This window comes from Eubalaena glacialis, chromosome 2, assembly GCF_028564815.1.
Source record: "Eubalaena glacialis isolate mEubGla1 chromosome 2, mEubGla1.1.hap2.+ XY, whole genome shotgun sequence".
Taxonomy (NCBI): Eukaryota; Metazoa; Chordata; class Mammalia; order Artiodactyla; family Balaenidae; genus Eubalaena; species Eubalaena glacialis.
Window position 1 is genome coordinate 106,145,819 of NC_083717.1, and position 72,089 is coordinate 106,217,907.

Here is a 72,089-nt window from a genome sequence, read left to right on the forward strand (position 1 = left end):
GGTTGGGGGTGAGGGAAATGGGGAGTTACAACAGGCAGAAAGTTTCAGTTAAGCAAGAGGTGTAAGTTCTAATTCACAGATTGTTGGGTGAATGGCTCCCGGATATCTGACTCACAGCAGGGAAGCCCTGAAAACAGAGTGGTAGGGCGCCCAGAAGTGTCTCAGGAGGACCCCTTCCCAGCCACAGAATGCCTGGCTGGAGGCTGCTGACACAAACCAATGCCCAGGTACTGGCCTGAGGCACAGACAGCCTGGCTGCTTGCTCAGGGCTTGGGGAGGAGAAGAAACATCTGGCTTCTGCTTAGAAGTCTCCACAGCAAGAGCTGTACTTGCTAGGACAAGCACCTTTGCAAAGAAAATGTCCCATTCGTTAAGCAGTTGATCTCTGATAAAAATAAAGCCCAATTAGTAAGTAAACTGCGTCCTCTGAAAGATGAACCATGGCCTTTATATCCTTGGGAACCAGGTTTCTCTAAAGTTGGCCTTATCACACTGAAGCTGGGCATGATGCCTTTATGGACCAAGGATGTTCAAAAGCATATGCTCACATTACTTCAGATACAAGACTGTCACATCCTAAAATATACTCCAAAGGAAAACCATAATGGGAAAATGGCAGCCCTAACTGTAGGAGGAAAAACTGTAACACATGGCTATAACTCCGCATCTCTATTGGAAATGTACTGAGAACTTGGACTGCTGCCAGTATGGAAAGTTAAAACCTTTCTTGCGACAGCGCTGTCATTAAACCAGGCACTCCTCGATATGCTGTTCATTTTCTCCCAGACAGTATATGAATGTCACAACAAAAACGATATTGGTGGGCTTCCCTGGTGGCGCAGTGGTTGAGAGTCTGCCTGCCGGTGGAGGGGACACGGGTTCGGGCCCTGGTCTGGAAAGATCCCGCATGCGGCGGGGCGGCTGGGCCCGTGGGCCACAATTGCTGGGCCTGCGCGTCTGGAGCCTGTGCTCCGCAACAGGAGAGGCCGCGGTGGTGAGAGGCCCGCGCACCGCGATGGGGAGTGGCCCCCACTTGCCGCGGCGGAAGAGGGCCCTCGCGCGGAGGCGAGGACCCAGCACAGCCATAAATAAATAAATTAAAAAATAAAAAATAATAATAATAAAAAAAAACGATATTGGTAAAGGTTTTCAAGGCATCATGACAACATGGGGATTTAAAGGCCAGCCTCCTACTCATGGTCAAGCAAAAATCCACAGGAGACCTAGAACAATTTCAACCCGTGATGTTGCCAGAGTCTGGCCTGGAACTAAAATGCCTGGACAAATGGGAAGCACAGATAGGACGGCATATGGACCGCAAGTGTGGACACAAAGCACAATATAAGCTATGTAAATGGCTCTGTACTTGGACATAAAAATTGCTCAGAGATTCTAAACTGCCTGCATATAAGGATTCCTGTTAAAATTTATTATTCCCTATATATTGTCCTAATGGAGAAGAAGAGGAACAACCAGACCATTTATATGATAAAAACATGTAACAACACAGTATGTAACCCTATTACATTTGCTTAACCTCACTGGACATGACAGAACCTCACATGTTCTTTGAGTTTTGATGAGCCAGAACAATAAGATAGCCAGGATTTATATTCTCTTTTCTCAACCACAGCAATACCATACTTGTTATCTTTGTCGAAGGCATAAATATATCACTGGTTCCCCAACTGAATTTTGTTAGAAAAATTACTACTTAAACAAAAATTACTACTTAAGTAGATTGGATATGCCAAATTTAGATGGATTGGCAGTTTGCAATTTAGCAAAATCTTTGTAATTTGAAGGATTTATTCTCTTTTACTGCATATTTCCCAAGTTGTCTTAAAGTGCTCATAAATATAACCTCTTTTATTTAAAAGAAAAATGAGGGAGTGTGGCCAGGATGGTAGAGTAGGAAAACCCTGAGCCAACCTCCTCTCATGGGCACACCAAAATTACAACTACTTACAGAGAAACTATTGATGAGAAAGACCTGGAGGCTAGCAGAAATAATCTCCTACAACTAAAGATATAAAGAAGGAACCACAGTGAGAGGGTAGGAGGGGCAGAGACGTGGTGTAGCCAGGACTCATACCCCGGGGGTGGGTGACCCACAAATAATTACAATTGCAGAGGCTCTCCCCAAGGAACACGAGGTCTGAGTCCCATATCAGGCTCCCCAGCCCAGGGGTTCTACACCAGGAAGATGAGTCGCCAAAACGTTTGACTTTGAAGGGCAGTGGGGCTTACTTTCGGGAGACCCAGAGGGCTGTGGGAAACAGAGTCCACTCTTAACAGGCGCACACAAAATCTCACACACGCTGGGTCTCAGGACAGAAGAAGTAATTTAAAACGAGCCTGGGTCAGACCCACCTACTGATCTGGGAGAGCCTCCTGGAGAAGCAGGAGGCAACTGGAGCTCACCCTGGGGACACAGACACTGGCAGCATCCATTTTGGGGAATCATCTACCAGAAGGACATTGGTGCTAGCAAGTGCCACTCTGGAGTCCTCCCTCTAGCTTGTTAGCACCAGGACTGGACCCACCCACCAGCCTGTTGGCACCAGTACTGGGATGCCTCAGGCCAAGCAGCTAGCCAGGCAGGGATTCAGCTCGAACCATGCAGTGGAATACTACTCAGCCATAAAAAAGAATGAAATCTTGCCATTTGCAACAATGTGGATGGACCTAGAGGGTATTATGCTAAGTGAAATAAGTCAGACAGGAGAAAGACAAATACTGTATGATTTCACTTATATGTGGAATCTAAAAAACAAAACAAATGAACAAACATGGTAAAACAGAAACAGAGTTATAGATACAGAGAACAAAAGGGTGGTTGCCAGAGGGGAGGGGGTGGGTGGAGGATAGAAATAGGTGAGGAAGATTAAGAGGTACAAACTTCTAGATGCAAAATAAATGAATCACGGTATGAAATGTACAGTGTGGGGAATACGGTCAATATTTATGTAATATCTTTGTATGGTGACAGATGGTAACTAGACTTATTGTAGTGATAATTTTGAAATGTATAGCAATATACAATCATTACATTGTATAACAGGAACTAACATAATGTTGTAGGTCAACTATACTTCAAAAACAAACTCATGAAAAAAGAGAACAGATTTGTGGTTCCCAGAGGTGGGGGCGGGAGGAGGGGGAACTGGATGAAGGCAGTCAGAAGGTACAAACTTCCAGTTATAAGATAAATAAGTACTAGGGATGAAATGTACAACATGATAAATATAATTAACACTGCTATATGTTATATATGAAAGTTGTTAAGACAGTAAATCCTAAGAGTTCTCATCACAAGGAAAAACTTATTTTTCTATTTCTTTAAACTATATGAGATGATGAATAGTCAGTAAACTTATTGTGGTAATCATTTCATGATGTATGTGAGTCAAATCATCATGCTGTATACCTTAAATTTATACAATGTTTATGTCAATTTTATCTCAATAAAACTGGAAGGAAAAAATAAAATTTAAAAGATGAATAAGTTCTAGAGATAGGCTATACAACTATCGTACCTATAGTCAACGATGATATATTGAATACTTAAAAATTTGTTAAGAGGGTAAATCTCATGTTAAGTGTCCTTTCCACAATAAAATAAAATACAAAAATAACTGAATTGCCAAAGGATTCTAACAAGGTTAGAATTGAGGTTACTCAAGACCCCCAAGTCCAGAACTCCAAAGTGTGAGACAGATACCTTGCCATGATCATCAGATACTAGACTTGGAGATTTAAATCCCACACACTCTTGGTGACATTTGCTCAAAACCGAGCAGAGGAAGGAAATAGAACTATATAAAAAGAAACACGAATCAGACTTTTGGTTACCTCTGTGGTGACATTAAGGCATGACAGTGGAGTGATTCAATTCACAAACTTCCCTTTGGCAACAATACTAAGGAGCAGAGAACCAGTGAATTTCCTCCCTAAAGGTCAGTGTAATATCCTGACCCTCATATCTAACACAGTACCGTGACGCTTGGCTCTTCCATAGCAAAAAAGAAAAAGGACACACTCAGAATCACTTTAGCTTTGAACCTGCAGAATATTCCATACATTCATATTCAATGCATGCTCCTTGAAAAAACAAACAGTATAACAACATTGTAAATCAACTATACTCCAATATAAAATAAAAAAATTTTTAAAAACGGTATATAAAAGTGTAGAATATTTAAAAAGTCTTTTCTCTCCTCCCCACTTTGCCATGTATCCCTATACTTGGCTATCACTTTGATATACATCCTCCCAGCTTGGTGTGCAGGTACACTCACATGCATATGCACACACACAATATTCGAAATAAATGATATTATCCTAACCACACCATTCTGCAGTTTGTTTTTCTTATTTAAAATTTGTATAGATGGACCTCGGTTTTTCTACTGGCTGCCTAGTATTACGTATGACTAAACAATCCCTCACTGATGGGATACTTTTTATTTTATTTCATTTTTTTCCTATTTTTAAATTTTTTATTTAAAAGTAATACTTACTGTTAAGTCTTTAATCCATTTGGAGCATTAAGTATTAATAAAGTCTTTATATTTTAAAGTCTTTATACTTAATACTTATAAGTCTTTATACTTAATACTTAAAGTATTAAGTCTTTAATCTATTCGTGTATGGTGTTAGGGAGTGTTCTAATTTCATTCTTTTACATGTAGCTGTCCAGTTTTCCCAGCACCACTTATTGAAGAGGCTGTCTTTTCTCCATTGCATGTTCTTGCCTCCTTTGTCGTAAATTACGCGCCCATATGTGCGTGGGTTTATCTCTGGGCATTCTATCCTGTACCATTGATCTATATTTCTGTTTTTGTGCCAGTACCATACTGTATTGATTACTGTAGCTTTGTGGTATAGTTTGAAGTCAGGGAGCCTGATTCCTCCAGCTCCATTTTTCTTTCTCAAGATTGCTTTGGCTATTCGGGGTCTTTTGTGTTTCCATACGAATCGTAAAATTTTTTGTTCTAATTCTGTGAAGAATGCCATTGGTAGTTTGATAGGGATTGCATTGAATCTGTAGATTGCTTTGGGTAGTATAGTCATTTTCACAATATTGATTCTTCCAGTCCAACAGGGAGGGGATATGGGGACATATGTATGCATATGGCTGATTCACTTTGTTGTACAACAGAAACTACACACAGTATTGTGAAGCAATTATACTCCAATAAAGATCTATTAAAAAAAAAAAAAAGTAATACTCGCACATGTTCTAAAAACTCAGACTGTACAGAAGTTCCTAAAATGAGAAACAAAAATCTCCCACCACCCATCCCCACCAACCCCACCACTCCCACGCCCATTACTCAAAGGTTTTATTAGTAGTTTCTGACTTAAGTTCTACTGTTGATTACCACTGAAACTGTATGTAATATATTTATACCTCTTTTTCTTGATTTATCAACTATATATATTATCTATTGACTCCTCGTGATGAAAAATTAGGAAAAAATAGTACATTCACCACATGGATGAAAATGAAATATGGCATTTGGCTATTGGAACAATCTCAGCCTGCTACTGATAATGAGTCATCTTCTATGGTAATACAACTTGGTTGCTACAAATAATATTTTAATTATAGAAATATAGTGGTTTAGTAATAAATTGGATTTAGATACAGATAAGCTCCCCCAGGAGACAGAATACCTCACTTCACATCATGGTCCTGCTGCCAATTCACTCTGTGACTGTAAACACATTACTTAACCTCATGGTGCCCTAACTTCTTATCTCTTTAAATAGGAATAACTATCTCACAGATCTGAAAGAGGATCAAATTAAATCATGCCTTTGAAAATGCACTGTAAACCATGGGGGTAGCATTAGCGCCTCTTTAGCCACCTCTGTCATTCCTGGAGCTGGTGAAGGGCAAACAAGGCAGAGAGTTGGGCAGACAGGTCAGGCTGCAAGGCCAGGAATCCTCACCTTGCCCTTCGCTTCTCAGGTTTCAGCCCCTAAGACATCTGATGGAAGGGAGCTGCCAGCAGGAACAGGAGCTGAACCAGCAGTTGAGTTAGCGGGGTCTGTCATGTATCCCAAGAATATGAGGTCTTAGAGCAAAACCAGAAGCTGGAAGCAGGAGAAATAGATCCCTGCTGCCACTGGTGGCAGCAATAGAGGCACCCACCCCCTCAGCCTGGAACAGGGTTTAAGTGCCTGACATGGGGATGGGGAATGGGATGGATGTAGACATCAGATGTCTAAGTCTTGAGACAATCCCTGGAACTTACCTTGGGACAGAAGAACAGAAGGGGAGACAGGAGCTCCTGGCCACAGACGGGTCAATGTCATTGCCTGAGTGACCATCACAGTCCCAGGGTACAGGGGTCACACGGGAGAGCTCAGACCCAGAGGCCTCTGGAGCCCTCACTCTGTGCTCTTGAAGCGAGCTGTCATTCTGTAAAAATGATCTCTCTGGTGCTAATTCATCTGTAGACATGTGAGGAAAGTTCATTCTGTAATTAATCTAAACATCCCATAAGAATACAGCTGCTAACTCACAGATATAGAGAACAAACTAGTGGTTACCAATGGGGAGAGGGAAGGGGGGGAGGGACAACATAAGGGTAGGGAATAGGAAAAAGAGATTATTATGGGATTCTATGAAATCACGTGTGAAACTTTTGAAAATTGTAAAGCACTATAGAATTTAAAGAATCTTTCATTCAATTAAAAAAGAAAAGAAAAATAATGTTACAGTGAAAAGAAAACAGAATACAGCTGCTAGAGGTCCTTTGTGGAGGGCAGCACGTCACAGCTCTGTAGTGCACCCCCTTGCTATGAGGCTGATTTTGTCAGACTACAGGCTTGTTCCTGCTGGTCTTGGGCTGATCAGGCTTTAACTGTGATGGATAATGGACAGCTCCATCGGAGACATGGCTGGGATGGGAGGGAATAACCGTGAGGTGCCCTCAAGACTTGAAATGAGAGACTAAGCCATCCTCTAAAAAGTTAAACACAAAGGAGAGGATCAGTTGTCTGTTGGAGTAAAGTAGGAAGCTGTGAATGAGTAAGCAGAGAGTTCGGGGGCACTCAAAGATGCTCTGGTTGTATTCTTAGGGAGATGGGACCATACTGGAGTTGTAATTTAGTAAACAGAATTGTTTTTGGAGGAAGATATGGAAAACAGAAAGGATGGTTCAGTCATCTTATATGGTTAACAGGGCAATCGTCTTTTGTGGTACACATTGTCACGTTACAAAAATAACAGAAATTATAGCAATATAGTAGTGAGGTGATGTTCTGGATTTAGACACAGATAGAATCCTACATGCCAGAAGACTGAGCTTCTATCTGGCCTAGGGCAGCTCAGAGAAAGCCAATATCTTTTCAAGCAAGTCTGAGGGATGGGAGTCCTGCCAGGCCCCCCCAGTGGGTGACTCTCCTTGGTGGAAATGACCCCAGAGCATGGAGCCATTGGCTTGGATCCTCCAGCTAACGCCCCTTGCTAGGACTACAGGTGTACCCAGCAGTCTTAAATCAAATTAGCTTTCCATGTTGTATTCCTGGTGAAGGTAACTTGAACATCCAGGTAACTTATTTTACTTCTCTCTGTAAATTATTGTCATTTTCTTTATATTTTTAAATTTTATATTAAGAAAATTTCCAATACAAAGAAGCAGAAAAAATTGTATAATGAATATGTATAACATTATATAATGTATAATGAATAATGTAGAATACTCATTAACCAAGTTAAATCATTATCGAATCCCATACTTGCTTCACTTTCCTGCACTTTTAAAAACTAAAATTTTTTTTTTAAAAAGAGAAAAAAAAAAAAAAAAGGGACTTCCCTGGCGGTCCAGTGGTTAAGACTTCACCTTCCAATGCAGGGGGTGCAGGTTCGATCCCTCGTCAGGGAGCTAAGATCCCACATGACTTGCGGCCAAAAAACCAAAACATAAAACAGAAGCAATATTGTAATAAATTCAATAAAGACTTTAAAAATGGTCCACATCAAAAAAAAATCTTAAAAAAAAAAAGAAAATATTTTAAAGCAAATGCTAGACCAAAGTCATTTCATCCCCACTTACTTCAGTATGGATCTCATAAAGGATTAGTGTTCTTATAAAGGAGAGCCCACTGAGCTCCCTAGCCCCTTCTACTATGTGAGGACACAGCCAGGAAGGGCCAGCCATGAAACAGGAAGAGGGTCCTCACCAGAACACAACCCATGCTGGTACCTTGATATTGGACTTCTAAGCCTCCAGAAATGTGAGAAATAAATTTCTGTTGTTTATATGCCATTTGATTTGTGGTATTTTGTTATAATAGTCCAAACAGACTAAGCTAACCTGTTAAGAAATATAGGTTGGAGAGACGGATGATGAGTGGTTTAAATCAAAGGGTAATACTTCAAGACCTACGTGAGTTTTGATGGAACTCTAACGTGACACTGAAGGACCATTCGCCAAAATGGGTAACCAGTCATAACAAGCGGCTGCTCCCCCAAAAGATTATATAAGTGAGAATGTTACATACACACCTTCCCACCACCATCACCAACCACCAAGCATAAGAAGGGAGGAAAATGTCAGATTGGAAAGATGATGGGCACTTGGCTGGAACAAATCTTGACTCCACCACTTCCTAGTTGTGAGGCTAATAAATTTCATTTATTCCATTATTTCATTTTTTACATGGAATAAATTTCATTCCACGTACAAAAATGGGGATAATAGTGTCTATTATGTACAGTTGTTATAAGGATTAAATTAAATGATGTATGTAAGGGCCCTAGCACAGTGGTGGACATGTACTGGGCCCAAGATATTGTCATTTTTTTTTTGAATTTTTTTTTTTTTATATTTTTATACAGCAGGTAAAATATCGTAATTTTTATTACATGATAATATTCATTATCATTGGGACTTCCCTGGTGGTCCAGTGGTTAAGACTCCATGATTCCAATGCAGGGGGAGTGAATTTGATCTCTGGTCGGGGGAACAAAGATCCTGCATGCCACGCGGCACGACCAAGAAAAAAAAATTCATTATCATTAAGAAATCTTGGAGGGAACCTGGGAAGTTATGGTTTCCTTGTGAAATAGGCAGGCTAAACACTTAAAATTAACTTCAGAGAAGAATGGCAAGAAGGGTAAAACTTGACAAATTTAGTTAATTTTTGAGGAGTAAATAGCATGTGATAAAAGGGAATTGCATAATATCATCCACTTTGAGACCTTAAGAAAACCTTTAACAGGTTTCCAAAGGAGAGGCTGAAATAAAAGTCGCATGAGATTGGAATGTTTTGTGAGGCAATAAGGAACTAGCTCAGCAGCAAAAACAATGGGGGGGGGGCCTGCTGATTCCAGTAGGGGGAGGGAACTCGAGGGTCCAAGTGACAGCTCCTGGAAAGGCAGCAGATGTGTGAAGGGTGTGGTAGTCACATTTCTAATTCTGGACTTCTCAGAGGAAACGCCTCTTCAGGAAGGTGGAGTCCTGTGCGCTTGAGGAATCTGGGCAAGAGGTAGTTAGGCGTCAGGCAACCATGGAGTTGACATCCATGAGAGGAAGCGGGGAAGGGGACTAACATTAATCTCACCATGACTGGGGCAAGCCATGTGCCAGGCACATTATCTCTTTAAGTCACCACAACCCGATGATAATAGTTATTACCTCCATTTTACAGAGGAGGAAACAGGCTCAAAGAGATCCTGTAATTCATGCCAATTCGCTCTGCTGGTGAGGGGGGGGGGGGCGGGGGCTGTCATAGACAACAATGCCCCAGCCAATAGGCTGAGGTCTACTGGGGTTCTGGCGCCTCTGTTCAACAAATGCTTGTTGAACACCTACTGTGTGCCAGGCAGAGGGCCAGATGCAGGAGATACAGTGGTGAGCAAAGACAGACAGCCCCCCTCTCATAGAGCAGAGCCTAACAAGGGAGTCGGAGGCAGCTCTTAGTCGAATAACGCCACTAATGAAAATAAAAGTACAAAGTGAGGCATTAGCTCATGTAACAGATGGACTCCTCTAGACCTGGGGTGCCATGTGTGCCACGGGGGAGAGTGGCCCCAGAGTTTACCTAGAATTGATTCGGAAAAGGAGTGGCGCAGCATTCCAAACTAGGCACCTGCACTTACAAGGGCTGTGGTCAAAGCCTCAAACAACGCCAGTTCAGTGCGGCTTCCATTTATAGAGTGACTCAGCTGGGGGTGAGACGACGGTGGAGACACAGTCAGATTTCCATTCTGAAAAGTTCAATGCATTTTCACAGGAGTCGCTGGGAGGCTTGGGCAGCCACAAGCAGAGCACTCTGGTGGGTTCTGGGACCCCAGCTGCACCCCACCTATATGAAGACAGTTAGGCTGCCTTAATAGAATGTTGGGAAGCAGGGATTGATGGACACAAGTAAACAGCCTGAATCCTCCAGCACATGTGTTAGGAAGGGGCTCACTGATATGTGTATGTGATCAGGTGGAGGGAGTATGCAGTAAAACCCCTAACAACACTTCTAACTAGCGATGGGTCTAGATCAGGGTCAGCAAACTACAGTCCAAGAGCCAAATCCAGCCAGCATCTATTTCTGTGCAGCCCACAAGCTAAGAATGGTTTTTAAATGGTTGGGAAAAATCAAAAGAAGACTAATACTTTGTGACACATGAAAATTATATGAAATTCACATTTCGGTGTCCATAAATAAAGTTTTATGGGAACACAGCCCTGCTCATTCGTTTACTATCCTCCATGGCTGCTTTCACGACACAGCGGCAGAGCTGTGCCACCGACACTGGGGTATTGCTGCAAAGCTCAAATTATTTATTATCTGGCCCTTTACAGAATAAGTTTGCCAGTCCTTGGTCTAGTCAGAAAAGCCTATAAATCTGAGCATGTGTTCAGACAACTGACAAATGAGCTTTAGTAGGAACAAGTGCAAAGTAATGTACTTTGGGATAAAAATACCCAAACTATTTATACAATGAAGACAGGGCTCTGAGCTGTGAGGTCACAACTCAGAACTAAGCACAATGGCAAGGACTGAAGGCAGCTAGAGTAATACTGTGTGAATTTCCTGCCCCAGACTATAAGAATCAGTATACAATGTATGGAGTTGGTTATCTGACGACTTCCCTGGATGGGGGCCCGGGGAGTGATTTCAGTAAAACTAAACTAAAATTCAACTGAGAAGAAAGGCTATATTATTTTGCACTTTCACTTAACTGCTATATATAGATATAGATATCAACAGTCTGCATGTAATCTCGGGAAAAATTAGTGATAAAGATTTAGAATGTGTGGTGTGTATACAGGACTATTGCGGGATGGGTTATCAGCTAGACTTTGTCTTGTTGAACTTTATAGTTTAATTACTGGCATATGATAAGCATTCAAATAATATTTAATAAGAGGAAAGAAGAAAAGGAAGAAGAGAAGGAGGGAGGGAGGGAGGGAGGGAGAGGAGGGAGAGAGAGGAGAAAGGAGGGAAAGAAGTAGGAAACTGGGCAGAACCTACAGGGTTTGAAGGCTGAACAGGAGTTAGCCAGCCACCGAGGATGAGGAAGAACACCCCAGCAGGAAAACAGGAGCATTTAAGAGGCCAGGAGAGCCCAAGAGGCCTGGAAATAATATCACATAAAACTCCCTGTCACCTTTGCTCTAGCTCTGAGGTAACTTGATTTCTCATATCACTGGTCCTGTGAAGGGGGCATCAGGAGAGGTGTATCCTTCAGGATAATTAAGTTATCAGCCACACAGTAATTTCCTCAGTCTCTCTGGGCAGTAGGGCGTACACCGATTTCTTCAGCCTAATCCTCAGGGGTAGTTTCCACAGCTGCAAAGCTTACCGAACTGACCTGGGACTTTGGAGGCTCTAACGGGGTCACTGGGGGCGCTACCTGGTGTGGCTGGCCTCCCTCTTGGACACCTCTGATCTCTTCCATTTCAATGTAACAGGAGTCACATCCACAGAGTTCCCTGAGAACACCCAGCCCAGTGTGCTGCGGGCCCAAAAGGCATAAGGTGTCTTTCTCAAGTAAGATACTCTGCCGGCCCAGCAAAGGCACAGCCAGCATTCAGGAATCTAAATATTCAGGGTTCCGGAATCTGTTCTCGCTGCGAGGTAAACTCATCCCAGTAAACCGAAAGTCCCATGCCCTCTGTCCCAAGCAAATCAGGACAGTTGGGCACCTGCCAGACGGGTTCCCCATTTACAATGGGTCTATTGGGGAGGGGGAAATTTCCCTCTCTATCCCTCTTGAATTCGTGTGGTTGGATTAATAATAAAATTAACGGAGACAAAGAAACAAATTTTAATTCATGCCCATGGAGGACCCATAGAAATGAGACCTAAGAAGTAGCCAAAGCAGACAGCTTTTATACTTTTTAGACAAACAAATTTGTAAGGAATTGACAGGACAAAGAAACCTAGGTTCTGGGTGCCCAATTAGTGAAGAATCAAAACAGAGTTTGGGCTTAGGGTGGTAAGCTAAAGAAGTAGTAAGATTTGTTTATATAGTCTTCTCAGCCCAAATTCCCTATCTTTGGCAATAAAGGTGTCCTATCTCCAGATGCAGGGAGTGCACCTTTCACATGAGAGATTTATTTTCTGCTTTCAGGAAGACAGAAGATTCAGAGTGTCCCTTCTTCTGTTGGCCATAAATTTAATTCAAAATAAATAATATGCCATTGAGGCGCATTTTGGGGTGGTCTACCCAACAGGCCTTTTTTTTTTTTTTTGGCCACACCATGTGGCACGTGGGATCTTAGTTCCCCGACCAGGGATGGAACACGTGCCCCCTGCATTGGGAGCTCGGAGTTTTAACCACTGGACCGCCAGGGAAGTCCCCCAACAGGCCTCTTGTCCTACTGTACCCCAGACCTCATGTGGGCCTGCTCCAGAGAGTCTGCTGCCTCAAGCCCGTCAACCAGAATGTGCAGAGTGGCTCCTTCTAGGTCAGGGGAAGGGACTGCATGGGCCGGCTGGGTCACTGGGGACAAAGGAGACCAAGAAACTGAGGAAAAGGGGTTCCCAAGGAACCTCAACTGTTGGAGAACTGGATCTAGGACTCCTGTCTTTTATCTGGTGTCTGTATGTGTGTCTGTGTAAACAATGAGGATCGAACAGTATCTGGCATCAGGGAAAATTTTCAACATTTGCAATGTTTGAAGGTAGGGAGGAACTACTAAAGGGAAGGCTGCCTGAAACCCTATTTGTAAATGAGCAGAATGTGAGTTATTAAAATATAAATAACAAAGAGGAGAGTAAAACTTTGTTGCTCAGTATAAAACAGCTGTAATAATTGCAGTAACTTATATCTAATGACCATGTAGCATAGTGATTACAAGGCATTATTGTGTCATGTAAATCATACACCAAGATCTTTGTGATTAGGGTACTAAATTCTGCTCAGTCATGTGTGCACTGGTAGCCCGCTTAAAACCATTAAAGGTAATTTAGGTTGGCTTAGTCTGGCTTTTTGCTTCAGGGAATACAGAGGGTTAAACAGTAGGTGAACTTGTTTCATTTGATTCTAGGAGGACCAATATAAAGATACTTTTAAAAAAATTAAAGCCATCTTTATTTATAAAAGAATTCTGGGAAAAAGTCAAAGCATTTTGTAGATTTTAATCTAATTAATCCTCACAATAACCCCGGGAGGGAGTTCTTATACAATGGCCTTCATTGTTTAAAGCCACCGGTTGTCAGAGGCCACAAAAGAGTCACTTTGTCTGCAGTTGCTTCTCTGTCCCAGCTTAATTCATAAACGTTATAATGTTCTTTGAAATAAGTCTAGTATAAACACAAACTGACTACTAGTGTATCAATAATCTCTAATCATTATGAGACACATTGACCTCACCAATAAGAATTTCTTACAAATGACTTTACACACCAGCTTAAAGAAACAGAAATGTTTGTTAGAGGGGAATTTGAAGTCATGGATGAGCTCTCTATAACCAGAATATTTTCATCTATTAATCCACGTGTATTTACAGGGTTCCTGCTCTGAGCACGACGTTAGGTGCTACGGACACAAACAGAGCCTAGGATAGAAATAAAGGAATTTTAACAGTGAAACGTATGTGGTGGTGACCTAGAGGTCTAAGTGAGTCAAAACATGTTATTAATAAACCAAGGATGGAGTGTAGCAGTCCTCAGAAGGGACAGGCACAAGTGGAAGATATTTGAGGACCAGCATTTGTCTGTATCCCTGCTTTGCCATTTGGTTCAGATGGCATGGTCTTTAATAGTTCTCACTAGTGAAGTAGGTAAGGGGACGCTTTCACATACAAAATCTCATTGGATTCTTACAGTGTCCCTATGAAATCGGTTGGACAAATATTATTTTCCACTGTTAACACACAAGAAAATAAGCTCAGCAATAGTACACGGCTAGAGAGCATAGTGAATGAATGACAAAATTAGAAGCTGAACCAGGCTCTACAAGTTCCACCCTCACCTTCAAGCTCCCTCAGCCCAGCCGCCACCTCCAGATTCCAAGACTGGTGTGCTTAGTTCTCAAATTACCGTCCCAGCTGGGACCTCGTTATTCCCTCTCATTTCAGCCAGACGTGGTTAGAGAAATCCATGGGAATGTTTAATTTAAACACTAAGCAAACACAAAAACAAAGATATGAAAACAATGAACTTGACTAATTGTAGGTTTTGGCTCACAGGTTGGTGACAGGGTAGATAGATGGTCTCCAGGGCCAGAGATCTTCTCCTTTATCTCCTCCCTGTCCAAGAAGGCAACTGCCTGTCCTCAGGCAATCTATTTCTGGTATTTCTTCTTCTTCCCTGGAGGAGCGGTTAAACTGAATCTCCAGCCTCTCTGTTACTAGAGTAACCCACAGAAAGAAGAAATGATTACGTTCACCGTTCACCGTAGTGGTGTATCACATCACTAACCCTTGTTCATGCCCACCCAACAGCTTTCATCCCCTCCTGAAAAACGTAAGGGAACACATTCCAAAAACATCTTATGGGAACCTCCTATCGCCACATACTCCAATGGAGAAAGGAGTTCTCATGATGCGGAATATACAGCATTTGAACCTGTCAACTAAGTAGATGAAGCACCTTTTCCACATTTCAGTTTTAAAAAAACTTTTCCACTTTTTTCCCCTCCATTCCCAAGAGGGATTTCACCGGACAATGCAGAGGTCTCCAGGTGCTGGCAAATCTTTCATATATGAAACAGGGATCTCTCCTGACATACCGCAAGAAGTCTAGATGCTTTTTTGCAGATCATTCCATTTTTATGCAGAAAGAAACCGAGAGGGACAGTGTAGAGTGATGGTTAAGAGCTTGAGCTCTGAAACCAAACTGTTTGGGAACTGAGTTCCTGCTCTGTTTGCTAGCTTCACGACTGTGGCCAAGTTACTTAATCTCCCTGAGGTTCCATGTCTCCACCTACTTAAAAACATAGTAATAGCTGGCATTGATTGAGCACTTACTATGTGCTAGGAACTAGGTATGCTAAGTTTTACATGCTTTACATCCATTAATCCTCATCACGGCCCTGTGAAGCAGGTACCATTATCATCCCCACTTCATAGGTAAGAAAATTGAAGCACGAAGAGGTTAAATAGTTTGCCAGAAATTATACGACTCTAAGATGTAAAGCCAGGATTCTAACACAAGCAGTCTGACTCCAAGACCCATGCTTTGAATCAATACCTTCTTCATAGTGATGTTGTAAGGATTAAATGAGCTCAGATAAATCAGGTCCCCTGCATAGTGCCTGGCACATAAACAAGCCTTAAGTAAATGTTAGCTGTAGTATTATTTTTAGCACTGTCATTTGTTCTAAGAGATATCTGGGCCAGAAAACAGGTTTTGACATAGGGTATTTTGCATCTATTCCAGTTAACTGTCCCGAGATATGCGTCCTGCAGTTAAAATGACAGGCCTCTGTTATTAACTAAACAATCTGTGTATTATGGGTTACCTGGTTAAGAGATAGCCTAAATCGTTGACAACTTTTTCCATTTGCCCATGCAGAAAAGCTCTTCATACTAAAAAGAAGTATTAAGTCTCTTATAAAAGAATGGCATACTGAACAAGAGCTAGCAGAATTGCAGGCAGTACTCAGCTTATAAATCGGTTGTGTTTCAAAAGTTGGTTTGTCTACTGTTATAAACTCTGAATACATAGACATAAGGTTGAAAATGGTGGTTACATTCCAAGACTATTCACAGAAGTCTATTTATTTAGCCCATGTTAAAGTTCAATGATAGAAACCATGCCACTAGCCCAAGGCAGGCCTAGGAACAAGAGCCCATGTGATAAAAGACTAAGAAAGGTATCTTTCCTGGTACAGAGGAAAGTTGATATAGACTATATTAGTCATCTATTGTTGTGTAACGAACTACTCCAAAACTTACCATATTAAAACAATAAACATTTATCATCTCAGAGTCTCTGTGGGTCATCTGAGAGTGGATTATCTGGGTGATTCTGCTCAGGATCTCTTATGAGGTTTCAGTCAGCATCACCCAAGCTACAGTCACCTGAAGGCTTTACTGGGGCTGCAGGACCCACTTCCAATATGGCTCACTCATATGGCTGTTGGCAGGAGGCCTCAGTTCCTCATCATGTGAGCCTTTCCACAGGGCTGCTTGAGTTCCTCATGACATGATAGCTCTGGCTTCCCTAGGTACCAGTGATCCAAGAGTGAGAACAAGAAGGTAGCTGCAATGCCTTTTATGACCTAGTCTTGTAAGTCACACACTGTCACTTCACCCATATTCTGTTCATAATGAGCCACAAGTTATACATTAAGAGCAGCCCACACTCAATGGGAAGGGGAATTAAGCTCTACCTATTGATGGGAAGCATATCACAGAATTTGTGGACATACCTTAAAATACCCTATAGTTTTTGTTGTCCTCCCATTACTCTCTCTAGGTACTCAGTACACAAAATAGTAAAAATAAACCGGGGTGCAGAGCTGCAGAGTTTACTGTAAATACCCCCCAAAATCCATGCTCTTGCCTCATCTTGCTTTAAAAACATCTATCCCCATTCCTTAAATGGAATCTCATTTGCAAAATGTATACTAAAGAGTGATCACATTCCTGAAATACTTGCTCTATTCATTTGTATCTCTCATTAGTAGAATTTCAGGCAATATAACAAACTAAAAGTAAAAACAACAAATAAACTACTCCCAATCTGGGTGGATTAAGATATTTGGAATTAAGAAAGCAACATTCAGGAAACTTTCTCCCTTCTGTCGATAATGACCTGGGTCCCCTGGTTATTGAGTATTCTGGTTCTAGGGAACTAGGGGATCTCTGACCCCCAGTTCCCTAGACCTGACCCCCATGGCTGCAGCTCTCCAGGAACATTGTGGGCATTCAAAAGTGATGGACTGCCCTGGATTCCAAAAACAGTTGCTGCTCTTGCACCAGAGACATGCAAGATTCTAAAGTATCATCCAGATCTTCAGAGGAAAATGATGTTTCATATGACTTTCTATTGTATTTTTTGTAACTTGAAATTTGGTAATTCATGTAGACTGTTGTCAAAATACATTTATAAACATTGGATAAATGGGAGTTTGCACTGTAATTCAACTCCAAGTAGAAGCTAGAGGCTTGATCTATGAGTTTTTCTAACAGTGTTGTTGTTGTTTTAAATCTTGAGTGCCCATTTGAGAATATGATGAAAGCTAAGGGACTTACTCAAGAAAATACATATACCCACAAAATTTTGCACATAATTTTAAGGCCTCCGAATCCCCTAAGACCCATCCAGGGAATCGCCGGAGAAGCGGGAGGGGGGGCTTACGGTCACTTCATTTTGTCCTTAAAATGTAGATCTAAATTAGAAGCTACTACTAAAAACTTAATTCTTTTTAAATCTTGTTGTTAAACAAAACCAACAGCCAGTACAGATACCTCTACTAGATTTTCTGTGCTGGGGTTTAGTCCATACTGTAAATACCTTGGAGGCAAAAGGAACCTGGCGGTGAGCACACAGAGGACAACACACATTTGCTGAAAAAAACAGTAAATATAACGCAGGACACAGAACTGCTGACGACCACAAGCCTTGCCCTCTCCAAGCTGACCGGACTGTGCAGCAAATTCTGCCAATTTGCCAGAGAGGCAGCAATTCGAGGAGACAAAAGCGGCTCAGCAACCCACTTAAAAGAAAACGCTAAATTCGTTTTCTGCCGAGCATCCGAAACCCAAATCCCAGCCCAGGATTCTCTAGGCCCTCCTTCGGTGGAGCGAACTCCCGGCAGCAACGCCCAGCCCCGGGTGGGCGGGACCGCTCGAATCTACCCACTTAGCCCCCGGACTCCAGCTCCATCCGCTCATGCCTCCCAGCCTCGGGAAGTGGAAGGGCCGCGCGGGAGACTGGGGCTTCGCCTGTGAGTGTTCCCCGGGCAGAGGTGGGCCCGCGGGATGCGCATCCAGCAGCGGCACGAGGGGCGCCCCTGCCCCGTCCCTCGCGGGCGCCCCAGCCCAGCGCGCAGGGCCTGCGTGTCCTCGTGCCGACCCCTCCCTCGCGCGCCTCGCCCGCGGCTGCTCCGGCGCACGCGCGCGGCCTCGCGCAGGGCGGGGAGGGGCGGCGGCCGCGGGCGTCCGACCCCGAACCTGTCAGACCCAGGGAGCCGGCCTGGAGCTGTGGGCGCCGCGGGCGCGAGGACGGCCCCGCTGCCCCGCAGCCCCGGGCCGAGCTGTGCGTGCCGGCCCCGCCGAGCCGGCCGGGGGCGGGGAGATGAGCGGCGGCACCGCGGCGGCGCCCCAGGTAGAGCGCTCCCCCCTTTCGGAGCCCCGGCTCGCCCGCCGCCCCGGGCTTCGGAACTTGTGGGCTTTGTTGGGGCGCCTTTAATTTATACTGAGTTTCGTTTTCTACAGGATGGGGAGGGACGCGCGGCAGTGCCATCGGGAACTGGCACTCGGGTGAAGTAGGAGCCGCCGGCTGTCCGCCTGCACCGAGCCGTTCGGCGCCGCGGCCGCTCAGCCTCTGCCATGGCCGGATCCGGCGTGTGGAAGCGCCTCAAATCTCTGCTGAGGAAGGATGATGCGCCGCTGTTTTTAAATGACACCAGCGCCTTTGACTTCTCGGACGAGGTGGGGGATGAGGGGCTTTCTCGGTTTAACAAACTTCGAGTTGTGGTGGCCGACGATGGTTCTGAAACCCCGGAAAGGCCTGTTAACGGGGCGCACCCGGCCCTCCAGGCCGACGATGATTCCTTGCTGGACCAGGACTTACCTTTGACCAACAGTCAGCTGAGTTTGAAGGTGGACGCCTGTGACAGCTGCAGCAAACAGAGAGAGTTGCTGAAGCAGAGAAAGGTGAAAACCAGATTGACCATTGCTGCCGTTCTTTACTTGCTTTTCATGATTGGAGAACTTGTAGGTGAGTTGTGTTGCCAACTCACTTTCCATTTACCTTGCCTGGAGAGTCTTTGTCAAGCTGTAGTTACACATAACTTGGCGTTTAAACTTTCTTTTTAGGAAGCTTGTTATTTATCAATATACTGATCTGGTGATGTGAAAAGGTCCTCACGGTTCCAAAGTGCAGATCAACCTAGGTACAACAAACTTCCAAAGATAACTCTGACCTTTTCTTCTAATTCTCCAAACACTGTGTCATCTACTGTAAAGTTAAGGACATTATCTTCATTATATATCATGTAACTTCCTCTTTAAAAAAAAAAATCTGATAAAACACCAGGTTAATTTTTGCAATGTTTAAAATAGTAAATGATTCTAAAATTATTTAGAATCATAAAATTTTACAATATGAAGGGACCTTACTGAACCACCTTTTTCTTTTTTAAGAGATCGGAGGGCCCAGAGGTTAAATATTAATAAATTATGAGGACACTTAAGTGGGTAATTGAAGAGCTACATCTACAGTCCCGTAGTCTTGATTTTTTTCCCTCTACATTTGAATTAAGTGGTCTCTTACTATTTCCTTTTGTATTTATATTCAAGAAATTTGCAAAGCTAAATAATGCTAACTAACCTCACCATTTTTCATTATAAGGAGGCTCTGAAGGCCAGAAGGCTCCCCTGGGTTTTATAGAACTTGGTTTTATTTTTCATTTTTTAATTATTCAAGTAATGCAATCTTATTATAAAATACATGCTCAGTTTAGATATTAATTTCAGAGTCACATTAGTGTAACTGCTAACTTCTTTTAGTGACAATTGATAAAGTGACATTAAAGCAGGGAGATTATTCTCCTGTGTTCTCTTTTTTTTTTTTTTTGGCCGCACCACGTGGCTTCTGGGATCCTAGTTCCCGGATCAGTGACTGAACCCGGCCCCTCGGCAGTGAAAATGCAGAGCCCTAACCACTGGACCACCAGGGAATTCCCTCCTGTGTTCTCTTAATGATGAACCATGACAAGAACAAAGGTGGCAGTCCAGATTTAAGATGCTGGCTGGAGGTTATGTGCAGGAAAATTATATACATTTCCTACCTCTTTTCATACCACTTCTCGCCAGTGCTCACTTCAGCTATGCTGGCCTTCTTTCTCCCTATGACTCACAAAGCTCTTTTCCTGCCCATAAGACCTTCAGACTGAGTGGTTTCTCTGCCTCTGGCTTTCAAACTTTTTTGACTTCGCTATAGTAAGAAATACACTTAACATTGTGACCCGTGTAGGCATGCATGCATACGTATGTATGTATGTACACACACATATACATTTGTATAAATATATGAATAACTAAAACAAAAATTTTACTTCATGTGATGTGTTCTACTGTTTTTTCAATTATGGTCCCAGCCCACTTAATTGATTTCATGGTCTACAAATGGGTCACGGCCTGCAATTTTAAAAGCACTGCTTTGTATGGACTGCCTTTTCCCAAATCTTCTCTTGGCTGCCTTCTTGTCATTCATGTTCATCTCAAAAGATACCTCTTAGAGACCTTTCCAACTGCCTAAAGTCAGCCTCTTTTCTCCCCTGTTCCTTCCCCAACTTTAAAAGCCCGCAGCACCTGAGATTATCTTGTTTGTATATTCACTTGTTTAATATCAGTGTCCACTGAAATATAAGCTGAATTACCAGCACCTAGCACAATGACTAGCACGGAGTAAACACGCAATAAAATTTTGTTTAATTAATTAATAATTGCTGTTAGAGAATTATAAATGTTTAAGCTATGAAGAAATTAAAGACAGAAGTGAAGCTGAGATCAGATAAGGCATGGTCAGCAGATTAAGAGTCAATGACTTGGGGCTTCCCTGGTGGCTCAGTGGTTGGGAATCCGCCTGCCAATGCAGGGAACATGGGTTCAAGCCCCAGTCCGGGAAGATCCCACATGCTGCAGAGCAGCTAAGCCCGTGCGCCACAACTACTGAGCCTGCGCTCTAGAGCCTGTGAGCCACAACTACTGAAGCCCATGCGCCTAAAGGCCGTGCGCCTAGAGCCCGTGCTCGCAACAAGAGAAGCCACCGCAATGAGAAGCCCGCTCGCCACAACTAGAGAAAGCCCGCGTGCAGCAACGAAGACCCAATGCAGCCATAAATAAATAAATAAATAAATAAATTTTAAAAAAGAGTCAATGACTTGCCCAAATTCACAGTTAGAATATTGAGTCATTCAGACTTAGTGATTCTTGAAGTTAATATTTAATATTTGAAGTTAAAATCACATTAATCACAATTTCCCCCTTAAAATTAGAGTTTACACCTATAAAAATTACTAAGATATAATTGTCCTGACTTACCATTATTTAAATCTCTTAGTTGGTAAATGATGTTTTGTGAAAGCTACAATAAGTATTTCCTTTCAAATACTAACTTTATTTTCAAATATGAAAATCTTTTGTTAAACACTGTAGAGATGCTAGTACTTAGAATAGACATTAACAATATTATTCAGAATGTTACATAGAATTAAATTGTATACAGTAGAGCATTTATTAAAGTGTGTCAAAAGCACTTAGAAATAAAGCATCTTATGTAGGAAGTATGGAGTAATTTTTAAAATTAAGTATTTTAAAGATCTGAAAGGGGAAACTTGATTTTGAATCTTGGATTTGCTCTGAGACCTTAGGCAAAGTCAATTCTTTCCATTCAGCAAGTATTTTTTGAGTACTTACTATATACAATGGAGAACAAAACTTATGCTCCCTACTATCTAAAACAATCTAATGTTTGGAGGACATTATATCTTCCTGTAGTGGAGGACACAGGTATTAAACACACAAGTAAATTTAAAATTCAAATGGTCTTAAGTACTATGAAGAAAAAGAACAAGATACTATAAGACATAGTAACCAGCAGGACATGGTTTATGTATGAGCCACATACAGTTAAACCAAAAAAAGAATATTAGGAGTTATTTGAGCAAAGGGAATGGAGGAAGATTTTTTCGACCAAAGAGAACAGCAAGTTCAAAACTCCTAAAACCTTCAATTCTTTAAGAGGAGCTAAAAAGACCAATTTGGCCAGAATGTAGTAAGAGGGAAAGAGACAGGGGGACCAGACCAGGGAGGTCATGATAGACCATATTAAATGAATTTAGTCTTTAATTCTAAGTACAATGGGGAGCCAGTGACTGCTTTGGAGTGGAGATTGACATGATGGGATTTATCTTTTTAAAAGATTACTCTGACTCTTATATGGAGAGTGGATTGGAGGGTACAAGAGTGGAAGCAAGTATACTTTTGCAGAGGTCCAGACAAAAAATGATTATGGCTTGAACTAGAGTGGATGGAAAAAAATGTACTGATTGAGAAACATTCTAGAGGTAACAATGGCAAAATGGCTAATGGTTTGAATGTGAGAGTTGATGGGAGAGCAGTATCAGGAATGATTCTGAAATTTCTTACCTAAGCAGCTGAGCGTATGGAAATGTATGTCAGTTATGAACCAGGGAGAAAATACAGAGCAGGACTTAAGCATGGGCTCAAGGGTTGTTTTAGGCATGTTAAGTATCATATGTATGTGAAATAGACAAGTAAAGATGTCTAGTGAGCTGTTATATATAAGTCTGTCATTCAGAAGGGAGGTCAAGGCAGAGAGAGAAACAGTATGTAATGCCATAGCAATAGAAAAAATTATCTAGAGAGCCCCAGTTTTGAGGAATTACAACTTTATAAGTCAGGCAGAAGGCAAATGGGTATCCCAGAACTGAAGAAAAGAGTATTTCAAAATGGAAATAAGTAAGTTAAAGCTGCTGAGAGGCCTGATAAGATGAGAACTAAAATATCCTTTGGATTTAGTAACAGTTATTGATTGCTTTAACAGCTGCATTTTATTGGGAATGAAAAAGCTTAAAGAATGAATGCAAGTAGACTTCCAGGTAAAGATGGCAAATGAACTCATGCATCTAGTTGTACTCTCTTAAACTACAATAAAAGGATTTAAAAAATACACACACACACATATATATACACACACACATATATATACATATACATGTAAATATATAGCCACATATATATATGGAATATATATATATATATATATCTCCACACAGATGGGGAAAACTGGAGAGGAGACTCTAGCAACACAAACTAGAAAGGAATCAGGTAAAAGAGGTAACTGACTTGACCCAAGAAAGCCAACTCCTAAACAAGCAGTGGGGAAAGCCAAGAACCAATCTAGTTTACACTAATGCATCAGAAACACCTAGATAACTTATTAAAGCACAAATTGCTGGAACAGAGTTTCTAATTAAGTAGGTCTGGGGTAGGGTAGGGCCTGAGAATTTTCTAACAAGTTCCCAGGAGATGCTGATACTGCTGACCCGAAGGACTACAATTGAGAAGTACACTAGAGAATCCTAAGCAGGCCCAGAATTGGTTGTACCAGGTACCCCTATAAGTGTGGGTAAAGAGGAAGGCTAAAATAAGGAAAGTCCATTAAAACCTATTTAAGAGCCAGTCAGATATAATAGTATAATAATACAGTAAGTATCCACAGAGATAAAATAAGATCATGAATCCGTGAAACAAGAATAGGCTACTTTTTAAAAGAAATTCAGAGTAGAAAAAAGAGCTTTTGAATAATACAAACATTTAAAAAAATTTTTAACTCCAAACAAATTAGAAGGTGAATTAAGGTCATCTCTCACAGAATATAGCAAAAAGAGAAGATAATAGGAGAAAAAAAGGCAAGAAAATTAGTATATTAGTTCAAATTCCAAATAATAAGAGTCTGGGGAATAGAGAAAGCAGAAGGAAAGAAGTTATGAACAACATAGTTTAAGAAATTTCCCGGGGCTTCCCTTGTGGTGCAGTGGTTGAGAATCTGCCTGCCATTGCAGGGGACACGGGTTCGAGCCGTGGTCTGGGAAGATCCCACATGCCGCGGAGCAACTAAGCCCGTGCGCCACAATTACTGAGCCTGCGCGTCTGGAGCCTGTGCTCCGCAACAAGAGAGGCCGCAATAGTGAGAGGCCTGCGCACCGCAATGAAGAGTGGCCCCCACTCGCCGCAACTAGAGAAAGCCCTCGCACAGAAACGAAGACCCAACACAGCCAAAAATAAAAATAAATAAATAAATAAATAAAAGAAATTTCCCCAGGGACTTCCCTGGTGGCGCAGTGGTTAAGACTTCACGCTCCCAATGCAGGGGCCCAGGTTTGATCCCTGGTCAGGGAAATAGATCCCACATGCATGCCGCAACTAAGAGTTCGCATGCCACAACTAAGAAGCCCACATGCCGCAACTAAGGAGTCCGCCTGCTGCAACTAAGACCTGGCGCAACCAAATAAATAAATAAATTTTTTTTTTTAAAAAAAGGAGAATCCTTTCTAAAAAAAAAAAGAAAAAGAAATTTCCCCAGAACTGAAGGGTATACAATTCCAGATAGAAAGAGTCAATAGGGCTTCCCTGGTGGTGCAGTGGTTAAGAATCTACCTGCCAATGCCAGGGACACAGGTTCGAGCCCTAGTCTGGGAAGATCCCACATGCCGCAGAGCAACTAAGCCCGGGCGCCACAACTGTTGAGCCTGTGCTCTAGAGCCCACAAGCCACAACTACTGAGCCCGTGCACCACAACAACTGAAGCCCGCACACCTAGAGCCTGTGCTCTGCATCAAGAGAAGCCACCGCAATGAGAAGCCTGTGCACTGCAACGAAGCGTAGCCCCCACTCTCTGCAACTAGAGAAAGCCCGTGCGCAGCAACGAAGACCCAATGCAGCCAAAAAATAAATAAAATAAATTTTTTTTAAAAAGAGTCAATAAAAGCCCAAATTGGATGAAAATAATCCCACACCAGGTACATCATTGTAAAATTTCAGAACACAGGATACACACTTATTATTGCTTCAGGCAGCTGCTGTGTTATTAAACAATTGCCTCTGATTGTTTTTGACAAACACTGACCGGGGTTTGCACCAAGGCCAAGCTCCAAGTCAAGTCAAATAAAAAGAGCCTTGCAAGTATAGTCTCCCAGGGAACCACCAGACAGGTCAAATAATGACAATTTCCTGGCAATGGAGCTTTTAAGGAGCTCTAACGCCATCCTATTCCTTGCAGTGGCTGCCAGACTGAGGTTTTCACCGTGGTTGCTGCTTGTTAGTTTTCAAGGCTACCATAGAAGAGGGGGAGATTGGGTATAAGGCAAGTTAAAATGCCACGGAGCTAGTGAGCTTCTTACCAAGATTCAGCCTTTTTCCTTGAATAAATGCTACCTGTATCAGTCTTTGTTTAATTTCCATAGTTTTCAGAATGCTGATTTGGACAATTTTTGCCCATGTTCTTACGACTTTTATGGAGGAGATGATTTTCATAGGTCCTTACTCTGCTGTTTTTGCTGGTGATCATCACATGTGGCTCTTTAGGTTAACAAAAATTAAGTAAATTCAATTCCTTAGTTGCACTAGCCGTATTTCAAATTCTCAGAAGCCACCTGTGACTAGTGGCTGCTCCATTGGTCAGTGCAGATAGAACATTTCCATCATCTCAGTTTTATTGCACAGTGTGGCTTTAGGGTATTATCCTTATTTTATAGATGAGTAAACTGAAGCTCAAAAATGGTAAGTAACTTGCTCAGTCTCTGAGATTTCAAAGCCCCATGTTATTAACCGCCAAGCTGAATTTTCTGTCAGTGATTCCAGCTTTTTCACGTAAGGGAATACATAAAAAATGATACTTCTATAGAGCACACTGGAGTAAATGGATGTGACTACAAGATCACCAGCCCCAGTTCTCCTGCTGCTCTTGGCTCTGCATACCCATCCCAGGAATAGGGGAATCAACAGCTCAGCACACTTATGTGTCAAAACATCCTGATCATGAAGTTCTGCTATACATTATAACAGTAATTCTCAGTGTGGTTCCAAGACCAGAAGCATCAGCATCACCTGGGAACATGTTAGAAATGTAAATTCTCAGGCCCCATCTAGACCTACTGAATTAGAAATTCTGGGAGTGGGGTCAAGAAGTCTATAGTTTAACAAAACTTCCAGGTGATTCTGATATACATAAAAGTTTGAATACCCTGTATTATATTATAAAAACTTATTCTATGGTGCTAGGAAAATTGGTTGACCATAATGGTCATAAATAAATACATATATATGTATATATATACACGTATTATATATATTATGTATATATATACACACATATATACATACATATATAAAATACATAAATATAAATATACATATACACACACACCCACATATATGAAATATACACATTATTATTATGTATAATAATACATAATACTGGAAAACTAATACAAAAAATTGTATTCTAAATACCATCTTTTATCCCTCTATTAGGAGACATTGCTGTTTATATCTAAGAGAATCAGTTAATTCTTATCTTTTGTTTTGAACTAATGAACATTTTGTGAATTTCTTCAGTTTATGTTCAAACCCTCCCAAATAAGTGAATACCTACCTTTTATTCAGCTTTATTGTAATATTTAGATATGGCAGTTATTAATTTCACTAATAGTAGAATTAGTAGGTTGAGTAAAAGCTGCATTGCTAAAACACAAAACTTCTCTTTGTGTCAGCCCCCATTTAGTGGCTCTTAACTTTTTTAAGGTCATTTACTCCTCAGAGAATCTGTTCCTGGAAATGGACATCTTCACCAGAAAAAAATATATGCATAGTTAATGTTTTGCATAAAATTTCAGGATACCTTGACTTAATTGCAATAGTATAAGTATTTAGTTAACTTTATTTAGAAGTTCATGTTTTGTAGGATGCTGCATATTTTTGGTTTGATTGCTTATATTTATTATTTTAATTAACTTATTCCTTCTTTCCTGTCACCCTTACTCTAAGGTGGATACATTGCAAATAGCCTAGCAATCATGACAGATGCACTTCATATGTTAACTGACCTAAGTGCCATCATACTGACCCTGCTTGCTTTGTGGCTATCTTCAAAATCACCAACCAAAAGATTCACCTTTGGATTTCATCGCTTAGGTAGGTAATTGGGCGTTTCTTTGGTTTATAAAATTTTATAGTAAAACCACAATGAACTATAACCTTTGATAAACTGAAATCTTTCTGGTGATAGTCTGTTTGAACAAAGCAAATGAAAATAGACAAATAAGATTCATTCAGATATATATCTTCCAGGGTACATTCAGTTCAGTCAGCTAAATAGTTTATACATATAAAATTATATGGTAATCAGGGACTTCCCTGGCGATCCAACAGTTAAGACTCCACACTTCCATTGCAGGAGTCATGGGTTCGATCCCTGGTCGGGGAACTAAAATCTCACATCCCACATGCCACATAGCGCGGCCAAAAAAAAAATTATATGGTAATCATTAATCTTCAAATGTTGTTCCCTGTGTCCTGAAGGTGTTAACAGAAAAAAAGTTTACCTTCAGTTTATCGAACCAAGCAAAACCACATGGATTTAATTCATCAATGAGCATTAGCTTTTCTTTCACTTAAGGTATTCCAACCAAAGCGACTTATAGCCCAGGTTTTAGGCACTACTATAATATGTATAACATACTGTATGGCTGACCTTCATTGTGGCCATTAACTGTAAATGCTAACAAAGATTCTTTGCTTGACCAAACCTTTGTCAGTCTCCTGAGCTGTCTCCCAAGCCCATCTCTGTACTTCCTTGTAAAATCTAGTTTTAGGAAGAACCTTGCCAAACCAATTTAACAGAACCTCCGTTCTCAATATTTGATGGATTATTCCCAGGTGATGTCTCATCACCCTGGCCTGTTTTCAACAAGGCTTCCCTATACCAATCTTGACAGCTTCCTCCACCTTTATTAAAGTCTTCTTGACCATGTTTTAATAAGTGTCATTGAATTTTTTTTCTTTAACAATGCACACATTTATATTTTCCTATTTTGAACAAATATTAATATTTAATTAAGAGAGGTTAAAATCATACATTGTTATCCACACAACTCTTCTTGCCATGTTAGTGGGTTTTTTTATTTTTACTTATTGTTAAAATACATATAAAACAATTACCTGAATTAGTATATGAAGTGCCATATGACCAATTTTTGGGTTTGCTTAGAACCCAAAAATTGATTTAGGCAGCTTCAGCAAAACCTGTCTTAAAGAACCAGAATTAACATCTTGTAGTTTTATTTTGTGGAGACACTGACACTCTTGGCTAATATTTCAATCAGTTCCTCCCCTTCTTTGTTACTTTTTAGCCTAATCTTAACTCAACATCTAGGTCTCCTATAATTTAGTAGCTGGGTCTTCTAGTGTAAAACTTGACATTTTACCTGAATGGCTGTATTCCAAGTAGCTATCCAGGTCATAAGTTTGGGAAATTATCTGGCATCCCCATTTCTTAGCACCCTCAGCTGCTGTACAAGAGCAGTAAAGCCCTGAGCGAGGTCTTTCTGTTATTTGTTAAGCAACTGAATAACACATAATGCATTTGGATGTGTTCCTTAAAAAACTCCCACTTCTAGCTGACACATTATACATCCATTTGTTTACTGATTGCCTTGGGGTTTTTAAAAAACTTCAAAATTATTCTTAAACTTTAATTTTTTTGTGTGATTTAAACACCTGCAATTTAAGATCAAAACTCAAACATAGCATCATGGAATGGGGATTTTTACCCTCTAACACTGTTTGAGAGAGTACATTCATTTTAGGTTATAGACCCCTTGGAATTCTAATGAAAACAGTGGAATTCTCCCCCAGAAACATGCAATACCAGAACATAGAAAGTTCTACAAATGATAAGAACCCATAATCATGAAAATGCTATTAAATATCAGAGAAGTACTTAGTGTTTATCTAGATAGTCGTAGATAACAAGCACTATGAAAAGATGAAAGAAAATAGAACTGACTGGTCCTATTGTATTTCTGTACATTTCTATAGACAGTCAAATTTTTCCCTTTCCTTAAAAGTACTACTTCAAGATGGTGGACTAGAGGTCAGCATTTGAGAGTCCATTGAAATAAAAAGTACCAAATCAACACAGAGAAGCAAATGGTTGAGTCACCAATAAGACGTTTCCAGAAATTTCTGGAAGTTGGAAAGTAGATGGGAGTGGGTTGAAGAAAGAAACAAGCCAAGAAGTGGCAGCCTGGAGAACACTAGGGTAGAAACTGGACCAGCCCAACAGAACTCCAAAGAAGACTCAGGGACAGAGATGGCAGAAGTGAGAATTGGGGCTGAAAACAAGAATAATTGAATGACTGCAAATGAGAGACTGCTCCCACTGGTCCACTGTGTCCCTACCTTCCTCCCACTGCCACCTCCACTCAGGCGGTCCACATTTTCCCCCATGTAAACACCACATAGTTCTTCCACAAGGAAATTGAACCAAATGTTTGGAGAAAGCTGAGGCGTTTAGTGTGAATGTTGATGCTCCAAAATAATTCTTTTTCATACTAGAATTCAGGGTTCTGCAGCCTTATAGTTTGGTTACCCACATACTCACACTAAAGTAATACACTTGTCTTAGTCTTCCCTGCTCTACACCCCTTATTAGTAACCATTTTAAATAGTTATGAATTATCCTTCTAGCATTTCCCTTTTGCAAAGGACAGTTTCCCTATCCTACTACCCTAAATGAACGGACAACCAAGGATCCTTCAGAAAATGGGAAAAACCAGCAGCATGAAAGAAATTTTAAAAAAACTAACAAAAATTTGTCCTACAGGAAAGAGAGGTGACTTAAGAAACAGAAGAAAATGTTTTCAATTATCTTATTAATATACCCAGAATAATAAAACAGTAAAATGTTTTGAAAAAGAAAGATACAGAAAAAGCTCTTTGAAATTGAAATATTACTAAAATTTTTTTAAAGTTGTTTTCAATAAAAAGACTAGAAAATATAATCAAGAAAGTCTCGGACTTCCCTGATGGCACAGTGGTTAAGAATTCACCTGCCAATGCAGGGGACCCGGGTTCGAGACCTGGTCCAGGAAGATCCCACAGTCTGCGGAGCAACTAAACCCATGCACCACAACTACTGAGCCTGCGCTCTAGAGCCCGCAAGCCACAACTACTGAGCCCATGAGCCACAACTACTGAAGCCCGCGCATCTAGAGCCCATGCTCCACAACAAGAGAAGCCACCACAATAAGAAGCCCGCACACCGCAATGAAGAGTAGCCCCTGCTCAATGCAATTAGAGAAAGCCCGCCTGCAGCAACAAAGACCCAACACAGCCATAAATAAATAAATAAATAAATTTATTTTAAAAAAAAGAAAGTCTCCCAGAAAGACAAATACCATATGATATCACTTATATGTGGAATCTAAAATACGATACAAATCAACATATCTATAAAACAAAAACACACCTACAGATATAGAGAACAGAGTTGTGGTTGCCAAGGGGGAGGAGGGGTAGGGGAGGGACGGAATGGGAGTTTGGGATTAGCAGAGGCAAACTATTATATATAGGATGGATAAACAAGGTCCTACTCTATAGCACAGGGAACTACGTTCAATATCCTGACAAACCATAACGGAAAAGAATATGAAAAAGAACATATACATATGTATAACTGAGTCACTTTGCTCTACAGAAGAAATTAACACAACATTGTAAATCAACTATACTTCAATAAAGTTTTTTTTAAATAGTTAAAAAAAAAAGGTCTCCCAGAATACAGAGCAAAAAAATAAAAACAGGAAGAAAAAGTTTAAAACTATAAAAGAATAATCTGGGAGGTCCAAAGTTGTATTATTAAGAACCTCAGAAAAAGAGACTTACAAAATAAAAAGGAGTGACTGCTTAAGGGGTACAGGGCTTCTTTTTGGGGGTGATGAACGTGTTCTGGAATTAGATAGTGGTAATTGTTGCACAGCCTGTGCGTATACTAAAAGCCACTGAATGTGTCCACTTCAAAATTGTTAAAGTGGTGAATTTTGTTATTTGAATTTTATCTAAAATTTTTTAGGTCATCAAAAAAAATAAAAGGGAGAGAATTGTTAAGATATAGACAGGTATTTTCCAGAGCTAGGGAGGGAATCACATCCTCACATTAGCAGGGCCGTTTGGGATCTTCTTTTTCTTCTTTGTATTACAAAAGCTTATAAGGATATATCTAGATAAGACTTATTTCACTTATCCTGCTCTTTGAAGTAATGGAAGAAAAACTTACGATTTGGGGAGGATTAAAAAGACAACAAAGATATGTAGAATTGAATAAAGCTATAAACCAAAGCAGTGCTGTCCTTGTGTGCTGTAAAATTCTACCACTTCACGAGTAATCTCTCTTAAGTTCTGTAGGGAAAGGTTTGTTTACACTGGACACATTTAGATAGTGTGCCTCTTATGACCTCTACTACCAAGATTTGGGAATTCAGGTCTTAAAGAACACTGCAGAAGGAATCCCCCCTAAGAAACTTCTGGTTTGTTACTGTGTTGTTGAATTTGGTTTGTTTTAATGGCATGGGTGGAAGGACAGGAGTTGGTTTTTTCTTTGTTGATTTATTTTGTAAATATGTAAAACATGTCACAAAAGTCAAAAATTATTTTTTAAAAGAAAAGATTTACTCAGAGAAGCCTCGCTTTCATTCTGTCCCCTCCAACCCATCCTCCCGTCCCACTCCTAATTAGCAATCATTTTAATTAGTTTCTGGCCTGTCCTTCCAGCATTTCCTTTTGAAAGTATAAGAAAATACATATATATGTTCATATCCCGCTCCCTGCCACCCTTTCTTATGCAAAGGCAGCATACTGGAGGTGTGTATCTGTGAATGAGAGTCAGATAGTAGTAGTACCATACCCTAAATTTTCTTTTTGTTTTCTCATAACACTTTATACATGCCTAATAGCATTTATCACATTTTTATAGATATTTTTACGAAACAATGTCTCCTTCTAGACCGTGAATTAAGTAGGGACAGAAACAGAAAATATTAAACTCCATGGGTCTGGCACTAATAAGTGCTGTATAAGATATCATTAATCAGGGCTTCCCTGGTGGTGCAGTGGTTGAGAATCTGCCTGCCAATGCAGGGGACACGGGTTCAAGCCCTGGTCTGGGAAGATCCCACATGCCGCGGAGCAACTAGGCCCGTGAGCCACAATTACTGAGCCTGCGTGTCTGGAGCCTGTGCTCCGCACCAAGAGAGGCCGCTATAATGAGAGGCCCGTGCACCGCGATGAAGAGTGGCCCCCACTTGCCGCAACTAGAGAAAGCCCTCGCACAGAAATGAAGACCCAACACAGCCATAAATAAATAAATAAAAATTGTATAACTTAAAAAAAAAAAAAAAAAAGAATAAACTTAGCGGCTTCCCTGGTGGTGCAGTGGTTAAGAATCCGCCTGCCAGTGCAGGGGACATGGGTTCGAGCCCTGGTCCGGGAAGATCCCACATGCCACGGAGCAACTAAGCCCGTGCGCCACAACTACTGAGCCTGTACTCTAGAGCCTGCGAGCCACAATACTAAGCCCGTGTGCCGCAACTACTGAAGCCTGCATGCCTAGAGACCGTGCTCCTCGACGAGAGAAGCCACTGCAATGAGAAGCCTGCGCACTGCAACGAAGAGTAGCCCCTGCTCGCCGCAACTAGAGAAAGCCCATGCACAGCAACAAAGACCCAACGCAGCCAAAAATAAATAAATAAAATAAATAAATCTATTTAAAAAAAAAAGATATCATTAATCAAATTGTTGCATATTCAAGCTGAGTAAATATGGTTACGAAAACTGAAACAGATAATCTGGTATAGCTCATGATCCACAAATCATTTGTGTTTGGGTTAAATTAAACCAATTTCTAAACTGAGAGTAGGAGTATTTTTGAAATTTTGGGACAAAAATATTTGGGACTTGAAAACATTTATCTGTAATTCTGAATCTGTTTATGCTCACAAACTATAAAAATTTATTTGATCTGTAACATAGCTGGGTTATATAGCCTGGCTTATAGGTCCTTTGGACCAATTAAGAAACTAGTCAGAAGGGAATTTTTTCTTCCTTATCTCAGTCAGGGGCTGATCCTATTTGTTTTGGTACTTAACCTCTTTTAGAGTTTTGTGGTTAAACTGTCTTTGGTTCACATCTGAGATCTGCACTTTTACTAGCTGTATGACCTTTGGAAGAATGATTTAATCTAAATATGGGTTTCTACTGTAATATACGGATGATAATGTATAAGTTCCTAACATGGTACCTGGCACAGAGTAAATTCTCAGTAAAAGTTAGTTCCAGTCTTCTTTTCCTTCCCTCTTCTACCTGCCAGTTTATCATCTTACCCAGACTTTTTATATCTCTCAAAATGCTCCATGCTCCAAAACTACCTGCCTTCCCCCCTCCCCCTAATCGGAATTCTTATTCTCTTAGCAAAACTGTCTCAGCTAGGTAGTAGGAGAAAAGTAAGATGATTCACCCTGATGATTAAATAACAATTTTTAAAGATGTGCTTTTTAACTCAGGTCTTTGGTAACATTTGGGACAATATAACAAAATTTATTTTAGCAAAAATCATTCAGTCAAGGTGAGAGAAAGGTAGTTTTAGATTTGAGGGGTAAGCCAAACTCGCTGTCTCAGGAGTCAGGTCCATTCTTCTGGTACTTTCTTTCCTTCATGTGAACTCAGAGATTGTGTAAAATCATTCAAGGTTTTTCTTTTTCTTTTTCTTCTTTCTTTATTACATTACACTGAGCTACAATGGCAGCTCTTTTGTGGGAAGAGAGAGAGCAGGGTAGGAACTATATGTGAGTTATTTTTAAACGCCTGGATTTATTTGACTTTGGGTATGTCTTCTTATTCTGGAAGTTACTAAAACTTAGAACTTCATGAAGCCACACTGTAGGAGAAATCCCACAAATCCTTAGGAAGAATAGCCTATGTCTCAGGGGACATGCTATTCTAAAGAGAACAGCCCAATCCCTTGCTTGCTTTCTACTTTTATCTTTCTCTGTGGATTATGAGTGTAACTGACTTTGTTTATATGACTATTCCAGTTCTTGGGCTGAAGAGTCTGCATGGATTAGATAATGATAGTGACCATGTGAAAGGACCGTAGTAAGCAGAGTTGTCTGTATTTGAAATAAAAAGCAAGATTTACTTTGGTAATAAAATCATCAGCCTAGGTTACTGATGAAGTGACAGTGCAGGAATCTTTTGTAGCAGTGTGTCATTCTACTGAACAAAGACCTTGGCAGATCTGACTAGATGATGGTTGTCCTAAGGTAGGTATATGGTTATAATGCTAGTTCTACGTAGTTTGTTATTTTTCTCCTGATACTTAATAAAGGAACAGAAAGTATTCAGCTAAAAAATCTCTTCCCCCATACGTGCAGCAAAAAAAAACCCCACAACTCTTCTCCCTAGTGATTCATTTTAACAACTTCCTCCCACCCCTGACAAGAGTTATGCCTATTAGTTATATTCACGTCTTAGAGTTATTTCATATCACATGAACATCTATAGGAAAAGAATAGGTACATGCTAGAAATGGGAACTTTTACTGAGGCAGGAGTAAGACATGAGTGAGGTGGTCAACACTGGATAGCCAAAAGTCAACTTGAGCACACTGGGCACCTTGGGTGTGGGCTATAGGGAATGGTATGAAGGCAGGAAACAGGAGGTGATTTAGAGTAGGAGGTGAGAGGATCCAAAGACAAACTTTGCAGTTTAGCTTAGCATTCTGGTGGCAACAGTGGGCCCCTGAAATCCTATATGATGTCTTTATCCTGAGTGCATCCTCATCTGTGGATGAGGTGAAATTAAAATACTATCAATAGTTTGGAGGTCCTAGGCAAATCCAGTACAGCCCACTGATTTCCTTCTTTTCTCCTTCCTATCTGCTTTTAGAAGAATGTAGAAAAGAGAAATAGCAAAAAGGAAGTAGAAGAGAGAATATATCTCCACTTTCCTTCCCTATTCATTTTTATAGACCTCTGAAACCTGAACTTTAGATGTTTACTATGAGGCAATAGAAAGACAAGTGTTATATAATTTATGGGAAATATACATTATTGGCATCATAGCATTAGCAAAGATAACAGTTATGATAGGCCAGTACATCTAGGCAGCACTCATAAAAAAGCAAATATGCTTGAGTTGAGTGTGGTTTACATAGTTGAAGCAGATTGTTACTCATTCACTGAGTAGGTGCTCAAAAGTTACCTGTTGAATGAATGAGTAATGTTATAGGGTGGGGAAACAGGCAGTAAATATGTACATAAGCACAACATAATCATAAATTGTATTAAATGCTATAAAGAGAAAGAATAAGGTACTATGATGGAGAATAACAGGATGTCAGAGAAGGACTCAATATTCTTCATATGAACCTTGAAAACCTCTAGTTTTGGCAATTTATAGATGTGTTAAAATGTGCAATAAGCATTTTTCATATTTTATCCTATCAAAACTTGATAATCGTCTGTGTTTTCTCCCATTTAATTTTTGCTCTTACTATTTATTAGCCTTTCAAACCAAAACTGTTTATTCTCTGTATGCGAAATTCACGGTATATTTTGGTCTTTATTAGATCATTGACTATAAACATTTGTTTATATTTCAGCTGAATAAAAAGACCCAAGTGATGTTATAACAAAAAACACATGTTCATTCATCTTACTCCATCCTCCAATGCTACAGTTCAGCCAGGTGGAGTGATACAATTATTTGTGTGTAGAATAAAATAGCAAAATATGTTAGAGCTACTATAATAATAGGTTTCTAGAATTTCCATAAAAATCTATTTCAAGAGTTTTTCATTTATGCTAAATTTCCATTTAGTCAAGTTTGTCTAAAATGAATAGGGTAGTAACTTTCACAGAAATCCAGCGTTTTATTTATGAAAGTTCCTGGGTCTCCTTTAGAAAATGAAAAATCCACCTGTCGTGCACTCCTTTCATCTTGAAAAATTTTACTGTATGTTATGTGACCAGATACCAACCCAGGGCAACAGGGCAAGAATGAGAAGATTGGAGCAAGTCATAATTTGGTTGTTGATTGAAAGCTTCCTTCTCTCTTAAACGTTGTGGGAGAAAAAAAATCCTGCCTATATTTATCTGCATTCCATCATATTTAAAATACTACGAAAAAAATTCAAACACTAATTAGTTCTACTCATGATATTTCACCAAAGTTTAATTTATTCACAGTGAAAGAGCTTTTTGTTCGTTTTATCAGAATGATCATACAACTACTATTAGGAATTTTAGCTATATGGTATTACTGTGCCTTATACTTCTCAATTATAAATCTCAGCCCTAAAAATCTACTTAAAATTTTGGGTTTTTTTGCTTTTGCATTTATCAGTATTCTGTTTAGAAGACATTTTGACAGGTCATTAGAATAAAAAAATAACATGAATGTCTTTGCTTTTCACCAGGGAAACTAGATATGAGGCATATTCCTATTAATTGCTGAATAAGGCATACCTTTGATAACAATACCCTATTATGTCATTTTGGGAATTTCTAGGAATCAGTTGAATTCCATTACTCTTAACTATGGGCAGGCATTAGGATCCTTTGTGCTACTCACATGGGTGAAAACTGTGTGGTGGAAAACTGAGTTTCCAGCTGCAGGGGCCTAGGGCCTTCTAAGGGTGGGAATCCTCCTTGTCAAGAACTTTGTTTATGCTTTAGTTTGACTTTCATTTTACTTTGTTTTGAATGTGGTTTTGCCTTATCTGAGAGTTCACAAAAAGATCATTTTCAGTGTTTAGGAAAACTATCACTGGGATGTGGGTGTTGCCAGATTTAGCTTACTCTCTCTCTCTCTCTCTCTCTCTCTCTCAGGATGACAGTATGTCTGAAATATTGCATGGGACATACTTATATGGAAAAAATTAGTTGTTTATCTGAAATGAAGATTGGGCATCCGCTATTTTATCTGGCAGACCTACTAGGGTAACAATATATCTTATCATCCAAACTAGGACACTTTTGAGAGTTAGATGGGACACTTTTAACAATTATGCCAGGATAACAGGCATAAATTGGAACTATCTGGGAAAACTGGAAAGTATGGCCAACCTAATTACAAGGGGTTTTCAAATTTTTAATTATTGGTTTTAGATTTTCATAAGCAATCACATCTCTCTGTCATTAACTTGTATAGCTGTTAATCTTTATAAAGTATATTGCTTTATAATTTCATATTAAAAATTTGATTAAGGCACCTTTAAAACTATGGTGTCCTAATTGCTAGCTAGCTTCAAGCTTGACACAGGGTTAGAGTTCTTTTTTTTTTTTCAGAAGAGTTTGAGAAGGATTGATATTTTTTACATACCAATATTAAAGAGAATTAAAGTTCTCTTTCTTCACCAGTAAAATGAGCCTACCATTAGTACATGAGATTTCACAGTTCAAAATTTTTAAATTATTTCTACTTTCTTTATATTATTTATATACATATATGTTGCCATCAGCAGTTATAACTTAAGACAAGAAATTCTGTGTGTTTTCAGTCTTATGTTTGGCTTCTTTTTTTTTTTAATAAATTTATTTATTTATTTATTTTTTGGCTGCGTTGTGTCTTCGTTGCTGCACACAGGCTTTCTCTATTTGCCGCGAGCAGGGGCTACTCTTTGTTGCGGTGCGCAGGCTTCTCATTGCTGTGGTTTCTCTTTGTTGCGGAGCACAGGCTCTAGGCGCGCGGGCTCCGTAGTTGTGGCACGTGGGATCAGTAGTTGTGGTTCACGGGCTCTAGAGCACAGGCTCAATAGTTGTGGCGCATGGGCTTAGTTGCTCCGCGGCATGTGGGATCTTCCCCGACCAGGGCTCGAACCCGTGTCTCCTGCATTGGCAGGCAGATTCTTAACCACTGCGCCACCAGGGAAGTCCCTATTTGGCTTAATTCTTTTCTTTTAACCTATTCTTGTTTTGGGGGATTTAGTAAATAATTATTGTTCATATTTAGCTTAACCTTCTTAATTGTATATATACCCTTTTCTCTTCCCTTGCTCAGCCTAACTAACTTCAGTCTACAGATCCATCCATAAATATATGAGTACATGCTACATGCCAGCCTTTCTGCTGAGTGCTACAGTAAATGTGATGTGGAATGTAACTTGGTCATATCCGTAGGGGCTTAGAGTCTAGACTTGATATGGTAGTCTCTCCACAGCTTTGTATATTTCAGTTGGGTTTTTTTCTCTATCTTCTTCAAGCCTGTGTCTCCTATGGAGTATGATAATTAGTATGTCAGGAATACATGAATCATGGTTTTGAATAGGAGTTGTATGTTTTTTTTCTTATTCCAGTATCTGTTGATGCACAGAATTTTATTAGGGTTTTGGCTACATTAATGAAATGTCTTTGGGAAAAAACTTTTTACTGCTAGATAGGTTTTCTGTGTTGTAATTTATGAGGTGGAATAAAAATGTATCATAGTCCAATATACTTGAACTGCCTTTAACCTTTGAGCAATGAGTTGACCCAGATAACAATTTTCCAGATTGTTTTAACTTTTAACACTTAAAAGTTTAATATCTGGTTTCTTTAAAGAAAAAAAAATTTGTGTATTTTCTTGCTATTATTGTTTTGAGTGTCAACACTAGTTTTATATAATAATTATTTTAAAATGTACATTGCCCTATTTTTATTATTTTGAAAAGATATAAAATTATTTCTACTTCATACTCACATGGTAGAAAACTCACATGGTAGAAAAGCATATATAGTGCAAAGTCATCCCTGTCTCCTAGCCACCCATTCTCCTCATAATCAGTTTTTATCAGTATTTTGTATATTCTTCCAGAGTTTGCATGTACAGATAATTATTTATATATTCTCTTTCTTCTTTTTGCACAAATGCTAACATACCATATATACTGTTGTATACTTTTCTTTTTTCACATAACACTGTATTTTGAAGATGACTCCTTATCAGAACATAAAGAGCCTAATGTGTTTTTTCCAAGCTGCATAGTATTCCATGTTACAAGGCCCCTACTAATCACTTTTTTTTAATTGTTTTCACTTGTTTGCTATTATATACAATGTTTGATAAATAGCTTCATAACATACCTCATTTTGCACATGTGAAGCTCAATTGGCAAGAGTGTGTATATCATTCCTGGAAAAGGAATTCCTGAGTCAAAGTGCATACATGAATACTTACATGCCTTAAAAAATGGGTTTGTTTTTCTTTAGTCTAAAGGTAAATGTGTTTATAGTAAAAACTTAAAACTTTTCAAGCGTTAGCAAAAAGAGTAAAGTGAAAAATATATTCCCCAAGCTCTTAGTCTCACTTCCCAGGTATAACATTTTCTCGTCTGTCTTTCTTGTGATTATCAATTTGCCTGATTTTTTTTTCTTTTTTTAAAATATAAATGAACCAACAAGGACCTACTGTATAGCACAGGGAACTATACTCAATATTTTGTAATAACCTATAAGGGAAGAGAATCTGAAGAAGAATATATATATATCACTGTACTGTATACCTGAAACTAACATGATATTGTAAATCAACTATACTTCAATTTTAAAAAAATACATATTTATATATATGACTCTATGGTATCCCATTATATGTATATACCGTAATTTATCCATTAAGTTCCTCATTGGTGGGCATTTAAGATGTCTCCAGATCTTTTTTTATACTACAGACAAAGCTACGGTAAAAAACCTTGTAGATATCTTTGCATACATACAGATGTGTTTCTACTGGATAGATTTTTAGAATATAAGGAATATATGCATTTTAAAATTTTATTAGTTTTACTAACTGCTCTATAAAAAGATAGTTCTATTTTATACTTCCACCAGTATATCCTTGCTAACTATTGCTGTTATCAAACTTTTTAATCTTTGCCAGTTTAGTAAGGGGCAAAAAGGAATTCTTATTTGAATTTCTTGTATTATGATAGATTTTGATATATTGGCCATTTCTGTTTATTTTCTGTGTATTACTATTTGTGTCCTTTACCCATTTTTCTTATGGGTTCACTTTTTTTATTGATTTGTAAGTATACTCGTCTATGGAGAAATTAGCCTGTGGTCAAGTATGTTACAAATTTTTTCCTTGGTTTTTTCATTTTTTTATCATGCGTATAGTCTGTAAATATACATAATTTGACCCTAAAGAGATGAGGAGAAGGCGGGGAGTTGTGGGAGTGAATTAGTGGAGGATCCAAAGCAAACTACTAATCACTTTTTAAGTAGGAAGAATAATATGACAAAAATAATGTACTGCTTTTATCTCCTTAGAGGAAAGAAGATATAAATAAGAGATTGTACAGTATTGAGTATATATGAAGTATAATAACCATTCTGCAAATATATTTATTTTTTATATTTTTCCCTCCAGAGGTATTGTCAGCTATGATTAGTGTGCTGTTGGTGTATATACTTATGGGATTCCTCCTATATGAAGCTGTCCAAAGAACTATCCATATGAAATATGAAATAAATGGAGATATAATGCTCATTACCGCAGCTGTTGGAGTTGCAGTTAATATGATGTAAGCTCTATTTTTAAAAAAATTTTAATAGGCTTTATTTTTTAAAGCAGTTTTAGATTCACAGCAAACTTGTGTGGAAGGCACAGAGCTTTCCCATATATACCCTGCCTCCCCACATGCATAGCCTCCCCGGTTATCATATCCCCCACCAGAGTGGTACAGTTGTTACAAACCATGAGCCTACACTGACACATCATTATAGCACAGAGTCCATAGTTCACTTGAAGGTTCTCTCTTGGTGTTAAACTCATTCTATGAGTTTGGACAAATTTATAATGACATGTATCCACCATTATAGTATCATGTACTCTATATTGTTTTCACATTAATATTTTCAAGTACTGTGAACTTAGAGACTATTATGTATGCATTCAGTAGCGTGCAGTGATATTTTAATGTATTTTAAAGTTATGTAGTACATTAATTTTTCTTCTAAATGTTAATAAAACACTATTGGAATTATAAATTTCTCATGGGTTTGCTCAGGTATACTGAAGTTTGCCTAACAATCAGGAATTTAAGTAGGACAAAGTTTTTTTTTACCTTTTGTAATATTTTTAGTTTAATAAGATTTTTTGTAACTACCAACTTTTTTCCTAAAAACTACAAAATCTTTAAGTTACATACCTAATCATTTGGACCAGGGGTCAGTAAACATTTTCTGTAAAGGGTCAGATAATAAATATTTTAGGCTTTGAGAGCCATACAGCCTCTTTGGCAGCTACTTAACTTTGCGGCTACAGAACAAAAGCACCCACATTCAGTATGTAAACAAATGAGCATGGCTGTGTTCCAATAATACTTTATTTACAAAAAAAAAAACTTTACTTATAAAAACAGGCAGTGAGCCAACTATGGTCTACAGACCATGGTTTGCCAATCCCTGCGCTAGGGGCCTCCATTCATACTTAGAATAAAATCAAAAGTTTTTACCATAGCCACCCCTCCAACTCATCTCCCAACACTCTTGCTCACTTTATTCTAGCCACCATGGCTGTCTTGCTTTTTTAAGCACATACACATACAGCACATTTTCATCTTAGGGCCTTCGCCCTGGTGTTCCTTCTGCCTAGAACACTCTTCCACCACCATTTGCTTCCTGACTTCAAGTCTCTACTCAGAATCTTAGTGAGGCCTTTTCTGATCACTCTCCATCACTCTCCACCTCCTTGCAATGCTTTACTTTTCTTCAAAGCATTCGCATTGCCCACCAGTACATTATGTATTTATTTGTTAATTCTCTGCCCTCTCTGCTAGAACATAAGTTCCATAGGGATAGGGATATGTCTGTCTTATCACTGTTTTGACCCCAACACCTAGAACAGTACCTGATATATAATAGGTGCTCAAATATTTATTAAATGAACGAGTTCCATGTTGCCTCATTAGTGTCTGATTAGTAACAAATACTTCTGTCAATAATATTAGGAAGAATAATAATCTTTTCTTTTCTTTTTAACAGAATGGGATTGCTATTGAACCAATCTGGTCACCATCATGCCCATTCCCACTCCCTGCCTTCAAATTCTCCTACCACAGGTTCTAGATGTGGACACAACCATGGGCAGGATAGCTTGGCAGTGAGAGCTGCATTTATACATGCCTTGGGGGATCTGGTACAGAGTGTTGGTGTGCTAATAGCTGCATACATCATACGATTCAAGGTAACATGATTGCTAGTTTTTTTATTTTAAAATATATATTTAATTTCAACATTAAAACTAAAGGTGACTGTCTTTTATCAGTATACTAGACACCAGTGCCAGTCCTATTCAATTTGCATTATGCAAGCATACTTGAACTATCAGTATATCTCTTTTATTAGCACCAAACACAATAGTATCAACCTCACGGGGTAACTTATCTGTTGGCTTTGGTGGTGCCTTCACTGAAGAACTCAATTGTAAGCCTTGTCACTCAACTGCTAGGTACAGGAATGTGCACTGGAGTGGAAATCCAGAGATCTGAGTTCTAGTCTTGGCTCTGCCTTTAATGCTTTGACCTTGAGCAGGTCCCTCAACTCTAAACTTGAGTTCCCTCCTCTTTAATATGAGGGGCTTAGACCAGATGGATGGCTGCTAAAACTCCTTCCAGCTCTGATAGTCTGCGGTTCTGGGTGGAAGATTTAGAGAGAACACAGAGGAAAACAGTGGAACAAATGACTAAACTTCTGGAAATACAATAAGTTTCACAAAGAAAGGCATTTAAATAGTCTAGGAAAGAGTGAAGACGTTTCTCAATTGGCAATATCCAAGTTTTAAAGATGTGCTCCAGTCCTGCTAAAGAACAGGGGACAGAGTATGCCTTGCTTTGCTTTATAGACTGTTTTATGACTGTCTGTATTTAATCACACAATTTTGATCTGTCATCTTTCAGCCAGAATACAAGATTGCTGATCCCATCTGTACATATGTGTTTTCATTACTTGTGGCTTTTACAACCCTTCGAATCATATGGGACACAGTAGTTATAATACTAGAAGGTAAGATCTCTAGTATCCCCACTGTGGGTTTATTATTTCCCTAAATCAGATTGGGGCTGTTGGGGGGGGGGGCAGGAATACTCCAGGGTAGGAACCATGTCTTTCTTTTTACTGATACTTATTAGTCTATAATACCACCTTACATGTAAAAAACATGTGAGAGTCAATGCACTCTCCCATCTATTACCCATTTGATCCTTATAATAGCCAAGAAAAGTAGGCAAGGCAGACATTATTATTCCCATTTACCAACAAGAAAATTGAGGCTCAGCGGGGTAACATAACTTCATTAAGGTCATGCTGCTAATAAACTGTGGACCTAGGACAAGAATGCAGCTCATGATTCTTAATGCAGTTATGTTTAGTAATTTATTTATTAAGTCTATAATTCCCATTTAACTTGCTATTCTATTTCCAACATCCCTGCCTTACTGATATTAAGTATAAGCCTTTAACTATAAGTTCTCAGAAGTAGGTTTATCTTTATTGTATGTTCCTTTTTCTTTTTTGTCTATCCTAGCTTGTTTATTAGATGAAGTCATCTGGTTTGAGTGACATTTCTTTTTAGTGAGACTGAACATTTTTTAAGTATTTATTAACCTCTTGTATATATCCTGCTATATGTGTGCATAGTTTATCTTAAAGTTTTAATATATTTTAAAGTGTTCATTTAAACTGAATTTGGTAAAGCCATTTGGTTTCTTTTTTTAAAAATGTCCTATTAGTAATATATAAATTTTTTCTCAAAATAACCTTTACTTATAAATGATACATTCTGAATAGGTGTACCAAGCCATTTGAATGTAGACTATATCAAAGAAGCTTTGATGAAAATAGAAGATGTATATTCAGTGGAAGATTTAAATATCTGGTCTCTCACTTCAGGAAAACCTACTGCCATAGTACACATACAGCTAAGTATGTTGCTGACGGTGAATGCTAGGGTTGGTGGACTTCTATCTTTGGAATTAAACATCTGTGCTTATGATTAAATAGGAAGACTTTTCTGCTGGAAAGATATGTTTTAAGGGAAGGGTGAGGCTCTTCAAAACGTGAGTTGCAGGTCAATTTATTGTTGGCAGAGCAATAATTTTCGATCTCTTTGATGAGATATTACAAATTGATTTTTTGCCTTCAGATAAAAGGCACAAAGTATATTTACCATGTTTTTTCTATATAAGAAAAGCTAAACTCTATGTTTTTATGTCTTTAAATCATTTCACAGATTGATGCTTTTTATTTTTTTATCAAAATAATACATGCATATGGTTTATTTTAAAAACTACAAAAGATGAAAGACTTGTAATTGATGTCTAGTATTCTTTCTCTACCCAAGAGTGGAATGGAGAGATTGGAATAATGAGAAGTCATTCTGGCTTTGTAAACTGAAATACTTCTCTAACAGAATAGCTTCAAGAGGGTAGAAATCAAACTAATAAAAATCTGTTCACAGTATAGTAAGATTGTTTTTGCCCTTTGTCGTGTTCACTAATGTGTAACTGTATACAATGAATAGTAATGATATTTTCTTGACCTTGCAGTTCCTGGAAGTTCATCTAAATGGGAGGAAGTACAGTCCAAAGCAAAGCATTTATTATTGAACACGTTTGGCATGTATAAATGTACTATTCAGCTTCAGAGTTACAGGCAAGAAGTGGACAGAACTTGTGCAAACTGTCAGAGTTCCAGTCCATAATTGTATACATTTTGGGGACTACCGCCTTATTTATCCTGCAGTCACAGATGTAAGAGCAATAAATGCACACCTAAATGAGAAATGGAATCCCTGACAGCTGTGTCAGTATCAAGCACCGGTCTCTCAAAACAGTCACTCCAGCCTGACAGTGCTAGTTTCTGTTTAATGGCAAAATGAGACTTCACCATGATTTTCACATGAAGATGTTTCTAAAACACTGTTTACAGAATGAGACATGACTCTACAGATACCTCATAGAAGACAATCCAAGGCCATACTTCATTAATTATGACAGTACACGTCTTAAAGGAAGCATCAAGAATTCAGTATTTGCATTTAAAAACCCTTTTTAAAGACCATTTTATACCAAGCCAGTGCTGGAAAACTGAATTTTTTTATTATGTAATCTTGAACCCAGCTTCTGGAATTTGACACCCAGCTCTCTTTTTACCAAAATTATTTCTCAGCAGATTTCAGAAAGTACTACTACTTATCCAGAGAGTGGAATAAGCATGTATTCCTAGAGTTTCAGAAATGTTTGATTTCACAAATAAGTCTTAATCTTACTGGTAACAATTTGTAATCAACTTTTTCCAGACGTTACAGGGTTTTGAATCTCAAAGTTAGCATTTTTGGTTATTTGTAACCTTATCAGAACCAAATCTTTACATATTGTGGTCACTGTCCTTAAATTGTTTAGGAAATATTTTCAATATTATTCTGAATAGCAGAAGTTAATCATAAACTCAAATTACTATATGATAATTTAAAACAAAATATAGGAGTGAGGATGGGGTGTGGAGTTTCAGATTTAAGTCTTCCTGAAATCACTTGTTGTTCATGGAATTATTTTAAGAACAGCAAGAGACTGCAAAAGGTAAACAATGATCCTCTGTCCTTTTAAGAACTGCCTTACCTTTTGTACAGAAAGTTTGCTTGGTACCTTGCTTCCTTCCTGCTTCCATACCAGTTAATCTGTGTGAGCCCTTTCAGGGTAAAACTCTGGGAAGCTAAGGTTCAGTGTGCCCTTCACCTCTCATGTGTAGATTAACCACATTCCTCCAGAGAATTTTGGCTGGATGGTATGGGTTAGGGATTCTCCATGGACTCCAGAAACCCTAGGATGTAATTTTGAAGTTTTTCCAATAACAATACCATAACAGAAATTCCCAGAGGGATTGGGGCAAGATATTACTCTGAGAAAACAAAATTTTCAAGGGTTTTTGACCTTGTGTGTGTGTTTTTTAAAGCAGGGGAATGGGGATGGACATGACATCTGTGTTGTAGGGAGGCTAAGCATAAAAGTTTTCAGAGCGAATGCAACTAATTGGTAACAATTGTGTTAAAGAGGCAGCTGTGAATATTCATGTTTCATTTTGCAACTGTTGGTTTTGAGATTATCTTTATGCACATTAGAAATCCATTTTCAAGAGGAACAGTTTCTTATCCTGAGAATGGATATGGTTCTTTGACTCCTCAGAATCAGAGTAGAGTGTACCAGACAAGTTGTGAACTGAAATCCCAGGTGGGCATGCAGTTGACTTCTGATATAAATGAAGAATAGGAAACAGATTTCATCTTCCTACCAAGAAACTCACTATGTAATAAACCTAAGATAAAACCTAAATTTACCTAAAAATTTATTGAGTTGATGGTATCCAATAAAAGGGTTGATGAGGATTAATGGCTCCTAATAAAACCCAGTGTCTGTTGAATTGAATTGAAAATTCACTTTATGGGATTCTTATTGTGAATCTATTTAAAATAATGCTTTGAATTTTTCAAAAATTTCAGTAGCATATAAACTGTTTAAATCAAAATAAATATAAAATTAAAATACAGAGGGCAAGTAAGAATAAATGAGAGGCATTTCAGTGGACATCTGGGTATTTATGGACTTTGAGTACCTAGCAATAGAAACGAAAAGAATATGCGTTATATATGCTAATTATGCTAATGGTTTTTCCCATATTTGCAAATTGTTCCTCATATCTACGGAGCTTGTTTCTTGTAAACTTTCCTTTATCTTAAATAGCTATATATGACTTTTCATAATGACCCATTCCTTGGAAAGTTATTTGATGAAACAGTCTAAAATCCATTTGAGGATTGAAAGGATCCTCTTGTAAAATGCAGAAACACTGAAAACTTTTGTAGATCTTAAAGTGTTCTCCTTAAAGTGAGGTACACATGAAGTTTCCTGTGCTTTGCTTTTTGTAGCAAAGACTATAGACTTTGTACTTGTACTCCACTGGGTCTGTAAGATTTGAGGATTGATAGATTTAACTTTTTGTAACTTCACAAGACCCACAGAGAGGGATGTGAACTTAGCAGATATGACCAGGAACTGCACAGCTGGTCTGTCCTTCACCCGCTTAGTTACAGCCCTAAGTCACACTCCTCAGCCAGCCCTCAGAAAGGGCTTTCCATTGTCCTGGGAAAGGCAGTGGCTGTTTGTATAAATACCTAGCATTGTTAATTTTGCACAAGGAAAACATCACAACATAAAAACTGGGCAGTTCTTCATTGCAATATATTTCAGTTAACATTTGCAAATAATCAGTTACTTGTGTATAGAACCTGTGTTTCACAGCTCTGGCCAGATGCAGCTTTTTGATTTATTTTAGGAAAAAGACCTATTGTTTCATTAATGACCATGCTGCTTTAGAAATATAATGTGGGGAATGCAGTTGAATAAGGCATATTTTAGAAGGCTTTGAAATGCAGAACCAGTAGCGCTTGTAATTCCTCCATACATTTTCCATTAGCTATTTCTTGTGTAACGTGAGCCCAGATTTTCACAACTTGCAGCTCCTATCAGTATTATTTGCCAAATCACTGGATTTCTTATTTTACTGTTTTCAAGTTTGGGTGCTTTGTTCGCATTTTCTAAAACTAGTTTTCTGCTCTTAGGAGTCTCGGTGTTCTGGTCTGTCTCTTGAACCCAGGTGTCCTCACCGACAGTGTTCGTCTTTAGTAGAATTTTCCCAGAATAGACTCAGGCAGGATCAGATCCTTGAGCTTCCCTTTCATTTTAATGTGAGGAAAAACCATCTTTCAGAGACAAAGCACCACTTATAAATGTGTTTCTGGTAGGGAAGAACCTTTTTTTAAACAGCTGGTTGTTCCTGATCCAGATTTCTCTGCATGCTGAGCTCTCTAGAGTAAGTGTGGTAGAAGTGGATGCCCTGTACAACAAACAGCAAGCCAAGATCACTGCTGATAAGACTCGGGGTTGTGTTTCTCAAACCACCACTCTTACTACTTTAGAAGAGAGAAGAATTCACTTCTGAAACAAGCACAATTAGCTAAATTTATGTTCTTCTTATGTGTTTATATTAATTGGTTCACCGTAATGAGTAAGGCGTTCTTACAGAATTTGAGCCCCTTTGGAATAAGGTTTTAGGCACTTTTGCTGTTGCCTCTACCTTACATACAGTAAATTTAAAGTTACAGAATGTGTTCATAGATACAAGATTAGTTCATTGGGTTCAGTTTGTCTTTGAACCAAGCTTCACTTCTGAGCCTGTTGTGTATTAGTCACAAATGAATAGTGACACCTCGCTATATGCTGTGTTGAGGGGAGGCCAGCCTGATCCCCAAACTGATGATTAAGCTTAATGTCTCTCTAACCAAAATACCATTTGCAAACCCTGGCTACAGATCTATCCTGTGAATCCCACCAGACAGGGCTTCAGATTTATGTTAACAGATCGCTAGCCAGGGATATTTCTTGTGATGTTGATAGGAGCACGCGAATTGGAGAGAAGAATTGTTTTGAGAGTTCCTCGGTGTTGAATTGTGTGTGTGCAGCTGGGTTACACATTCGGGCCAGCCTGTCATTGAATTCTTGCTTACAAAAGGTTTAACACGTTTTTCCAGTCATGTGGTGAGGACCAACAAACATTTTCTGATTTTTGGTAAGATTGGAAAACATTTATGGAGACTTTCCCAGTTAAACCTGTGACAATGTCAATTTAAATATTGCAATTAAGTATATTATGAAATAACTGCAACACAAAATTGAAATGTGCCAGTATGTCAGCTTTGCACCTGAAGATAATGTATATTTGGAAAGCTTATGCTTCTCTAAATAAATGTATGTTAATAAGTAAGCCATATCACAGTTTAAGAAATTGTATATACTTTTCCATATACACCTTCAGAAACCAGGTATTTTGCATAATGATTGATTTTAGAAAGATTTTGAAGCTGGAGTTTGTCCATGTAATTTAAGATCAAAGTACAGTATATGTATATGTACTGTATTTGCAATTTTCAAATTGTAATTTCCTATACATTTATTAAATAAAGTATTGTTTTGCCATGTGGTTTATTAAAAAATGAAAGTGTACATTGCCTTAAATTAAATTTCTAGGTTTTTTAAATTGAATAAATAATCATAATAGGCCTTAAAAGATAATCTTCTTAGAAAGAAAAGCATTGGAAAATAGATTTTAAGCTATCTAGTTTTATTTATTTATTTTTAATTAATTAATTTAATTAATTTATTTTTTGGCTGCATTGGGTCTTCATTGCTGCACGCGGGCTTTCTCTAGTTGCGGCGAGTGGGGGCCACTCTTTGTTGCGGTGCGCGGGCTTCTCATTGCGATGGCTTCTCTCATTGCAGAGCATGGGCTCTAGGCACGCGGGCTTCAGTAGTTGTGGCATACGGGCTCAGTAGTTGTGGCTTACGGGCTGTAGAGTGCAGGCTCAGCAGTTGTGGCACACGAGCTTAGTTGCTCCGCGGCATGTGGGATCTTCCCGGACCAGGGCTTGAACCCGTGTCCCCTGCCTTGGCAGGTGGATTCTTAACCACTGCGCCACCAGGGAAGTCGCCCTATCTAGTTGCAGAATCTCTGATTGTAATGCCTTTTAGATGTTTAAGAAATAAACCTGAAAAAAAATCTTCCAGATAGGATAAAAGATTAAAAGAACCTTTACTTTTTATATCAGTCACTTTTAATGTCCCTGCAGCCCCAGCAACAGTGGCAGACAGGAAAGAAAGAGGCCCTAGCGGGAGTGAGTTTGGTGAGGACCATCGGGAAGTGTGAGCGTAGTGACCTGAGGAGCCTCCAACAGTGCAGACCAGGGGTCGGCGGCACGCCTCACGGGCCCGTCTGCCACAGCCTGTTTGTATGGCCCAAAGAGCTGAGGGTGGTTTTCTCATTTTTTTAATGGTTAAAAAATCAGAATTATAATATTACATGAGGTGAAAATTATGTAAACTTTAAATTTCATTGTCTGTAAATAAACTCACTGAACACATCCACACGGATTCAACCATGGCTGCTCTCTCATGCTGCAGTGGCAAAATTGAGTAGTTGTGACAAATGTAAGATATTTACTATCTGTCCCTTTATAGAAAAAGTTTGCTGGCCTCTGGTGTATCCTATTGTACCATTTTAGGGCCATAACAGCATAAATGGATGCAGCAAGCTCTTGTAGAGCCCCCTTGGAAGTTTCTGTGACTGGTTGATCTGACGGCTACCCGAGTCACCAAAAGGTCTTCTCCTCCCTTTACCTTTTTTCTTTTCTTTATCCGCCTGGGAGTTTGGGGCCGAAATATAGGGAAAGAGTAGCAAGATTTCAAATATTATCTACGTACCATATGTTCTATGTAATGTTCAGCAGCAAAGCCATTTTCTACCCAGAGCACCATGATCACCAGCATCATTTAAGAATATTCTTCGGGACTTCCCTGGTGGTCCAGTGGGTAAGACTCCCAGGTCCCAATGCACGGGGCCCAGGTTCGATCCCTGGTCGGGAGACTAGATCCCACATGCATGCCGCAACTAAGACCCCACGCAGCCTAAATAAATAAATAAGTAAAATATTTCTTAAAAAACTATTTTTCAACATAAAGCTTATTCACCTGAATTTTTTAATTTTTCACTTAAGTTATGACCAAAAAAATGAAGGAAATAAAAATGTATATACATTGAATACCTTATGTAGTTGGTGCCAATTGGGAGTTCACAAACAATAACATTTTATCTGCTAAGTAAATTGAAAATTGGCTGTAAGTCTTTTAAAAGAGTATGTTCTTTAGAGTTTTCCAGTTACCTAGCTAGTAAAAGACAACTATTTTTGAAAACAGTAATAAATACAGTTTTAGATAAGTTATACTAGTAAATACTGATATGTTACATATTCTTTGTGATTATATATCTAGCTCTATTTCTGTTTTTGATGTGTTATATTTTGGGGTCCATGTCAGATGCTAAAACAAATCCTAATCTGGGCTACCAGCCATACAAACTCTTATTTATGCTAAACTTTCAGCTTTATTTAATATATTAGAATAATATTTTTTGATTATAATTCAGTTCCAACTACGATCTATTATAATTGCTATAAGCTGTGAAACAAACTAAGCATAAATAGGAATTACGATGCCTTACAACATCTCTATGTGAATCGTGTTTAAGATTAAGATGTTTAAACCTCCTAAGATTAAAAGGTTCAGTGAAATATCACCAAAGATGTCATTTTCAAGCAGCACTCTGGTTTAAGGCTCTCATGTGACTTTTACAGAACGTAAACTGTAAAGTTTGGCCTGTGGGTATTACCCAATAAACATGAAGATGATACTTTGTAAGTTACCAAATAGCTTCGATGTCTCCTGTCCTGGACTTTTCAAAGACTTATTCTGGTTTGACCTTTAAATTCCTATTGTCTGTGTTTCACTTGCCCGTTTCTGCACATTGGTTTGTGGGTTGTTGTTGTGGGTTGTTTTTGTTTTTTCTTTTTTAATTTTATTATTATTTTTTAACATCTTTATTGGAGTATAATTGCTTTACATTGTTGCTGCTGTATAACAAAGTGAATCAGCTATACGTATACACATATCCCCATATCCCCTCCCTCTTGTGTCTTCCTCCCTCCCTCCCTATCCCACCCGTCTAGGTGGTCACAAAGCACCGAGCTGATCTCCCTGTGCTATGCGACTGCTTCCCACTAGCTATCTATTTCACGTTTGGTAGTGTATATATATCCATGCCACTCTCTTACTTCGTCTCAGCTTACCCTACCCCTCCCCGTGTCCTCAAGTCCACTCTCTACGTCTCCGTCTTCATTCCTGTCCTGCCCCTAGGTTCTTCAGAACCTTTTTTTTTTTAGATTCCATATATATGTGTTAGCATACATTATTTGTTTTTCTCTTTCTGACTTACTTCACTCTGTATGACAGTCTCTAGGTCCATCCACCTCACTACAAATAACTCAATTTCATTTATTTTTATGGCTGAGTAATATTCCGTTGTATACATGTGCCACATCTTTATCCATTCATCTGTCGATGGACACTTAGGTTGCTTCCATGTCCTGGCTATTGTAAATAGTGCTGCAATGAACATTGTGGTACATGACTCTTTTTGAATTATGGTTTTCTCAGGGTATATGCCCAGGAGTGGGATGGCTGGGTCATATGGTAGTTCTATTTTTAGTTTTTTAAGGAACCTCCATACTGTTCTCCATAGTGGCTGTATCAATTTACATTCCCAACAATAGTTCAAGAGGGTTCCCTTTTCTCCACATCCTCTCCAGCATTTACTATTTGTAGATTTTTGATGATGGCCATTGTGACCGGTGTGAGGTGATACCTCATTGTAGTTTTGATTTGCATTTCTCTAATGATTAGTGATGTTGAGCATCCTTTCATGTGTTTGTTGGCAATCTGTACATCTTCTTTGGAGAAATGTCTATTTAGGTCTTCTGGCCATTTTTGGATTGGATTGTTTTTTTGATATTGAGCTGCATGAGATGCTTGTATATTTTGGAGATTAACCCTTTGTCAGTTGCTTCGTTTGCAAATATTTTCTCCTATTCTGAGGGTTGTCTTCTTGTCTTGTTTATTGTTTCCTTTGCTGTGCAAAAGCTTTTAAGTTTCATTAGGTCCCATTTGTTTTTTTATTTCCATTTCTCTAGGAGGTGGGTCAAAAAGGATCTTGCTGTGATTTATGTCATAGAGTGTTCTGCCTATGTTTTTCTCTAAGAGTTTTATAGTGTCTGGCCTTACATTTAGGTCTTTATTCCATTTTGAGTTTATTTTTGTGTATGGTGTTAGGGAGTGTTCTAATTTCATTCTTTTACATGTAGCTGTCTAGTTTTCCCAGCACCACTTATTGAAGACGCTGTCTTTTCTCCATTGTATATTCTTGCCTCCTTTATCAAAGATAAGGTGACCATATGTGCATGAGTTTATCTCTGATTCCGCCAGCTCCATTTTTCTTTCTCAAGATTGCTTTGGCTATTCGGGGTCTTTTGTGTTTCCATACAAATTGTGAAATTTTTGTTCTAATTCTGTGAAAAATGCCATTGGTAGTTTGATAGGGATTGTATTGAATCTGTAGATTGCTTTGGATAGTATAGTCATTTTCACAATGTTGATTCTTCCAATCCAAGAACATGGTATATCTCTCTATCTGTTTGTATCATCTTTAATTTCTTTCATCAGTGTCTTATAGTTTTCTGCATACAGGTCTTTTGTCTCCTTAGGTAGGTTTATTCCTAGGTACTTTATTCTTTTTGTTGCAATGGTAAATGGGAGTGTTTCCTTAATTTCTCTTTCAGATTTTTCATCATTAGTGTATAGGAATGCAAGAGATTTCTGTGCATTAAATTTGTATCCTGCTACTTTACCAAATTCATTGATTAGCTCCAGTAGTTTTCTGGTAGCATCTTTAGGATTCTCTACGTATAGTATCATGTCATCTGCAAACTGACAGTTTTACTTCTTTTCCGATTTGGATTCCTTTTATTTCTTTTTCGTCTCTGATTGCTATGGCTAAAACTTCCAAAACTGTGTTGAATAATAGTGGTGAGAGTGGGCAACCTTGTCTTGTTCCTGATCTTAGTGGAAATGGTTTCAATTTTTCACCATGGAGAACGATGTTGGCTGTGGGTTTGTCATATATGGCCTTTACTATGTTGAGGTAAGTTCCCTCTATGCCTACTCTCTGGAGAGTTTTTATCATAACTGGGTGTTGAATTTTGTCAAAAGCTTTTTCTGCATCTACTGAGATTATCATATGGTTTTTATCCTTCAGTTTGTTAATACGGTATATCACATTCATTGATTTGTGTATATTGAAGAATCCTTGCATTCCTGCGATAAATCCCACTTGATCATGGTGTATGATCCTTTTAATGTGCTGCTGGATTCTGTTTGCTAGTATTTTGTTGAGGATTCTTGCATCTATGTTCATCAGTGATATTGGCCTATAGTTTTCTTTTTTTGTAACATCATTTTCTGGTTTTGGTATCAGGGTGATGGTGGCCTCATAGAATGAGTTTGGGAGTGTTCCTCCCTCTGCTATATTTTGGAAGAGTTTGAGAAGGATGGGTGTTAGCTCTTCTCTAAATGTTTGATAGAATTCGCCTGTGAAGCCATCTGGTCCTGGGCTTTTGTTTATTGGAAGATTTTTAATCACAGTCTCAATTTCAGTGCTTGTGATTGGTCTGTTCATATTTTCTATTTCTTCCTGCTTCAGTCTTGGAAGGTTGTGCTTTTCTAAGAATTTGTCCGTTTCTTCCAGGTTGTCCATTTTATTGGCGTATGGTTGCTTGTAGTAATCTCTCATGATCCTTCGTATTTCTGCAGTGTCAGTTGTTACTTCTTTTTCATTTCTAAATCTATTGATTTGAGTCTTTTCCCTTTTTTTTCTTGATGAGTCTGGCTAATGGTTTATCAATTTAGTTTATCTTCTCAGAGAACCAGCTTTTAGTTTTATTGATCTTCACTATCATTTCCTTCATTTCTTTTTCATTTCTTTCTGATCTGATCTTTATGATTTCTTTCCTTCTGCTAACTTTGGGGGTTTTTTGTTCTTTCTCTAATTGCTTTAGGTGTAAGTTTAGGTTGTTTATTTGAGATGTTTCTTGCTTCTTGATGTAGGATTGTATTGCTATAAACTTCCCTCTTAGAGCTACTTTTGCTGCATCCCATAGGTTTGGGGTCATCGTATTTTCATTGTCATTTGTTTCCATGAATTTTTTGATTTTGTCTTTGATTTCTTCAGTGATCTCTAGGTTATTTAGTAGTGTATTGTTTAGCCTCCATGTGTTTGTATTTTTTACAGATTTTTTCCTGTAATTGATATCTAGTCTCATAGCATTGTGGTTGGAAAAGATACTTGATACAATTTCAGTTTTCTTAAATTTACCAAGGCTTGATTTGTGACCCAAGATATGATCTATCCAGGAGAAGGTTCCATGAGCACTTGAGAAGAAAGTGTATTCTGTTGTTTTTGGATGGAATGTCCTATAAATATCAATTAAGTCCATCTTGTTTCATGTGTCATTTAAAGCTTGTGTTTCCTTATTTATTTTCATTTTGGATGATCTGTCCATTGGTGAAAGTGGGGTGTTAAAGTCCCCTACTATGATTGTGTTACTGTCGAGTTCCCCTTTTATGGCTGTTAGCATTTGCCTTATGTATTGAGGTGCTCCTATGTTGGGTGTATAAATATTTATAACTGTTATATCTTCTTCTTGGATTGATCTCTTGATCATTATGTAGTGTCCTTTGTCTCTTGTAATAGTCTTTATTTTAAAGTCTATTTTGTCTGATATGAGAATTGCTACTCCAGCTTTCTTTTGATTTCCATTTGCATGGAATATCTTTTTCTATCCTCTCACTTTCAGTGTATGTTTCCTTAGGTCTGAAATGGGTCTCTTGTAGACAGCATATATATGGGTCTTGCTTTTGTATCCATTCAGCCAGTCTATGTCTTTTGGGTGGAGCATTTAATCCATTTACATTTAAGGTAATTATCGATACGTATGTTCCTATTGTCATTTTCTTCATTGTTTTGGGTTTGTTATTGTAGGTCTTTTCCTTCTCTTGTGTTTCCTGCCTAGAGAAGTTCCTTTAGCATTTGTTGTAAAGCTGGTTTGGTGGTGCTGAATTCTCTTAACTTTTGCTTGTCTGTAAAGGTTTTAATTTCTCCGTCGAATCTGAATGAGATCCTTGCTTGGTAGAGTAATCTTGGTTGTAGGTTTTTCCCTTTCATCACTTTAAATATGTCCCGCCACTCCCTTCTGGCTTGCAGAATTTTTGCTGAAAGATCAGCTGTTAACCTTTATGGGATTCCCTTGTATGTTATTTGTTGATTTTCCCGTGCTGCTTTCAATATTTTTTCTTTGTATTTAATTTTTTATACTTTGATTAATATGTGTCTGGTGTGTTTCTCCTTGGATTTATCCTGTGTGGGACTCTCTGTGCTTCCTGGACTTGATTGACTATTTCCTTTCCCATATTAGGGAAGTTTTCAACTATAATCTCTTCAAATATTTTCTCAGTCCCTTTCTTTTTCTCTTCTTTTTCTGGGACCCCTGTAATTTGAATGTTTGTGCATTTAATGTTGTCCCAGAGGTCTCTGAGACTTTCCTCAATTCTTTTCATTCTTTTTTCTTTATTCTTCTCTGCGGTAGTTATTTCCACTATTTTATCTTCCAGGTTACTTATCCGTTCTTCTGCCTCAGTTATTCTGCTATTGATTCCTTCTAGAGAATTTTTAATTTCATTTATTGTGTTGTTCATCATTGTTTGTTTGCTCTTTAGTTCCTCTAGGTCCTTGTTAAACGTTTCTTGTATTTTCTCCATTCTATTTCCAAGATTTTGGATCATCTTTACTATCATTACTCTGAATTCTTTTTCAGGTAGACTGCCTATTTCCTCTTCATTTGTTTGGTCTGGTGGGTTTTTATCTTGTTCCTTCATCTGCTGCATATTTCTCTGTCTTCTCATTTTGCTTAACTTACTGTGTTTGGAGTCTCCTTTTCACAGGTTGCAGGTTCATAGTTCCCGTTGTTTTTGGTGTCTGCCTCCAGTGGGTAAGGTTGATTCAGTGGGTTGTGTAGGCTTCCTGGTGGAGGGGACTGATGCCTGTGTTCTGGTGAATGAGGCTGGATCTTGTCTTTCTGGTGGGCAGGACCGCGTCTGGTGGTGTGTTTTGGGGTGTCTGTGAACTTAGTATGGTTTTAGGCAGCCTCTCTGCTAATGGGTGGGGTTGTGTTCCTGTCTTGCTAGTTGTTTGGCATGGGGTGTCCAGCACTGTAGCTTGCTGGTTGTGGAGTGGAGCTGGGTCTTAGCGTTGAGACGGAGATCTCTGGGAGAGCTTTTGCCAATTGATATTACATGGGGCCGGGAGGTCTCTGTTGGTCCAGTGTCCTGAACTTGGCTCTCCCACCTCAGAGGCTCCGGCCTGATACCCGGCCGGAGCACCAAGACCCTGTCAGCCACACAGCAGTGAATGTGATGTTCTCCATTATGAAGTCAGATTACAAGGGTCTACAATAGCTGTTCAGCTAGAACAGGCTGACTTGGTAGCACTTTGTCTACAAGGCTGTCTCCAGCAGCTGGTGGCTAAAAGCGTAGGTCTCCGCATGTGCGGCCAGAATCTTAAACGTTTATATAGAGGTCTTCACTGGGTTCAGTCATGGATTCAGTACAGATGGTGTCAAGAACACCTTACTCTCTCAAGGTTGTGTGCTTGAAACAGCTCCTAAGCCTGAAGGTCTACAAGCTGCAGGAAGACGAGACCAGCCGGGGCGGCCTGCAAGCCGTGATTCTTGCCACAAACCCTGCTGCTGCCGTCGTGGAATCCGGCTTCCCCCGCCGCTCTGCAATGAGTTTTCAGTGAAGCTTTCCCTCTGTGCTGATGAGATTCATGCTACCTGAGTTGCCCAAAGCCACAGAGCACTTAAATGTTGGGGCAGGGGTACAAACCCAGCAAATCTGGCTCCAAGGTCGGTGTCACCTCACCCTGTCTGAAGCAAGGTCCTGGAGCAACACCCCACTGTGTGTGGCAGACAGCGGGCAGGACTGTTTGTTTTTTTTTTAACACTTTTGTTCACTTTAACAAAATGCTGACAGTATGGGTAGGTTTTTCTCCAAAATATATTGAGGTATTTCTTGTTAAGAGAGTAGGATTTTTTTTAATAGGAAACTTTTAGAGACCTCATGAAGCAAGGCTAGCCCTAGAGCAAGACAGACCACCTCTGTTCCCTTGACTTTCCTAGGATTGAGGCTCTGTCCCCACCTTCTTCTATCATCTTTCCCCTACTTCCTTTCCAGAAGAAACTTGCTAACAGCATAAAGGTAACACCGATATTTACCTCTGAACAGTGATTACATTGAATGTTTGGCCTCAAACTTCAGAACTGGGGTGAAGATAAGAGTTTCCTGGACTTCCATTTACTAATTATCATATTCAACTGTGAAGGCTACAAGGCAAATCCTAGTTCCAACAGGTTTTAAATCAGTTACAGCTTGACCAGAGTTTCAGTATTATTAGAACATGAGCCTATTCCATCCTCTCTTTGCTTTTTTGTATAAGAATATTTTCCAAAGCCCAGAATATTTTTAAAATCCCTGAGACAAAGTATTACAGAATTTATAGTGTTTTAACCATTGATATATATTTGGTTTTAGAAGCATTCTCATCTTTAAGATACCATGATATTGAAATCGGGACATCTCAAAAAGTTGGTTCAACTGGTTGGAAATTTTTTTTTTTTCTAAAGTAGATTGAGAATACTTCCACATGCTGATTTTATAAGCATTCAACTAAAAATTGCTCTTTGAAGGTCACCTCCCTACCACTGAACATGTTACGGAATAGAACACGAAACTCCCACGTATTTTTAAAATTAAACAGGAAATTAAACAATATTATGTTTTTGGAGAGCATGTTGAGCCATACGGTCACCCCTATAGATAGATCACGCTCCCATTAGGGATGGCTTGAGAAACTGGCCTGTAGGATAAAGCCCATCCTCTTGGTAAAAACACACAAAATCCTTCTAATTGGTGACTGCTGACTTCTCCACCCACAGTTCCATCCTCTCCATGACTGCCATCCTACTTCCCATGCATCAGCCTTACCAAATCACAGTCAACTTTTGGTTAATGGGAGAAATAATTGCTAACATGTATTGAGACTTTACTGCCCTTCAGACACTGTGCCGTGCACTTTTTATGTATTATTTAACCCTCGTGATGGTACTTTGAAGAATATTATAATATTCATTTTGCAAATGAAGAAACTGAGATCAGAAAAGGTTAAGTGACTTGCCTAAAGTCCTATAGGCAGAGCAGTAATGCAGGAATAGAAGTCACAGACAACTCTTGAATATAGTTGTAGCTAGTAAACATGTAGTACAAAAGGGATGCAATGTAGACTAATGTAGTTAAAATCACAACCAAGTTTTAATAATAGATGTATAAAAGTAATAGGAGTATAATAGTTTAGGAACATTCAACCTTATATAAGTTCATGCATGATTGGCAAAAAAAGGAGCCAAAAGTTTACTCTGTTTCTTGAGTTCTTGTTTTTTGAGGTACCAGAATGGCACTTAATCGGGTCCCAGCATGTTCCCTTCATTGGCCCTTCCTGTCCTTATTCCTCAGCCCTCACAGCCATGACTGGGAAGGATTGGGATCCAAGCCACAGGGCTTGGACTCCTCCTGGCCTTCCCTCTGTAGCCAGCCACTCCTCTAAGGCCAGGACACTGCATTTCCCAGTCCACACCTGGTCTTGTTTGTGAGGGGGGTGGGGGCAATCCATGTTACAGTCAACATACCATGGCACCCACTGGTCACAGCAGCCCCCCCAAATCTTAAGTCAATTCATGCATGGTTTAGGGGGAGGGAAGGAAGGCTAAATTAAGAAGGGGCTGTGCCCACCGGTCAGCCATCACCAAGACAGGACAGAGACAAACAGCTCAGAAATGCTGCATAGAGAATGTGAACCCACAGGAAACAAAACAAATGAAAACACAAGCCTCTGGTAATTCATAGAAATTTCCAGGAAGGCAATGAACTTCCCACAAGTCATGGAATTATGGGTTAAAGTTGATCTCATCTTGGTTGGGAGTGCATAAAATCTAGTTGATATCTGGGTTAGTTACTAGGTAGCTCCAAACCAAATAGATGCTTTCATTGTGAGCTCACACAAAGGCAGGGACTCTGGCAGGCAGCCTAGGTTTCCATCCTCGCTCTCTCACCCTAAGAATTGGGGAAAGTTACTAATCTTCTCCATGCCTCAGTTTCTCCATTTGCAAAATGGGGATAATAATTGTCTCTACCTAATGTGACTTTTACAAGGATTAAATGAACCACGTAAAGTATTAAGAATACACAAAGCTCAAATGTCAACTATCGTCTACAAGTTTATTTCTTCACAAATGCACTTTTATTTATTTATTTTTTTAAAACACTAATTGAGCACTGCCAGTCTTGCAGCTCCCAGAACAAGACAAACTTTCTTATCCTCTGCTCCCTTGCCCCCTTCTTTATCTGAAAGATCTTTTCCCCAACTTCTTCACCTCACAGAAACCAACTCATCCTTAAAGACTCTCCTCAGGCATCACCTCCTCCAAGAAGCCTTCCTTGCCCACCCTAAGTGAATTAGGAGCCCCTCCTCTGTGCTCACTTCCCTAATTCTGTCTCCGTCACCCTGGAGAGCCACCACTGTCTGATTACCCACAAGCCCCCTGGGGTGGAACCTAGGTCTGCTCTTTGAATTTCCAATGTTAGAGACACAGGAGGGCTAGGCGAATGTTCCCATGGTTGGAAACAATACAGTCATTAAATATCTATTTATACACAGAAAATTTTTAAGGAGCCCTAAGAACCCCCACTGTCAAGGCTCTAACCTCTTCCCTGTAATGTAACAGAAACCCTATCGTAAAATTACTCTTCTGGAAAAATGTTCCAGATTGGCCATCTCCCAATGACAAATTGGTTTTTTCTACTTAGGATATGTGTAATTATACTGCAGCTATGCAAGTATTTATGGTTTTCTTTATCTTTTTAAGATTGCAACAGAAATTAGACACTTTTCTGAAACACCCAAGACAAGTATGCAATTAACTGCAACTAAATTGGTGTTAACAGCCAGCAGTTTTTATCACTTATAGGGACTGATGATCTCTCTTGGAGCCCAGTGGTAGGACTGAGCTGGTTCCTATCAGTTCTAGTCTTCTTGATGACAGCTTCTTTGTTTTTATAAAAGACCCTTTCTTTTTGAAAGATGAATTAATAAAGTGATTATTTTCAGCATGGGGGAACAGCTCAGGCTACTTTCAAAGTATCGATGGATTTTAAATCAATAATCTTAGTGTTAAAGCGTGTAGCTAAGTATACACAAGTGCTCTGGATTAAGAGGGAGGAGAATGGGTTCTGATCCCAGCTTTGCTATGTGTGTCTCATCGGACAAGTTACTCTGTTTTGCTGGGCCTCAGTCTGGCTGTCTGAATAATAATAATAATAATAATAGGGACTTCCCTGGTGATCCAGCGGTTGGGACTCCGCGCTTCCACTGCAGGGGACGGGAGTTTGATCCCTGGCTGGGGAACTAAGATCCCACATGCCACGTGGCATAGCCAATAATAATAATAACAATACTTATTATTATTAATACCTAATAATACTTATTATTATTAATAATTATTAATACTTATTATACTTAATAATAATACTTATTATTTTAAAAACATTGATTGCTTAGCGCTGTACACACCAGGCATTGTTCTAAAAGATTTTTCATTGGAGTAATTAACTGTTCTAAAAGCTTTTCAGGTTTTTGAGAATCCTACCAAATAGCCCTATGAGTTTTCATAACCCCAGTTTTACAGGTGAGGAAGCTGAGGCAGAGAGAGGTTAAGAAACTTGCCTAAGGTTGACTAGTAACCTTGAGCTGGGATTCAAATCCAGGTGGTCAGGCTCCAGTGTCCATGCTGTTACCCTTTATGATGTGATTAGAGCTGTGACTGGCCTCAATGGGTTATCTAGTGCAGTATTGTGCTATGCTCTCTGAGGACCCCAGGTGGCTGCCCTGGGCCACAGCAAGAACCTGCCTCTGTGGGCGGCTGTGTGGGTAGGATGGATGTGGGTGAAGAGGGGCACAGCAGGAACGTGCCTGCTTCATCAGTGATTGTCCAACTGGATGGACAGGTTACCTTAACTCAGCCCCCATGTCTCCCAGGACTGCCTGAGGCTTTCTAACACGTTTTGCAAATAAAGATCCCGAGGGGCTATGCTCTTACTGCCTCTTCTCTTGTATAATTTGTTGGTGAGACACTAAGGAGAGACAGCATGGTGCAGTGGAAAGGAGAGGGTTTGGATCCAGCCTGCAGTCAGTTCAAATTCAGCTCTGTGAACTTAATAGCTATGTGATCTTAGCAAGGGCCTAAAACTCTCAGCTGTGCAAGAGGATAACACCCTGGGCCTCACAGGCTTGCTTTAGGGATGAACTAAAGCACTGTACATAAAATGTCTACATGGTGCTTGATGCTCAGTAAAATGCCATCTCTTTCTTCCACTCCCCACTCCGGGGTTGAGAAGTTGCAAGTGTCCCTGCTGGACACATATAAACAACTTAGTCTAACTCAGGCAGATTCTCTCATCAAGGGATCAATCTAAAGATGGAAAGAAACTAACTGTTATCAGAGGTTTTATGTCAGGTCATTTCATACATACCAGCTTCTCCTAACTGGGGCAAAACTGACCCTGACTTTATATCCAGGTTCACTCAGTGTGACCTTAGGTAAATTATTTGACCTCTTCAGGCTCAGTTTTTTCATTGGTAAAGTGGTGGTCAAAATATTACCTGACCTCATAGGACTGTTGTGAGAATTAAATGAGATGATGCATGCAAATGCTTCGTGCTTACTCAGTGGAGGCTGCAGCTGTCATTATTCCTATTTTGGTTTCCCGAGCTTCCTTGGCCCCACAGAAGCTTTCCTGACACCCTAAAAACAGGTTCAAAGTCACAGACTTAAATATACAATTAAGGTGCAGGATCTGCTTCACCAGGAAGTCACTCATAACCATCCCAGCACAGATCACACCATCAGGTCAAGGATGACATATCCCAGCCCATTCCTCTTCCTTCCACCAAAATCCTGTGCTTAGGGCTGCTTCTGGGGGAAGTATCCAGAGCAGACTCTGATGAGCCATGAGCACAAGGGCCTGAAAGTTTTTAGGAAGCCTCTTGGTTCAATAAACACACACCCTCTAACTCATGGACCAAAAATAGCTTTTCTCTAGAGGGAGACCCAAGTAGAGATGTGTGTATATCATGTCATAGTGACAGAATGAGAGCTCAGATTATGGGGAGTCCCCCTACTGTGCCCCACCATGTCCCTCGGACAAGCGCAATTACTACTAGGACAGCATGTGTCCTCATCTCTCCCCTCAACAACACGTCCCCCTACCTGAAACATCAAGTTCGCCAACTACACCCCCATCCTCCAAACATACCATCTGTCCCTGTCCCTCGTTCTTATTTTCATAGTAGGACAGTAGGACTTCTTTCATCAGTAAGACAGGCAGGGCCTCCATCCCTCACCCTAACCCCACACCCTTCCTGGGACCAAGTTAAGAGCATCTAAACAGACCTGAACTACTCTACTTGATCATCACATTGGATTCTTCCTCCCCTTCCTCAGTGGACTTCAATGTTGAATACACCCATAGCCCAACCAAACTGAGTCCACTAGACTGTGAGTGCCTTGAGGACAGGGTCCACATCTATCTTGCCCCATCCTATCCTTAGTGTTCAGTACGATGAGTGGCACAAAGTGGACCTCAAAAGATCTTTGCTGAATAAATAATGAATGAATAAATTCAGATTTTAGAGAAGGAGCGGAAGTCTTGAAACCAAGCAGGACCCTGTGGGGCCCTCATGGGTACAGATCCTTTCCGTGTCTCCTGTTTCTTGTTTATAGGAAATAGGCTTCATTCAGCCTCCTTGATCTTCCCTGAGTTCCAAAGGGAAAATTCAAACAGTTGCTAATCAGGGAAGGGAGGAGATGCAGAAACAAAGGAGGAGCAATCAAGAAGTGTATCAACTATTCATACACACAACAACGTGGATGAGTCTCAAAATAATTATGCTGAGCAAAAGAAGTAGACAAAAATAAATATTGTATAATTCCATTTATATAAAATTTGAACTAATCTATACTGACAGAAAGTAGGTCAGTGGTTGCCTGGGGATGGGTGGGGACAGGGAAGCATGAAGGGGAGGGATTACAAAGGCACACAAGGAAACTTTTAGGGGTGATGGATATGTTTACCATCTTGATGGTGGTGATTGTTTCACAGGCATATACATATACAAATATTATAAAATTATACCCTTTAAATATGTGCAGGGTATTGTATGTCAATTGTATCTCAATCAAAAACAAGAGTAAAGGCCCTGAACCAAGATGGCGGAGTAGAAGGACGTGCTCTCACTCCCTCTTGCGAGAACACCAGAATCACAACCAGCTTCTGGACAATCATCGACAGGAAGACACTGGAACTCACCAAAAACATACCCCACATCCAAAGACAAAGGAGAAGCCACAATGAGACGGTAGGAGGGGTGCAATCACAGTAAAATCAAATCCCATAAATGCTGGGTGGGTGACTCACAGACTGGAGAACACTTATACCACAGAAGTCCACCCACTGGAGTGAAGGTTCTGAGCCCCACGTCAGGCTTCCCAACCTGGGGGTCCAGCAACAGGAGGAGGAATTCCTAGAGAATCAGACTTTGAAGGCTAGTGGGATTTGATTGCAGGACTTCAACAGGACTGGGGGAAACAGAAACTCCACACTTGGAGGGCACACACAAAGTAGTGTGCGCATCGGGACCCAGGGGAAGGAGCAGTGACCTCAGAGGAGACTGAACCAGACCTACCTGCTAGTGTTGGAGGGTCTCCTGCAGAGGTGGAGGGTGGCTGTGGCTCACCGCAGGGACAAGGACACTGGCAGCAGAAGTTCTGGGAAGTACTCCTTAGAGTGAGCCCTCCAAGAGTCTGCCATTAGCCCCACCAAAGAGCCCAGGTAGGCTCCAGTGTTGGGTTGCCTCAGGCCAAAAATCCAACAGGGAAGGAACCCAGCCCCACCCATCAACAGTCAAGCAGATTAAAGTTTTACTGAGCTCTGCCCACCAGAGCAACAGTCAGCTCTACCCACCACCAGTCCCTCTCATCAGGAAACTTGCAAAAGCCTCTTAGATAGCCTCATCCACCAGAGGGCAGACAGGAGAAGCAAGAAGAACTACAATCCTGCAGCCTGTGGAACAAAAACCACATTCACAGAAAGATAGACAAGATGAAAAGGCATAGGGCTATGTACCAGATGAAGGAACAAGATAAAACCCCAGAAAAACAACTAAATGAAGTGGAGATAGGCAACCTTCCAGAAAAAGAATTCAGAATAATGATAGTGAAGATGATCCAGGACCTCAGAAAAAGAATGGAGGCAAAGATCGAGAAGATGCAAGAAACGTTTAACAAAGACTTAGAAGAATTAAAGGACAAACAAACAGAGATGAACAATACAATAACTGAAATGAAAACTACACTAGAAGGAATCAATAGCAGAATAACTGAGGCAGAAGAACGGATAAGTGACCTGGAAGACAGAATGGTGGAATTCACTGCTGTGGAACAGAATAAAGAAAAAAGAATGAAAAGAAATGAAGACAGCCTAAGAGACCTCTGGGACAACATTAAACACAACAACATTCGCATTATAGGGGTCCCAGAAGGAGAAGAGAGAGAGAAAGGCCCCGAGAAAATATGTGATGAGATTATAGTCAAAAAATTCCCTAACATGGGAAAGGAAATAGCCACCCAAGTCCAGGAAGCGCAGAGAGTCCCATACAGGATAAACCCAAGGAGAAACACGCTGACACATAGTAATCAAATTGGAAAAAATCAAAGACAAAGAAAAATTATTGAAAGCAACAAGGGAAAAATGACATATAGCATACAAGGGAAATCCCATAAGGTTAACAACTAATTTCTCAGCAGAAACTCTAAAGCCAGAAGGGAGTGGCATGATATACTTAAAGTGATGAAACGGAAGAACCTACAACCAAGATTACTCTACGCGGCAAGGATCTCAATTCAGATTTGATGGAGAAATCAAAAGCTTTACAGAGAAGCAAAAGCTAAGAGAATTCAGCACCACAAAACCAGCTCTACAACAAATGCTAAAGGAACTTCTCTAAGTGGGAAACACAAGAGAAAAAAAGAACCTACAAAAACAAACCCAAAACAATTAAGAAAATGGTCATAGGAACATACATATCGATAATTACCTTAAACGTGAATGGATTAAATGCTCCAATCAAAAGACAAAGGCTTGCTGAATGGATACAAAAACAAGACCCATATATATTCTGTCTACAGGAGACCCACTTCAGACCTAGGGACACATACAGACTGAAAGTGAGGGGATGGAAAAAGATATTCCATGCAAATGGAAATCAAACGAAAGCTGGAGGAGCAATACTCATATCAGATAAAATGGACTTTAAAATAAAGAATGTTGCAAATGAAGCAACTGACAAAGGATTAATCTCCAAAATTTACAAGCAGCTCATGCAGCTCAATATCAAAAAAACAAACAACCCAATCCAAAAATGGGCAGAAGACCTAAATAGACATTTCTCCAAAGAAGATATACAGATTGCCAACAAACACATGAAAGAATGGTCAACATCATTAATCATTAGAGAAATGAAAATCAAAACTACAATGAGATATCATCTCACACCAGTCAGAATGGCCATCATCAAAAAATCTAGAAACAATAAATGCTGGAGAGTGTGTGGAGAAAAGGGAACCCTCTTGCACTGTTGGTGGGAATGTAAATTGATACAGCCACTATGGAGAACAGTACGGAGGTTCCTTAAAAAACTAAAAATAGAACTACCATATGACCCAGCAATCCCACTACTGGGCATATACCCTGAGAAAACCATAATTCAAAAAGAGGCATGTACCACAATGTTCATTGCAGCTCTATTTACAATAGCCAGGACATGGAAGCAACCTAAGTGTCCATCAACAGATGAATGGATAAAGAAGATGTGGCATATATATACAATGGAATATTACTCAGCCATAAAAAGAAACGAAATTGAGTTATTTGTAGTGAGGTGGATGGACCTAGAGTCTGTCATACAGAGTGAAGTAAGTCAGAAAGAGAAAAACAAATACTGTATGCTAACACATATATATGGAATCTAAGAAAAAAAAAAAAAGGTCATGAAGAACCTAGGGGCAAGACGGGAATAAAGACACAGACCTACTAGAGAATGGACTTGAGGATATGGGGAGGGGGAAGGGTAAGCTGTGACAAAATGAGAGAGTGGCATGGACATATATACACTACCAAACGTAAAATAGATAGCTAGTGGGAAGCAGCCGCATAGCACAGGGAGATCAGCTCTGTGCTTTGTGACCTCCTAGAGGGGTGGGATAGGGAGGGTGGGAGGGAGGGAGACACAAGAGGGAAGAGATTTGGGAACATATGTATATGTATAACTGATTCACTTTGTTATAAAGCAGAAACTAACACACCATTGTAAAGCAATTATACTCCAATAAAGATGTTAAAAAAATAAAATAAAATAATATAAAGAATGTTACAAGAGACAAGGAAGGACACTACATAATGATCAAGGGATCAATCCAAGAAGAAGATATAACAATTATAAACATATATGCACCCAACATAGGAGCACCTCAATACATAAGGCAACTGCTAACAGCTCTGAAAGAGGAAATCAACAGTAACACAGTAATAGTGGGGGACTTTTACACCTCACTTACACCAATAGACACATCATCCAAAATGAAAATAAATAAGGAAACAGAAGCTTTAAATGACACAGTAGACCAGATAGATTTAATTGATATTTATAGGACATTCCATCCAAAAACAGCAGATTACACTTTCTTCTCAAGTGCGCATGGAACATTCTCCAGGATAGATCACATTTTGGGTCACAAATCAAGCCTCAGTAAATTTAAGAAAACTGAAATCATATCAAGCATCTTTTCTGACCACAACGCTATGAGATTAGAAATCAATTACAGGGAAAAAAACGTAAAAAACACAAACACATGGAGGTTAAACAATACGTTACTAAATAACCAAGAGATCAATGAAGAAATCAAAGAGGAAATCAAAAAATACCTAGAGACAAATGACAATGAAAACACGACGATCCAAAACCTATAGGATGCAGCAAAAGCAGTTCTAAGAGGGAAGTTTATAGCTATAAGCCTACCTCAAGAAACAAGAAAAATCTCAAATAAACAATCTAACCTTACACCTAACGAACTAGAGAAAGAAGAACAAACAAAACCCAAAGTTAGCAGAAGGAAAGAAATCACAAAGATCAGAGCAGAAATAAATGCCATAGAAACAAAGAAAACAATAGCAAAGATCAATAACACTAAAAGCTGTTTCTCTGAGAAGATAAACAAAATTGATAAACCACTAGCCAGACTCATCAAGAAAAAGAGGAAGAGGACTCAAATCAATAAAATTAGAAATGAAAAAGGTGAAGTTACAACAGACACCGCAGAAATACAAAGCATCCTAAGAGACTACTACAAGCAACTCTATGCCAATAAAATGGACAACCTGGAAGAAATGGACAAATTCTTAGAAAGGTATAACCTTCCAAGACTGAACCAGGAAGAAACAGAAAATATGAACAGACCAATCACAAGTAATGAAATTGAAACTGTGATTAAAAATCTTCCAACAAACAAAAGTCCAGGACCAGATGGCTTCACAGGTGAATTCTATCAAACATTTAGAGAAGAGCTAACACCCATCCTTCTCAAACTCTTCCAAAAAATTGCAGAGGAAGGAACACTCCCAAATTCATTCTATGAGGCCACCATCACCCTGATACCAAAACCAGACAAAGATACTACAAAAAAAGAAAATTACAGACCAATATCACTGATGAATATAGATGCAAAAACCCTCAACAAAATACTAGCAAACAGAATCCAACAACACATTAAAAGGATCATACACCATGATCAAGTGGGATTTATCCCAGGGATGCAAGGATTCTTCAATATACGCAAAACAATCAATGTGATACCCCATATTAACAAATTGAAGAATAAAAACCATATGATCATCCCAATAGATGCAGAAAAAGCTTTTGACAAAATTCAACACCCATTTATGATAAAAACTCTCCAGAAAGTGGGCATAGAGGGAACCTACCTCAACATAATAAAGGCCACATATGACAAACCTACAGCAAACATCATTCTCAATGGTGAAAAACTGAAAGCATTTCCTCTAAGATCAGGAACAAGACAAGGATGTCCACTCTCACCACTATTATTCAACATAGTTTTGGAAGTCCTAGCCACGGCAATCAGAGAAGAAAAAGAAATAAAAGGAATACAAATTGGAAAAGAAGAAGTAAAACTGTCACTGTTTGCAGATGACATGATACTATACATAGAGAATCCTAAAGATGCCACCAGAAAACTATTACAGCTAATCAATGAATTTGGTAAAGTTGCAGGATACAAAATTAATGCACAGAAATCTCTTGCATTCCTATACGCTAATGATGAAAAATCTGAGAGAGAAATTAAGGAAACACTCCCATTTACCATTGCAACAAAAAGAATAAAATACCTAGGAATAAACCTACCTAGGGAGACAAAAGACCTGTATGCAGAAAACTATAAGATACTGATGAAAGAAATTAAAGATGATACCAACAGATGGAGAGATATACCATGTTCTTGGATTGGAAGAATCAATATTGGGAAAATGACTATACTACCCAAAGCAATCTACAGATTCAATGCAATCCCTATCAAATTACCAATGGCATTTTTTACGGAACTAAAACAAAAATCTTAAAATTTGTATGGAGACACAAAAGACCCCGAGTAGCCAAAGCAGTCTTGAGGGAAAAAAACGGAGCTGGAGGAATCAGACTCCCTGACTTCAGACTATACTACAAAGCTGCAGTAATCAAGATAATATGGTACTGGCACAAAAACAGAAACATAGATCAATGGAACAAGATAGAAAGCCCAGAGATAAACCCACGTACCTATGGTCAATTAATCTATGACAAAGAAGGCAAGGATATACAATGGAGAAAAGACAGTCTCTTCAATAAGTGGTGCTGGGAAAACTGGACAGATACATGTAAAAGAATGAAATTAGAACACTCCCTGACACCATACACAAAAATAAACTCAAAATGGATTCGAGACCTAAATGTAAGACCAGACACTATAAAACTCTTAGAGGAAAACATAGGAAGAACACTCTATGACATAAATCACAGCAAGATCTTTTTTGATCCACCTCCTAGAGTAATGGAAATAAAAACAAAAATAAACAAATGGGACCTAATGAAACGTCAAAGCTTTTGCACAGCAAAGGGAACCATAAACAAAACGAAAAGACAACCCTCAGAATGGGAGAAAATATTTGCAAATGAATCAACGGACAAAGGATTAATCTCCAAAATATATAAACAGCTCATGCAGCTCAATATGAAAAAAACAAACAATCAATCCAAAAATGGGCAGAAGACCTAAATAGACATTTCTCCAAAGAAGACATACAGATGGCCAAGAAGCACATGAAAAGCTGCTCAACTAATTAATTAGAGAAATGCAAATCAAAACTACAATGAGGTATCACCTCATACCAGTTAGAATGGGCATCATCAGAAAATCTACAAACAACAAATGCTGGAGAGGGTGTGGAGAAAAGGGAACCCTCTTGCACTGTTGGTGGGAATGTAAATTGATACAGCCACTATGGAGAACAGTATGGAGGTTCCTTAAAAAACTAAAAATAGAATTACCATATGATCCAGCAATCCCACTACTGGGCATATACCCAGAGAAAACCATAATTCAGAAAGACACATGCACCTCAATGTTCATTGCAGCACTATTTACAATAGCCAGGTCATGGAAGCAACCTAAATGCCCATCAACAGACGAATGGATAAAGAAGTTGTGGTACATATATACAATGGAATATTACTCAGCCATAAAAAGGAACGAAATTGGGTCAATTGTGGAGACGTGGATGGATTTAGAGACAGTCATACAGAGTGAAGTAAGTCAGAAAGAGAAAAACAAATATTGTATATTAACGCATATATGTGGAACCTAGAAAAATGGTACAGATGAACCGGTTTGCAGGGCAGAAATTGAGACACAGATGTAGAGAGAAAACGTATGGACACCAAGGGGGGAAAGCGGTGGGGGGTGGTGGTGGTGGGATGAATTGGGAGATTGGGATTGACATGTATACACTGATGTGTATAAAATGGATGACTAATAAGAATCTGCTGTATTAAAAAAAATAAAATTAAAAAATTAAAAAAAAAAAGAACAAGAGTAAAAAAATTCAATGAAATTTAAAATTCAGTTCCTAAGTCATTCTGACCACATTGCAAGCACTCAGTAGCTTCATGTGGCTGCTGGCTGTCATATTGGACAGCAAAGATACAGAACTTTTCCATCATGGTAGAAAGGCTATTGCACAGTGCTGCTCTAGAATAAGAAAAACCAGATTTTCAAGGGCCTCAGAAGGCATCTGCACAACTCTCCACCAAAGCATAAATTTGCTCCAAAAATCCTGGACTGCCCCTGTGGCCTCACATGCACACCAGCCTCCTGCTGCACCATCCTTAGCCCCTGGGCAGGGTGTGAAACAAAGTAACTGAGTTCCCTGGCTGAGTTTATGATTAACCTCGTTGTTTTTTTTTTTTTTTTTTTTTTTTGGCCATGCCAGGAAAGTCCCTATAATTAACTTCTCTGTCCAAAACTTTATTCCCTTTCTTGTCCCACCCTCTGCTGCCCTCAGGATTGAGGAGAATCAAAGAAAAGGGGGATTGTGGGAATTCCCTGATGGTCCAGTGGTTAGGACTCTGTGCTTCCACTGCAGGGGCTGCAGGTTCAATCCCTGGTCAGAGAACTAAGATCCCGCAAGCCAAGCGGCACAGCCAAAAAAAAAAAGAAAAGAAAAGGGGAGATTGTAACTGAGCAGGGTCCTGTGGGGGCCCTCCCGGCTACAAAAACACCTCCATGTCCCCCTTTCCTTGTTTGTAGAAAAAGGCTTTAGCCTCCTAGACCTTCCCTGAGCCCCAAAGAGCAGATTCAAGCAGTTACTAATTAGGGGAGTGAGGGAATGCAGAAACAAAGTGAAAGCAGTCAAGAAACAATAGTGCAGCAATTAAACAGAGTCCTAGTTCCTCCTCAAGGGATACACATGACAATCTGATACATAGGTTTAAGTTGTTCTGC

The 72,089-nt window shown here is 39.4% G+C and overlaps 1 protein-coding gene and 1 pseudogene across 4 annotated transcripts; both read left to right on the forward strand.

Annotated features, from left to right (window-relative positions):
- The first annotated feature begins 172 nt into the window (after positions 1 to 172).
- On the forward strand, positions 173 to 1,502 carry LOC133084647 (large ribosomal subunit protein uL3m-like; annotated as a pseudogene).
- Positions 1,503 to 18,305: 16,803 nt separating this feature from the next.
- On the forward strand, positions 18,306 to 45,337 carry SLC30A4 (solute carrier family 30 member 4). Of its 4 annotated transcripts, none has more exons than XM_061182172.1 (8): positions 18,306 to 18,361; positions 18,852 to 19,356; positions 27,213 to 27,359; positions 40,632 to 40,785; positions 42,248 to 42,449; positions 43,162 to 43,267; positions 44,051 to 44,185; positions 44,809 to 45,337. In XM_061182172.1, exons 2-8 carry the CDS (start codon positions 18,966 to 18,968, stop codon positions 44,961 to 44,963), a joined length of 1,290 nt encoding a protein of 429 aa, XP_061038155.1. In that variant the 5' UTR covers positions 18,306 to 18,361; positions 18,852 to 18,965; the 3' UTR covers positions 44,964 to 45,337. The 4 variants fall into 4 exon arrangements, with proteins under 4 accessions (XP_061038155.1, XP_061038156.1, XP_061038154.1 ...); XM_061182173.1 differs by having other exon boundaries at positions 18,350 to 18,382; XM_061182171.1 differs by lacking the exon at positions 18,306 to 18,361 and adding an exon at positions 18,686 to 18,741.
- Positions 45,338 to 72,089: the final 26,752 nt, after the last annotated feature.

Coding starts and splice junctions, on each gene's coding strand:
- SLC30A4 (XM_061182172.1), top strand. CDS start 18,966: ATGGCCGGATCCGGCGTGTGGAAGCGCCTCAAATCTCTGCTGAGGAAG. Junction 40,786..42,247: donor GGAGTTGCAGTTAATATGAT/GTAAGCTCTATT, acceptor TCTTTTTAACAG/AATGGGATTGCTATTGAACC. Junction 43,268..44,050: donor AGTAGTTATAATACTAGAAG/GTAAGATCTCTA, acceptor CATTCTGAATAG/GTGTACCAAGCCATTTGAAT.